General features: G+C 35.3%; 2 protein-coding genes across 3 annotated transcripts; both read left to right on the top strand.

Moving 5' to 3' along the window:
• The first annotated feature begins 43,449 nt into the window (after window positions 1-43,449).
• Window positions 43,450-45,953, top strand: LOC131601435 (F-box/FBD/LRR-repeat protein At5g22660-like). Of its 2 annotated transcripts, XM_058873243.1 has the most exons (4): window positions 43,450-43,708; window positions 43,800-44,733; window positions 44,826-44,986; window positions 45,600-45,953. In XM_058873243.1, the coding sequence occupies exons 2-4, from the start codon at window positions 43,804-43,806 to the stop codon at window positions 45,658-45,660; spliced, it is 1,152 nt and encodes a 383-aa protein (XP_058729226.1). In that variant the 5' UTR covers window positions 43,450-43,708; window positions 43,800-43,803; the 3' UTR covers window positions 45,661-45,953. The 2 variants fall into 2 exon arrangements, with proteins under 2 accessions (XP_058729226.1, XP_058729225.1); XM_058873242.1 differs by having other exon boundaries at window positions 43,451-44,733.
• An 18,232-nt stretch (window positions 45,954-64,185) lies between these two features.
• Window positions 64,186-66,748, top strand: LOC131604299 (protein FAR1-RELATED SEQUENCE 5-like). Its single transcript, XM_058876744.1, has 3 exons — window positions 64,186-64,208; window positions 64,433-64,505; window positions 64,580-66,748. The coding sequence occupies exons 1-3, from the start codon at window positions 64,186-64,188 to the stop codon at window positions 66,746-66,748; spliced, it is 2,265 nt and encodes a 754-aa protein (XP_058732727.1).
• Window positions 66,749-72,089: the final 5,341 nt, after the last annotated feature.

Here is a 72,089-nt window from a genome sequence, read left to right as displayed (position 1 = left end):
TACACAAAGATTCTACCCTAGCCCTTATTATGGTATTAGTGTGGAACATAAGTTACAAAGACTTAAACCCTAGCACAATGATACTAATCCTTGCGCACAAAATCCATGTCTCAAGTGTGAAACTTGAGCCTTGTTATATAACAATGTCTTCTAGGCCTTTCTCGTTTGGATATCTGATTTGACTTCCTCCAGAAAATAGCACAATTTATGTATATGATATTCTCCTCAAATATCTCCAACAATAAGATATTATTTGTTTCTAATTCAAATTAAAATTTAAATATCTTTTAAATCTTATTTGAACATCTCCAGCTGTCAAACAAATCAAACAAACCATTGCTAACAAAACGACAACAAATCTAATCAAATCCTAATTAGAGTTTACCACAAAGTGACATCCATATGACCTGCTATTGAGGCAAGATGTTACATTGCATACATGTTGAAGCATCATGTTCAACATGTTGCACCATGTAGCGGCAAAAAAAAATACTCGAGCGTAATCGCGCGCTCGAAATACATTAACATAGTCGCCACCGAACTTTATTTATACCAAAAAGGAAAGGGAAAATATCGATAAAACCCATGAGGAAAGAAAATATGGATAAGATGGTCATCGCAACCAAATTAGGGTTCGGGAGTCGGTTAAGCAAGGGGAAGGTATGAGCACCCCTAACCTCCATCGTATTCGATGGGACCCATTTAGTTAGTTTCATGTTTGAGTGTTAATGTGATGTTTGCGTTATTTTGCTTATTGATCGAGAAAAGATAAAAGAAAAGTTTTTTTTAGGGTTTTTGTTATTATGAAGGAAAAAGAAATATTTTTTATTATTGTGCTCGCCAAGACGTTTGTATCTTGTGCCTACGTATTCCCTCGTGAAATGGGAAAGTCAAAGCAATCATAGTTCGGGTGTCATACCCCAAAATTTTCCCGTCATATTCCAAGATGTTTTACTCACCTGACTTGCAATTGCTCAAGACAGTGCAAGCTCACTCTTCTCCTAAGCACCAGATCCAAATTAAGGTTTCTGATTTAATCAAGGAATTTGAACTTATGATACCTCAATTGGATTCCATGGTCTCTCATATGATTCAAAGTATAATCATGCCAAGTTTCAAGCCCTGATTCAAAAGATTGCTCACTCAATGGCCTAAACGATCAATAATCGACTGGTTGACCTAAAAGTCAAACTATGGTCAAACCACAGTCAAAACTTCTGATTTTTGGTCAACATCCTTATTTTGAAGTAACATTCATCATTTGATCAAGTTTTGATCATGATTCATCAAGAAAAGCTCAGAAATCAATAAAACCTAAAGTTTCTAAATTAGGGTTTTTTTGACTTAAAGTCAACTGAACTTTGACCAGCCATAACTTCCACATGGATCATCAGAAATTTCCCATCCAGAGCTCAATTTGAAGGAAATTGAATTATCAACAACTTTGTCTATCACAAGCCAAGGATAAAAGTGCTTCATTTGAGAGATATGAGCCAATACATTACATGTCCTTCTAGAAGATTGCAAAAAGCTGTTTTTTGTCAGGAGTAATATCATCAAGATAAAATCTCCAAATGAAAAATATATTCGAAAGTAGTTTGAATAAGACATCTTGGGATTTCGAAAAAGTTCTAGAACATCTCCATATGATAAAAATTTAGAGAGTTATGGCTTGCACAAGTTGGGCAATTTTGAGGAAATGCACAAAAGGCAAAGTGGAGAATTTCGAGTTTTAAACTAAATGTGCCTATAATTTCAAACTATCCACGTGATTTAAAGCCCATAAGGAGTCTATTGGCCAACTATTATTATTTTTGTATATTATTTTATTTATATGGGATTTTATTCATTAAAATCCAAATAAAATCAAATATAATCATGAAATAATTATATAAGAGATATACCAAACTTTTTCCTTGATTTAGTCAGATCATATCTCATCCAATGGCCATGATCAAAAGCAAAATGTGCATGAAATTTAATTGGGTTTAAAATAGAAAGAATTAGTGCAAGATTATATAATATTTTCTTTAAGTCAAAGCATTTGATTCCTTCCATTCTCATTTGAGCTAATGGGCTCTGGTAAATAAACATGACAAGAGCAGCCAAGAGAGGAGGATTTTCGGATCAAGGAGACTAGGGTTTCCAAAAGCTCAAAAATATAAAATCTTGAATTTTTCGTGTTCTTGTTCCAAAGGATTTCAAGGCCTCTAAGCCATTCAACCTTCCTCCTAAGGTATGGTTTAGTAAGTTTACTTGGTTCATGTCACACCATAATGCTTAGAACCCATGCTTCACATCACACATATTCATTCATGTTTTTAAAATTTCGTATTACGTTTATTCTTATGTTTTACTGAGATTCATTCATATTTACAAGCTCCTGGTGATATTTAGAAGAGGATTGGACCATTAAACCAAAGCTTTAGTGCCTAAATCAAAAGCCACCATTGTTAGGGCATAACAAAATACTTGTTTGTCTTCGGTGATGCAACGTGTTCATATCCAAAACGACAGTCTCAATGGACTCAGGGCATCTTCACTAACGCATCTGGGCGGTTGAATCGCAACTTTCACGTTGAAATCGCATGCCACCATTGTTGCACCGTGCTTCATGACTTTTCTCGTATCTCACTACACAGTTTGAATAAGCCCAAAGGGAGTCCACCATTGGACTCGCAACCCTCAAATTAGGGGGGTAGGGTCCTTTTGGTACATTTATGTTCGTTATTTTGCAGGTCGGGAAAACAAACCATCGGAGAAGATGGTGGTTTCCGGCGACCCTGTCGGCGATGACAAGTCTTCATCCTGCGTGGCGCTGGCAAGTAATGCTATTGGCTAGTCAAAACCATCCATAGCCTCTCTCCAACGTCGATTGGTTGGTCCACGCGCGTGGGGCCCAATCCGAGTGTCCTTTTGACTTTCTCTAACAATCCATTATGTTTTTATATATTAATTGTTTTGTGAGTAGATGATAGCGAATCATAAGCGACACAAATGGAAATGGAGAAAGGCTGGGAACCTCACTAACTTGGGTTCGATCCCAGGATTCTACAACAGAATTTTTACCGTTTACTTGTATTTCTTGTTTATAGATCCAGCGTGGGCAACGCGCGCGTCCTCGTGACGCATCTCCTAATCACTGCCATATGATCCCTATACATCCAGATCGAAGAGTCCAGAGCACGGTATTCCATGGTGCACCCTCAGAACGTTGCAACACTAGATCCAGCGCCCAGGTGTCTTTTTTATTCTTCTTTCAGCTTTTTTTATTATTTTGCTTTCTTTCTTTTTTTTTTCTCTTCCTTTTTTTTTAGTTTTATTTTATCTAATAATTAGATTTTTTTTAGGAATATTTAACTAATAATTTAGAATTAATTATTTAATTATTTAATTAGCATAAGTAGGATCAACATTTTTTAATTAATTTTTGATGTAGTATTAGTTTCTATTTAGTCATTTAATTTAATAATTGATAATTAATTAATTAATTAGGTTAATTAGGATTTAATTTTAGGGTTTTTTAGGTTTAATAATTTTAAAGATTAATTTTAGTTTTCTAACCAAATTTAGCCTTAATCTTAGAAACCATAGAAAACCTTTAGGTAGGTGTTGCCCATTAACTAGGTTTTTTAACCATTAGGTTTTTAATCACCTAGTTTTTACCCACTAGGTTCCTCAGGTGAATGTTGTCACTAAGGTTTTTCAGGTTAATAATTTAATTTTTAGGTTTATAATTATTTTTAGGCTAACTAGTTTTTTAACCATAATTTGTTTTTAAACATTGAATTTCTTTTATGCGTGAATTCTTTTCTCATCTCAAAAACTCCAATGATTGTCGAATGCTTTTATTTAATTTTGCCTTTATTTAATTTTTTTCTTTATTTAATTTTTGCTTTTATTTAATTCTGCTTTCATTTAATTTCGGCCTTTATTTAATTTCTGCTTTAAATTTCTGCCTTTATTTTATGCTATTTATTTAATTATTTATTTTTCTGCCATTTAAATTATAGAAAATGTGTATAGGTTTGCAAAAGGTTTTTTTGTAATAGTTAGGTTTTATTTTCGCGCTCCGTTCTTCCTCTATTATGTAACTGCCCCAAAGCCTTGCAATAGTTGTAGGTTTATTTTCTGCCTTTAAATTACCGTATGATATAACTATTATTTAAACTGCGTGGTTAGTAACCCTAGCGAGTGATAAACCATGAATTGAACATAGAATCACTAATTTACAAGATAAAATTATCCGAACTGAATCACTTGATTGTGCCACACACACACCTTTAAGGTAATCCCTCTTATGCTGCCTTTCGATCAAAATAGTCAAGTCCCTCGGATGTAGGGATACCTTAGCTTGCTGCCTTCGATTCAAAATCACCATGTCCCTCCGATAAAAGATCATAGTCCCTTCGAGTTGCCTACGATAAATATGATCTCGTCCCTCGATAAAATGGTGATAGTCCCTTCGATTACTAAGGTATCCTTACTGTTGCCTAAATGACTATTATATCCTTCCCTTAGACTACCTGCCCTCTTTATGGTAGGGACAGTCTTGTGGCGAACGACTATTCTCGATGACCCTTAAACATCCAATTGAAAGACTTCCTGCCCTCTCATGGTATGGATAAACCCTTTTTCCCGAAATACTTAAAGAACAAGAAAGACAATCTTAGGGTAGGTGTTCTTAAATGCTTGCTCACATTCAATTCAAAATTCAAAATGCTTTTTACACCCCTTTTCAAATCAATTCAAAAAGGCTACGCTTATTTACAAGATAAAGTCCTTATTCAAATCTTTTTATTATTCACACACTACACTTCAAACATTCTGAAAACAAAAGTGAGCTAAACAATTAAGAGCCCATGGATAACCATGGATACAAAGAGTGCCTTAAACCTTCCCTTTGTATAACCTACCCCCCGAACTCAAAATCTATCAAGGCCTTTCCTGTTCTTTTTGCCTTTCCAATTGGATAAAATAAAAGTCGGTGGCGACTCTTGCTTACCGCGACATTTTAAAAAGTCAGTTCTCCCACTGTATTACAGAACTGGCGACTCTGCTAGGGATTTTTCGAATAAAAGAGGGGTTACCTTAAAAGTTTAGGATCACTTAAATGTTTTCTATTGTTTGCTTTGCTTGCTTTATTTTTCAGGGTTGTTTTGGGAAAATAAATGAAGGACGAATCCTATACCCGGATTCAAGAACACTTAAGATAGGAGCGGCATAGTCATGGAGACCTCCCTTGTGCATGCTTGGGATTGGTCAAAATGAAGTTCGCGCTTGAGTTAGACCTCCACTGGTTATTGTGTACCTCTTTTGCATGAGAGAGGTTTATGCATGTATCTTTGGGTGCGTCGGAGCTCAAGGACCTTTAGTCACCTTTAACCCATCTTAACTTTTAGGAACGTAGTGGGAGGGCTATTCTTGGTGCATGCCAAGCTATGGTTGCGACCCGATACTACAGCTCAGATAGGTTTCTTCCTAAAGTATCATTGCGTGGTATGCATGTACCATGTTCGAGGGTGCTTTAGAGGGGGCTGACAATTATGAGTAACTTGGTAGAACCCGTTGCTGATATCATCCTTATCCTTAGAAGTACCTTTGGGGAAGGGTAGTCACATGGTCATACTTCATACAAGCCTTTAAACTTAAGGACTCTTGTGTGACTTGTTTGTTATCTAACCCTTTGATTTCCTTGCAGGTTTTGCTTGTAGGACTTATTTGTCCCTACTATCTTACGCTTTGCCTGACGCACTACATTCACATAACATCATGACATCATGACATCATAACAAAGCATTGATTAACTAACCCTTTCAAGGATCTTAGAAATTTATGGCCCACAATTTCAGGTGCTCTTATCAAGGACCGAATCCCTATCAAGGGGCAAGAGGATTTATTTTCCTCTGGCCATTTGTCTTCCAATTCAGAGACTCAATGCCTATCAAGGGGCAAGAGGATTTATTTTCCTCTAGCCATGTACCTTCAAATTCAGAGATATCTCGAATCAGAGGCGATGACCCATTTGGTATGGTGAGCTTGATTCTCAAAGAAGGACATTTAAAGACAAAGACCAAGATTCTTCAAACGAAGCGGTGACCAATCATTTCCTAATGTCGCAAACTAAATTTCCTAAAGATCTTTGAAAACATTGCATCTACATTCATAAACATTGCATAACAGGTTTCCGCAATAGGCTTCCCATTCTCTCTCGCTGTTTTTTTCAGCACAAATGGATCTCGAGCAATCATTCAAAAATCTTCAGGCTCAGAATATCCGATTCCAAGTTTTGATTCTGAACTTGGTCAAGGGGCAAGACGAGTTGAAAAACCTTGTTAACCCAGAAGAAAAAGGATCAACATATGCGGCAAAGTTTATTCCATTGCACATGCCATTGTCTCAAATTCTGCAACAACTGCTCAATCAGAATTTGATAACCCTATTGCCTCCATATTCAAGTCCTGCCAATCCTGCTCCTAGGCACAAGTATAATGCAAAATGTGCTTATCATTCGAACAGTCCTGGTCATGATACCGAAGATTAGGGACCATTGAAGCATGGGATTCAAGACTTAATCAATGACAAGATCATTAATTTCAATTCACCTGAGGGACCTCATATAACTGATGTTGTGCATAACCAGAAAGGCCTTAATGAACGCAACCAATTTGCGGGGGCAGTTCTGATCTCTACACCAACTCCACAACAACGACGCAAGCCAGATGCACCTAAGCGTCAATTCACCAAAATTAATATGACGTTGGCTCACGCATTACAACATCTGTTGAAGATCGAATTGATTACTCTGAGGGACCCTCCTAAGAATCCTAACACCTACACTCCTGCCTATAAACCCAAGGCGAGGTGCGCGTACCATTCCAACAGTCCTGGACATTACACAAACAATTGTTGGACATTGAAGAATAAGATTCAAGATCTGGTCAATGACGGAGAAATCAAATTCAACCCTCCTGAAACTCCTGTGGTGATCACCTCTCCTATGCTTAGTCATGACAAGACTGATTGACGTCTAGACGGACGAACTTTTGGATCATTAGATCTACTTTCATTTGCAAGTTTCTTTTCTGTTTGTTTAAACATTTGACTCATGATAGACATTATCTGTTTAAATAATCATCATCAGTGCATTGCATATGTTTGTCTTGAACAAATTATTTCGCTATCACTCATTTTAAATTGCGTCTTTACTTTGCATATGTTTTGTGATACTCGACTCCTGCTAAAGCTGACTGCCTTTTAAGGGAGGATGACGAAAACGATACCGCAACCTCATTTAGTGTGCTTTTGAACGGACTAGGCTGATGATGTACAATCATTGTTTCAATTCCTAAAAAGTGGAGATATAAGGATGTTAATCACTCGTTAACCCCTTTGAGCCTAAGGTGTAGGAGTTTTCTTTCACGTGCAAATTGAAACCCTTTAATCATAACCTGGGGCAGGGTAGTTACCCAGTTAACTCAATTATACTAGTTGTTGTTTACATAAATAGTGATGGGTTCCCATAATCGTTAAGTCAGGCAGTCAATATCCACCAAAAAGAAAAAGATGTTAAGTCAAAACCTATGAAGGAGACTTATAAAAAATCAAAACATCCCGCTGACTGTAATCTCAAAATAAACAGTTCAGGCAAAAGTTAGGGATAATAAAGTCAAAAAAACCAAAATTGGTTGTTATAAATCCTCGACAAAAAAACAATATTACAAAAAAGGATGACTGCCTGTCCAAATAAACTTACAACGCCTTAACCATCATCAAATGTCAGTGGTATGACTTCAAGACCTGCTAGAACTTAAAGGCAAAGTTAACTGAGCATAGGATCGAAGAACATCACGAAGATTGGGATGGGTACAAATAAACTTTGAGCCATTATCCTTTGTTTCTTAAACCGTGAACCAAGCCACATTACAACCCTTGAAAGTCCTAACTGAAGCATGGTTAGTTCGAAAGCATACTGTCACCAAAAAGGTATCCTGACTCCTTTAGGTTTACCAAAAATGCTGAGTTGATATTTCTTTTTTACAAATATCACGCTTCTACATCTCCTGTTTTAATGTTTTTCAAAAACTCAAGACAGAGATATGCATTGCATCTCATGAATTCATTTTTAAACATATTCTGCTACATAATTTCAAAAGTTAGCAATAGGAAGAATCTGCACAGGGTACGACTAATGACTGTCGCACGCTCGCGAAAAATGAACAGAGTCGCCACCAATATATTTATCCCATAAGGGAAAGGAATATCAGAAAACCTAACAAAGGAAGGAACAGGGTCTTGCGACCAGAGAATCTAGGTACGGGAGTCGGTTACGCAAGGGGAAGGTATTAGCACCCCTCGCGCCCATCGTACTCGATGGTATCCACCTATGTTTGTTTCTATCTAAAGGGTGTGTACTATGTCTACCTATATGCGAATGAATGCAAAATGTAGGGAAAAGAAAGAATTGTACTCGCACGGGCCCTACCCCGCTGCCTACGTATCCTTTTCAGGAATCAGAGTTACCGTAGCTCGGCTCAAGATTTTCTGTTTGTTTTTGTGTTTTTTAGTTGGGCGGAGTTAACGCTCGCGCTCTTGCATAAAGGGACAGCCTAGGATGCAGTAGAGCGGAGATAACAATGCCCTTAAGAAAGGAGAGGAGAGAGAGAGTTTGAGTGTTTCGAGGAAATCCCTAAGGCAAGGGAAACTCGAGTTACTCTTTGGTTTGAGTCTTTTAAAATTTGGGAACTTACGCCCAAATGGTTCCCTAAAGCAAGGGAGATCCAAGCACTCGAATGATTCCCTAAAGCAAGGGAGATTCAAGCTTCCATTCCCTTTTTAATGATTTTCACTTTTTTATTAATGTTTTATTGTGTTTTCTTTGTATGTTTTAAAGGGTATTTTATTTGAATATTTTTAGATGTTTTAGTGTTGTAAAAGAAAAAGAATGAAAAAGTGGGGGACTAGCCTAATCTCTAAGCCTAATTGTTATTGTTTATGTACAAATCTAGCCTAAAATTATGGTAACTAAATTCTAAAAGGAGCATACTAATGATATTAACAACGTAGGCCTAAAATATGGCCAAAAGCTAAGCAACAAAATCACATAACAATCATACAAAAATAACATGGAAATGGTACAAAAACAATTCAAGCATTAGTGCAAAATTAAACTAAAAAAATACTACTATTTTTATGAGTTTTTGAATGAGAAATGGATTCTAAATCAAGCAAAAAGAGAACAAGCCTAAAACTACTATTTTTATTGATTTTTATTTAAGGAGAAAAACAATTAACATGCAAAAAGAATAAAAAGAAAATCAATTTTATTCATTTGTTTTTATTAACAGCATGGGGGTGTGTTAGCAAAAGTGGAATGAACAGAGATTTAGTGTTAAGAGACAGACTGGGCCCAAACAGGGGGGTGGCAAGAGCAAGGGTGCTAGGGCCCAATCCATCGTGCGCAAGGTGTATTAGCAAAGCAGGGGTGCAGTTCCAGAAACAAGAAGGGCCCAAGCTATTCGTGGCCCAATCCCTATCCATTCATCAATCTTCCTTTGCTCCACTTCTATGTCATTTATTTCATTTATTATTAGCAACATGTATATTATTTTTATTATGTGTTTTATTTATTACTATGGAACGTGAAACGTAACATGCACAATACATGGAACTAAGCATCAATGGGTCACATTTTTACTTAAGCGTAATGAAACAAAAAATTCCAGAGCCAATCACAGACGCGCACGTCACCTCCTAATGATTATAATAAAACAAAACAAACCACGATTTGGGAAAGGCAACCAGTTAGGACACGCCACCTGTTCAACGGATTAAACACCACACAAAACACAGCCGCCGGACCACCGTTCCGGTCATCTTCTCCGGCGACTTCCTCACGTCGGAGACCCTCCAAACGCCCAGAAAATGACGACGATACCACTATTCGACTCGGATTTCATCATTGAGTTCGAATTCGCCATTAGTTTTCATGAACAACACTGTTATCGTTCAAAACGAACCAAAACCTAAAACCTATCACAAATTCAACTTAAGCAAGAATCTTCACTAATTGTACCACGGTGTTCATAGTTAAACATAGAGTTCCTCCACGAGATCCAAACAGTGAAACAACAACACGTTCCATATAACAAAAAAATGAAAATCAAGAGTCGGAGAGAACTTTCAAACTCGCAGTACCGAATGCATGGATTATGCTACGTAATCTAAGGTATTGTGGAATTTAGAGAGTCTGACCTGAAAGAGTTCTTGGTTCAAAGTTGTATACCGAGTTCCACCAGCTACGATTCAACGCCGCGAGTATTGATTAAGATGTCAACTTGGCAAAGCTTCGAACTCGATCTCGGAGAAGTAAACTCAGAGTGTTGCACTCGTCGGAGTAGAACTCATATCCGGTTCTTTGCCTCGTTCTTGTTGGTGATGATTAGAAGTGAAGGTTGAAAGATCGTGTTGCCATGGTGTTACTGCAAGTAGAGATGATCAATGGAGAGGGTGAGGATTCATGAAGGGCGTTGGAGGTTATGGAGCTTTCAGAGTTTGTCACAGTTGAAGGTGAAGTTGTGTTGGTGGTGGAAGATAGAGAGAGGTGGTGTCACGGTGAAGATGAGAGAAGTTGGTGTCACGGTGAAGATGAGAGAAGTTGGTGGTTATGGAGATTTTTAATGGTGGTGGTTGAAGTTTGTTATGGTGGCCGGAAGTTGTTATTTAAGTTTGTTAGGGTGGTTGGAGGTGGTTGGAAGGGTTAGTTAGATGGTGGTTAGGGAGGTTAGAGGTGGAGCAAGGGGGAAGAGAGAAGAGAGAGGAGTGGAGAGAGAGAGGATAGAAATTGAAAATGGAGAAATGGAAGTGTGTGTCTGTGGATTTGGGAGTGAGAAGATGTTTATATAGGGTGAAATGAGAGTGCATGGCTTAGGGTGTGGTGACTGTAGCTTAGTAGAACTTCCCAACTCTATGAACAAGTGTGTGTACGTATTTGCATGGTTTTAGTTGAGTAAAATGCTACAGCAACTTTAAGTGAACCTTGCCATAACCAAATGCCTGGACTGATGACTTTGTGCACCCTTAGCTTCATCTCTAAGCTACCATTCGTTCCAAACTTGTGCTCAAATTAAAGAGGGCATGGAGGACAAGGGGTTTTGTGTTGGAGGTTTGTTGGAATAGAGGCTGGAGGTCACTCATAACTTGCAATGAAAACACCATGCCTCAACTGCTGGGCCTGCACACTCGTGACCTGGATTATGGTTCATTCTTTTGGCAATGACGTGACTTGGTCGAGGCATGGCTTTGGGACCTTACAACTTGCCTATCACTTGACCAATTGGTGTGATCCATGGCTCATTGGAAAGAGGACGTGGCAAGGAGGAGTTTGATACCAAGATTGTTCAAAATGGGGATTTGTGGAGGGAGAAAAATAGACTTGAATTCAGCCCACCATGTGTTTGTAGAAATGCCTTGCGCATGACCTGGATCTTGGCCTGCCTGATGCTGCATTCTGGCCAGTGTGAGGGCATGACTTTGAGCATCCACCATTGATTCAATATCCACCCAATGTACTCAATTCTTGTTTCATTGTGTAGAGGGCATGGGGGAGAAGAGATGCATACCAAGTTTGCATTGATAGCATTTTTGTAGAGCTCAATAACTGGCCTGACATTTGGCATACCAAGTGTTTGATGACATGCTAGGTCATGACCTGGTCCATGACCTGAATTGTGACATGGCCCAAATGACTTTTCAGCAACTTCAAACCATTATAACTCTCTAACCAAGCTTCAAATGAAAAAGTGTCCAACTACAAAGTTATTCTCCTCCATGAGAGGAACAACTTTGATGTTCGAAATTTCTCCAAAAAATGCCATTTGCCACGTGTAAATCAGGGCTGAAGTGGACTGCTCATCAAGATTTAAAGCCTTCAGAAATTTTCTAAGTGTCAAAACTTTCCACTTTTGTCATTTTTCTATTTTTGGCAACTTTTTGTCAAACTCCTGATTTTATCCATTCTTTGACTTTTCTTGGTTGAATTTCCACCAAAAGTCAATATTTGAATAAATCTTCTGATTTTGACCCAAAAGTCAACTGTTCTGATCTTTCTCCGATTTCAATGAAATTCCCAATTAATCTGCTTCTGACCAATGGAAATCAACTGAACACTTCCACACAAGCATCATGCCACTTCTCCTCACAAAATCAGCTCTTGATCAATGTATTTGACCAAAAAAGTCAACTGCATTGACTTTGGTCAAGAAACCCTAATTCAGGATGACCAGATGAACAACAAGCTTGTATCCTCTAACCAATGCCTTGAGTTGAGAATGAGAAAACCCTGATTTCAAAAGATCTTGGACAAGATGATGACACCCCATATTAGGCTTCAAGTCTCTTCTTCTGATCAAGGGCCAATGATATGGATGCATGCAATGGTATGACCTAAATGGATGTATGTTTATGAGTGGCAAGCCAGATAAATAAGGGTAGGACAAATTTGGGGTATGACAATGACTAACAGTTATCCCGACAGACAAGATCACTCCAGAAGCAATGTATACAAGGCGCATGACATGCTTTGTCCAATCAATCTGGGGCAATTAAGTCAAGATTCCAAGAATCTCTCAAGAATGCCAAACAATCAGGGGCATGCACCCAAGTGGGTCTGAAGCTACCTCTCGATCAGTCAGGGGCATCATCCTCAGTTTATGATTACAAGGGGCAAGTCACCCATAGTATATATCTCAGAAGGTCCTCACAAGGCGAATCTCTCCAGAGTCCCTACTGGCAGGGGCAAAGCTAGGCATGGCCTGTTTGACACTTCGATCAATACTCATTGGTGTATCCCAATCAACACAAAACCAGGAATGACAGTCACTATAAACACTAGGGGCAAGGTTCAAGGCACCCATGTCTTCCCACGGAGTTGGTTTCACACGATCATATCCCCACAGGGTATTCCTCAAGTAGCTATCTTCAATCTCTCCTCCAACAGGGTTTATTCATCTCTCTTATCCCCAGTCAGGGTGCAGCGAAGATCAGTCATTCAAATCTCTTACATCCCCAAGCAAAAATCATAAATCCCCTGCTGTATATCTTCAAGACAAGATCAGGCATCAAAATCACAATGACACGGAGATTTATTTTTTCAATCAAGAAAAAATCACTAAATCATGTTCATACATCATATATCATAAACAAATTCATACACAACATGCAAGTTTCTCATTTATTTTGAGAGACTCATCGCATAATACATGCATCATGACATTGCATAAAGACGAAATTTACCTTTTTCAGGATACAGGTACAAGCAGATAAACAATATCTCCAATTTTCAAAGATCTAAATTCATCAATACAAATGGTGGAGACGATCATTCCAAGATCTAAATTGGTTACCCCACAAGGTGATGAGACGATCGACATTACAAGATCTAAATTGGTTCCCCACAAGGTGCGGAGACGATCAACAATCCAAGATCTAAATTCATCAATACAAACGGTGGAGACGATCAATCCAAGATCTAAATTGGTTACCCCACAATGTGTTGAGACGATCGACATTACAAGATCTAAATTGGTTACCCCACAAGGTGCTGAAACGATCGACATTCTGAGATCTAAATATATTACTATACACGGTACTGAGATGATCGACGATCCAAGATCTAAATCTATCCTCACAACGGTAGAGACGATCATTTTCTTAAGGTCTAATTCAGTTACTACGAACGGTGCTGACACGATCAACATTTGAAAATCTAATTCTATTATCACAAACGGTGTAGACACGACCATCCTTCCAAAATCTAATTCAGTTACTACGAACGGTACTGACACGGTCAATTCTCAAAGATCTAATTCTATCATCACGAACGGTGTAGACACGATCAACTCTCCAAGATCTAATTCAGTTACTACGAACGGTGCTGACACGATCAACATTCAAAGATCTAATTCTATCATCACGAACGGTGTAGATACGATCAACTTTCCAAAGTCTAATTCAGTTACTACGAATGGTGCTGACACGACAAAAGATCTAATTCAGTTACTACGAACGGTCCTGACACGATCAACCTTCAAGATCTAATTCCATCATCACGAACGGTGTGGACACGATCAATTTTCTAAGATCTAATTCAGTTACTATGAGCGGTGCTGACACGATCAACCTTCAAAGATCTAGTTCTATCATCACGAACGGTGTAGACACGATCAACTCTCCAAGATCTAATTCAGTTACTACGAACGGTGCTGACACGATCAACCTTACAAGATCTAATTCCATCATCACGAACGGTGTGGACACGATCAATTTTCCAAGATCTAATTCAGTTACTACGAACGGTGCTGACACGATCAACCATTAAAGATCTAATTCTATCATCACGAACAGTATAGATACGATCAACTTTTCCAAAGTCTAATTCAGTTACTACGAACGGTATTGACACGACTAACATTCAACAACTACTTCTCAACACTTCAAGTTCAGATATATCCTAACGTATTTCATTATGACTTTCAAAAATTATCAAGAAAGGTGGCATCTTAAAGCCCACTTCATGTCCTCAACATCCAGATGGTATCTGTAAGCCCATCTCCGGAAAAACTTTCTGTCAAAGTCCAGATGGCATCTTCAAGCCCATCCCTGATTGTAGCGGGGAAAATCTGAGATCAAAGCCTTAGGGTTGACTCGACTCAATATTTCAGTGAAAGTCGTCACCGCGCTTTATTATTTCCAAAGGAAAAAGGGAAAAGAACGAAAAAACCCAAACTTTGTTTTTAAAACAAAAAAAGAAGAGATCTTAGGTACGGGTGTTGATTATACAAGGGGAAGGTTTTTAGCACCCCTTATATCTGTGGTATTCCACAGGAACCTTTTTGAAAATCTGTGTTGTGTGTGTGCTAAAAAACAGTTTTGTTTTAAAACGAAAGCTCGCCAAGACATTAAGCCTCGTGCTTACATTCCTCCACAGTGCAATGGAGAAGTCAGAGCTAATGTAGTTCCGCTAAAAGGGAAAACTGTTAAAAACGAATAAACCCTTTATCGTCATTGGAGAGAAATACTCAGCCATTGATCTTGAATATGAGAACAAATGAGTTCTTTGCATCGCAAATGAAAGAAGGGCTCCAACTCGGATGGAAATCAACGAGTATGCCACTAGCTCTCTCATACGGAAAAGATCTCATTATATCAATCAATTTCAAAATCGTGGTAGGTGCCATGTGAGTTGGACTTTGATCTCAAGGTAAGATGTTAATAACAACAAGACCTCGGAAGAATGTAAATGAGTATGAATTTGTTTCTATGCATTATGTTAAATTTTTTATGCATGATGAATGCTTAATGCAATGCGATAATTTGTGACGATTGAGGTAGACTCTTTTGCGAGGCACGATAGGAACTCTGATTCCTCAACACGGGAGCTCTGCCAACTCTGCTTATAAAGAAGATGCTTGGACACACTTCTTGTCACATTGGTAACTGTATCAGACTGGTGATCCTCTGAGAAGGACTGATGAACTGCTTGGGGATTGCTGAAGAAGATTACCCCTGATTCACTAATTGTTGCAAGTTAACTGATCATGGCTTCAGCTGAACGGTATTGGGGATGAACTGATCATGGCCTTAGTTCTTAAATGAATGTTGGGAAAGCTTGCCCCAATATAAGTCTTGAAAGGATATTCTGATCAATAAATCTTTACTAAACATCTGAACAACAGGATCTTGAAGTAACGTGCCCCTGATAGGATCATTGATCAAGTTTCTCGACTGTTTGACCTTCCTGAAAGATGAGTGCTTACTTGCAAATAAAATGTTCATTCAAGAATGGTAATTTTAATGCAATGCTCAGAACATATTTTTTAAATCAAAAAATCATTATTGGAATGATGTTATTGATGTAAAGGAAATGGAATTGATTGTACCCACCCCATATTCGTGATGATCTCCAGTCCTAAAACTCAGTTAATTCGACTTATGTATTCAGGTTCCAAGAGACTTATGGAATTGCACCTTCGATAAAGATGATAGCTCACAAGCCAAGAGAATATTTGCGATGGCAGTCACTTCTTCCTTTTGGTAGTCACAACATTGTGTTGTTCAGGAATTTATTGACTTCTCTTTTTTCATCTTTTTCTTTTTATATCCCTAAATTTTGCCTGAACTGTTTATTTGAACTTACAGTCAGCGGGATGCCCCAATTTTTGCCTAAGTCATTTTTTTGGATTTTTGACTTAGCAGGCTTTTCTTTGTATATATATTTTTTTCTTATACATTTTTTTTGAAAGATAGTGACTGCCTTGCTTAATGATTGATGAACCATCATTGGCTTTTGATTGACATCTCCAACACTTCTTTGATGTGTGCGGAGGAACGCTTATGATTGAAACCATTATTGAAAGGTGTATTGAATGATTCTCTTAAAATAGAATGCACAGCCAAATTAACTGAGAACTACTCTGCCCCAGGTTTAAAATGCGGGTTTTTTCATACAGAAAGAAACTCCTACTTCGAAGGCTCAGAGGGGTTCACAAGGGATTAACTTCCTTATTTCTCCAGAGTTTGGGAATTGAAACAATGCATGTACATCATCAGCAAAGTTTTATTTGAAAGCATACAGTTCAACAACTTGGGTATTTCGTTGTCATCATCCTCCCTCCAATCTTTGCATAAAACACAGGTTTGATAGAGAAAGAAAATGGAAGAAAAAGTTTTGTAAAAGAAGGTATAAGCATAAACACAGTGGATGTGAATGAATTCAAAATAGGCAATGCTCATTTCATTAAAATTAACATTTAGGAATAAACAAGTTTGAAAGCAAACAATACAATAAAGGAAATGCAAACAGTAAAGAAATAAGGCCTAGTGACTAATCAGCATCGAGGATGAGCTGTCCTGTCTGATATACTGGCTTTAGGGAGATGACTGCCTTTGACTTGTCTTAAGCCACTTTGATCTGGCAAAGGATTAGTGACAATATTAGGACCCACATCCCTGAAATATAGCATCTTTGATCTAACCAACTCTTGGACTCTTGCCTTCAGAAGGAAACATCTTTCTAAATCATGGCCTGCAGCACCTTGATGGAAAGGACAATGAAGATCAGATTTGAAACCGTCTGGGAGAGTATTTCGAGGAGGATGCATAGCTCTTGTTGTAATTAACCCTTTTTGGACCAAAGTAGGATACAGTTCAGTATAAGTAATGGGGATAGGATCAAAGTCGACCTTATTACGAATCTGATTTTGTTTCTGCTTCTTGCTACCTTCAGAAGGAACAAACAATGGACGTTGATGCAGGGTCCTATGAAGCACTGATTGAGGAAAGCAAACTGGTGTTTCCTTCTCTACTCCTAAATATGAATTACATGATTTAACAGATGGTTGTCCCTGATTTGGAGTAGCAACGGAAAAGGCTAAAGGAGTATCCACTTGGTTTGTAATAATCGGAGGAAGGTTGCACTCTCTCTTCAACAAGACTTGCAGGATTTCCATAATCTGATTCATCTGGCTTTTCAAATGGATAACTTCTACTCTTAGCAACTCTTGGTCTTGTTGAAGGTCTTCCATACTCTTCAGATACATGCTTCTAGTTCAAAGTGTCGAGGAATCAGCATGACGATAGACAAACAACTTTGAAGATGGAGACAGACAAGAATAAGTTTTCTGGACAACCTGGATGTATGTATGCAAATGATGCAATTGCTGTTTTTGTTTTTTAGTTATTTGTTTTTCAAGGAATTCAAGTTATTAATTTGTAAACATCAAAACATGAAGGAGGTAAATCCTAAATTGGATCAAAGCATTGATCAAGTTATCATCAAGATCAGTCATCCATTTTGGTCGATTAGGGTTTTCACCCCATCAACACCCAAGATCCATTGAGTTTGATGAAACTTATGATGTTTACAAAGAAGGACCTATGAGTTCCTTGGAAATCAAATGAATGCATGGATGCATGGTTTATGCATCAATCACAATCAAGATCACACATGGTCGCACAAACAGGGTTCAAAGGTTCGACGTTGCGAGCATGGAGTCAAGGTTAAGAACCACCCACAAAGGTATGTACTAGGGAATTTTGTACCTTCCGAACGGGTTCTATAAAGGTTCCTAGAGTATTCAATCTTCTATCGGATACTACCGGCTCGCACAATTGCTCATGGGCACCAATAATATTCCTAAAAAGACCTCGTCTGAGCGTAGCATCGCATGAAAACAAGCTCAAATTGGTACTCAAACTTGTTTCTGCGCTACATCCTAAATAGGCTTAGATGGGTTAAAAAGGTTCTAGGCCATTCAGCTTCTACAGACACTCACTATTGAAAGTAATATTGTTCTTACGATGATTCGTAACAACAAATACTACCTTCCATGAGGCCTCCACTAATTGGGGTTCCACCATATGACGCTCATGTAAAGGATTGCTCCTGACGTGCGACTATTGGTCTTACCACCTCCTATCTCAAGTTACTCACCAAAGTCCGGGTTAGAACTTTATCTCATCACAGAGGAACCATCAGTACCAAAAACAAAAAAAAGAAAATAAACAAACAAAGCACATAATAATATATACAAATAAAACACACAGATAAACAAAAATAGGCTTCACACACTTAAAACTGGATCCCCACTAAAGTCGTCATTTTTTTCTGTAGCGGGGAAAATCTGAGATCAAAGCCATGGGGTTGACTCGACTCAATATTTCAGTGAAAGTCGCCACCGCGTGTTAATATTTCCAAAGGAAAAGGGAAAAGAACGAAAAAACCCAAACTTTGATTTTAAAACAAAAAAAGAAGAGATCTTAGGTACGGGTGTTGATTATACAAGGGGAAGGTTTTAAGCACCCCTCCTATCTGTGGTATTCCACACGAACCTTTTTGAAAATTTGTGTTGTGTGTGTGCTAAAAAACGGTTTTGTTTTAAAACGAAAGCTCTCCAAGACATTAAGCCTTGTGCCTACATACCTCCTCGGTGCAATGGAGAAGTCAGAGCTAATGTAGTTCCACAAAAAGGGAAAATAGTTAAAAACGAATAAACACTTTATCGTCATTGGAGAGAAATACTCAGCCATTGATCTTGAGTATGAGAACAAACGAGTTCTTTGCATCACAAATGAAAGAAGGGCTCCAACTCGGATGGAAATCAACGAGTATGCCACTATCTTTCTCATGCGGAAAAGATCTCATTATATCAATCAATTTCAAAATCGTGGTAGGTGCCAAGTGAGTTTGACTTTGATCTCAAGGTAAGATGTTGATAACAACAAGACCTCGGAAGAATGTAAATGAGTATGAATTTGTTTCTATGCATGATGTTAAATTTTTTATGCATGATGAATGCTTAATGCAATGCGATAATTTGTGACGATTGAGGTAGACTCTTTTGCGAGGCACGATAGGAACTCTGATTCCTCAACGCGGGAGCTCTGCCAACTCTGCTTATGACGAAGATGCTTGGACACACTTCTTGTCACATTGGCAACTGTATCAGACTGGTGATCCTCTGAGAAGGACTGATGAACTTCTTGGGGATTGTGGAAGAAGATTACCCCTGATTCACTAATTGTTGCAAGTTAACTGATCATGGCTTCAGCTGAACGGTATTGGGGATGAACTGATCATGGCCTTAGTTCTTAAATGAATGTTGGGAAAGCTTGCCCCAATATAAGTCTTGAAAGGATATTCTGATCAACAAATCTTGACTAAACATCTGAACAACATGATCTTGAAGTAACGTGCCCCTGATAGGATCACTGATCAAGTTTCTCGACTGTTTAAACTTCCTGAAAGATGAGTGCTTACTTGCAAATAAAATATTCATTCAAGAATGGTAATTTTAATGCAATGCTCAGAACATATTTTTGAAATCAAAATCATTATTGGAATGATGTTATTGATGTAAAGGAAATGGAATCACTGCTCAAAACACAAAGGTTAAGACATTCAAAGTGAAAGATAAAGCAAAGGCATGATATCAAAACAAATTATTGGCAAATCTCATGGGAGTCAGCTTACGCAACCTTGTTGTAGTATGCTTTCAAACAAACCTTGCTTCAATTAGGTCTTTTAAAGGTTGTAACGTGACCTGGTTCACTGTTTTAGAAACAAAGGATATAAGGCTCAAAATTTGATTGTACCCACCCCATCTTCGTGATGATCTCCAGTCCTAAAACTATGTTAATTCAACCTATGCATTCAGGTTCCAAGAGACTTATGGAATTGCACCTTTGATAAAGATGATAGCTCACAAGCCAAGAGAATATTTGTGATGACAGTCACTTCTTCCTTTTGGTAGTCACAACATTGTGTTGTTCAGGAATTTATTGACTTCTCTTTTTTCATCTTTTTCTTTTTTTATCCCTAACTTTTGCCTGAACTGTTTATTTGAACTTACAGTCAGCGGGATGCCCCAATTTTTGCCTAAGTCATTTTTTTGGATTTTTGACTTAGGAGGCTTTTCTTTGTATATATATTTTTTTTCTTATACATTTTTTTTTGAAAGATAGTGACTGCCTTGCTTAATGATTGATGAACCATCATTGGCTTTTGATTGACATCTCCAACACTTCTTTGATGTGTGCGGAGGAATGCTTGTGATTGAAACCATTGTTGAAAGGTGTACTGAATGATTCTCTTAAAATAGAATGAACAGCCAAATTAACTGAGAACTACCCTGCCCCAGGTTTAAAATGCGGGTTTTTTCATACAGAAAGAAACTCCTACTTCGAAGGCTCAGAGGGGTTCACAAAGGATTAACTTCCTTATTTCTCCGGTGTTTGGGATTTGAAACAATGCATGTACATCATCAGCAAAGTTTTATTTGAAAGCATACAGTGCAACAACTTGGGTATTTCATTGTCATCATCCTCCCTCCAATCTTTGCATTAAACACAAGTTTGATAGAGAAAGAAAATGGAAGAAAAAGTTTTGGAAAAGAAGGTATAAACATAAACACAGTGGATGTGAATGAATTCAAAATAGGCAATGCTCATTTCATTAAAATTAACATTTAGGAATAAACAAGTTTGAAAGCAAACAATACAATAAAGGAAATGCAAATATTAAAGAAACAAGGCCTAGTGACTAATCAGCATCGAGGATGAGCTGTCCTGTCTGATATACTGGCTTTAGGGAGATGACTGCCTATGACTTGTCTTCAGCCACTTTGATCTGGCAAAGGATTAGTGACAATATTAGGACCCACATCCCTGAAATATAGCATCTTTGATCTAACCAACTCTTGGACTCTTGCCTTTAAAGGGAAACATCTTTCTAAATCATGGCCTGCAGCACCTTGATGGAAAGGACAATGAAGATCAGATCTGAAACCGTCTGGGAGAGGATTTCGAGGAGGAGGTATAACTCTTGTTGTAATCAACCCTTTCTAGACCAAAGTAGGATACAGTTCAGTATAAGTCATGGGGATAGGATCAAAGTCGACCCTATTACGAATCTGATTTTGTTTCTGCTTCTTGCTACCTTCAGAAGGAACAAACAATGGACGTTGATGCAGAGTCCTATGAAGCACTGATTGAGGAAAGCAAACTGGTGTTTCCTTCTCTACTCTGAAATATGAATTACATGATATAACAGATGGTTGTCCCTGATTTGGAGTAGCAACGAAAAAGGCTAAAGGAGTATCCACTTGGTTTGTAATAATCGGAGGAAGGTTCCATTCTCTCTTCAACAAGACTTGCAGGATTTCCATAATCTGATTCATCTGGCTTTTCAAATGGATAACCTCTGCTCTTAGCAACTCTTGGTCTTGTTGAAGGTCTTCGATACTCTTCAGATACATGCTTCTAGTTCAAAGTGTCGAGGAATCAGCATGACGATAGACAAACAACTTTGAAGATGGAGACAGACAAGAATAAGTTTTCTGGACAACCTGGATGTATGTATGCAAATGATGGAATTGCTGTTTTTGTTTTTTTAGTTATTTGATTTTCAAGGAATTCAAGTTATTAATTTGTAAACATCAAAACATGAAGGAGGTAAATCCTAAATTGGATCAAAGCATTGTTCAAGTTATCATCAAGATCAATCATCCATTTTGGTCGATTAGGGTTTTCACCCCATCAACACCCAAGATCCATTGAATTTGATGAAACTTATGATGTTTATAAAGAAAGACCTATGAGTTCCTTGGAAATAAAATGAATGCATGGATGCATGGTTTATGCATCAATCACAATCAAGATCACACATGGTCGCATAAACAGGGTTCAAAGGTTCGACGTTGCAAGCATGGAGTCAAGGTTAAGAACCACCCACAAAGGTATGTACTAGGGAATTTTGTACCTTCCGAACGGGTTCTACAAAGGTTCCTAGAGTTTTCAATCTTCTATTGGATACTACCGGCTCACACAATTGCTCATGGGCACCAATAATATTCCTAAAAAGACCTCGTCTGAGCGTAGCATCGCATGACAACAAGCTCAAATTGGTACTCAAACTTGTTTCTGCGCTACATCCTAAAAAGGCTTAGATGGGTTAAAAAGGTTCTAGGCCATTCAGCTTCTACGGACATTCACTATTGAAAGTAATACTGTTCTTACGATGATTCGTAACAACAAATACTACCTTCCATAAGGCCTCCACTAATTGGGGTTCCACCATATGACGCTCATGTAAAGGATTGCTCCTAACGTGCGACTATTGGTCTTACCACCTCCTATCTCAAGTTACTCACCAAAGTCCGGGTTAGAACTTTATCTCATCATAGAGGAACCATCAGTACCAAAAACAAAAAAAGAAAATAAACAAACAAAGCACACAATAATATATACAAATAAAACACACAGATAAACAAAAATAGGCTTCACACACTTAAAATTGGATCCCTAATGAAGTCGCCATTTTTTCTGTAGCGGGGAAAATCTGAGATCAAAACCATATGGTTGACTCGACTCAATATTTCAGTGAAAGTCGCCACCGCGCTTTATTATTTCCAAAGGAAAGGGGAAAAGAACGAAAAAAACCCAAACTTTGATTTTAAAACAAAAAAAGAAGAGATCTTAGGTACGGGTGTTGATTATACAAGGGGAAGGTTTTAAGCACCCCTCATATCTGTGGTATTCCACAAGAACCTTTTTGAAAATTTGTGTTGTGTGTGTGCTAAAAAACGGTTTTGTTTTAAAACGAAAGCTCGCCAAGACATTAAGCCTTGTGCCTACATACCTCCTCGCTGCAATGGAGAAGTCAGAGCTAATGTAGTTCCACAAAAAGGGAAAATAGTTAAAAACGAAAAAACACTTTATTGTCATTGGAGAGAAATACTCAGCCATTGATCTTGAGTATGAGAACAAACGAGTTCTTTGCATCACAAATCAAAAAAGGACTCCAACTCGGATGGAAATCAACGAGTATGCCACTAGCTCTCTCATGCGGAACAGATCTCATTATATCAATCAATTTCAAAATCGTGGTAGGTGCCAAGTGAGTTGGACTTTGATCTAAAGGTAAGATGTTGATAACAACAAGACCTCGGAAGAATGTAAATAAGTATGAATTTGTTTCTATGCATGATGTTAAATTTTTTATGCATGATGAATGCTTAATGCAATGCTATAATTTATGAAGATTGAGGTAGACTCTTTTGTGAGGCACGATAGGAACTCTGATTCCTGAACGCGGGAGCTCTGCCAACTCTACTTATGACGAAGATGCTTGGACACACTTCTTGTCACATTGGCAACTGTATCAGACTGGTGATCCTCTGAGAAGGACTGATGAACTTCTTGGGGATTGTGGAAGAAGATTACCCCTGATTCACTAATTGTTGCAAGTTAACTGATCATGGCTTCAGCTGAACGGTATTGGGGATGAACTGATCATGGCCTTAGTTCTTAAATGAATGTTGGGAAAGCTTGCCCCAATATAAGTCTTGAAAGGATATTCTGATCAACAAATCTTGACTAAACATCTGAACAATAGGATCTTGAAGTAATGTGCCCCTGATAGGATCACTGATCAAGTTTCTCGACTGTTTAAACTTCCTGAAAGATGAGTGCTTACTTGCAAATAAAATATTCATTCAAGAATGGTAATTTTAATGCAATGCTCAGAACATATTTTTGAAATCAAAATCATTATTGGAATGATGTTGTTGATGTAAAGGAAATGGAATCACTGCTCAAAACACAAAGGTTAAGACATTCAAAGTGAAAGATAAAGCAAATGCATGATATCAAAACAAATTATTGGCAAATCTCATGGGAGTCAGCTTACGCAACCTTGTTGTAGTATGCTTTCAAACAAACCTTGCTTCAATTAGGTCTTTTAAAGGTTGTAACGTGGCCTGGTTCACGGTTTTAGAAACAAAGGATATAAGGCTCAAAATTTGATTGTGCCCACCCCATCTTTGTGATGATCTCCAGTCCTAAAACTCAGTTAATTCAACCTATGCATTCAGGTTCCAAGAGACTTATGGAATTGCACCTTTGATAAAGATGATAGCTCACAAGCCAAGAGAATATTTGCGATGACAGTCACTTCTTCCTTTTGGTAGTCAAACATTGTGTTGTTCAGGAATTTATTGACTTCTCTTTTTTCATCTTTTTCTTTTTTTATCCCTAACTTTTGCCTGAACTGTTTATTTGAACTTACAGTCAGCGGGATGCCCCAATTTTTGCCTAAGTCATTTTTTTGGATTTTTGACTTAGCAGGCTTTTCTTTGTATATATATATTTTTTTCTTATACATTTTTTTTGAAAGATAGTGATTGCCTTGCTTAATGATTGATGAACCATCATTGGCTTTTGATTGACATCTCCAACACTTCTTTGATGTGTGCGGAGGAACACTTATGATTGAAACCATTGTTGAAAGGTGTATTGAATGATTCTCTTAAAATAAAATGAACGGCCAAATTAACTGAGAACTACCCTGCCCCAGGTTTAAAATGCGGGTTTTTTCATACAGAAAGAAACTCCTACTTCGAAGGCTCAGAGGGGTTCACAAAGGATTAACTTCCTTATTTCTCCGGTGTTTGGGAATTGAAACAATGCATGTACATCATCAGCAAAGTTTTATTTGAAAGCATACAGTGCAAGAACTTGGGTATTTCATTGTCATCATCCTCCCTCCAATCTTTGCATTAAACACAAGTTTGATAGAGAAAGAAAATGGAAGAAAAAGTTTTGTAAAAGAAGGTATAAGCATAAACACAGTGGATGTGAATGAATTCAAAATAGGCAATGCTCATTTCATTAAAATTAACATTTAGGAATAAACAAGTTTGAAAGCAAACAATACAATAAAGGAAATGCAAACAGTAAAGAAACAAGGCCTAGTGACTAATCAGCATCGAGGATGAGCTGTCCTGTCTGATATACTGGCTTTAGGGAGATGACTGCCTTTGACATGTCTTCAGCCACTTTGATCTGGCAAAGGATTAGTGACAATATTAGGACCCACATCCCTGAAATATAGCATATTTGATCTAACCAACTCTTGGACTCCTGCCTTCAGAGGGAAACATCTTTCTAAATCATGGCCTGCAGCACCTTGATGGAAAGGACAATGAAGATCAGATCTGAAACCGTCTGGGAGAGGATTTCGAGGAGGAGGCATAACTCTTGTTGTAATCAACCCTTTTTGGACCAAAGTAGGATACAGTTCAGTATAAGTCATGGGGATAGGATCAAAGTCGACCTTATTACGAATCTGATTTTGTTTCTGCTTCTTTCTACCTTCAGAAGGAACAAACAATGGACGTTGATGCAGGGTCCTATGAAGCACTGATTGAGGAAAGCAAACTGGTGTTTCCTTCTCTACTCCGAAATATGAATTACATGATATAACAGATGGTTGTCCTTGATTTGGAGTAGCAACGGAAAAGGCTAAAGGAGTATCCACTTGGTTTGTAATAATCGGAGGAAGGTTGCATTCTCTCTTCAACAAGACTTGCAGGATTTCCATAATCTGATACATCTGGCTTTTCAAATGGATAACCTCTGCTCTTAGCAACTCTTGGTCTTGTTGAAGTTCTTCCATACTCTTCAGATACATGCTTCTAGTTCAAAGTGTCGAGGAATCAGCATGACGATAGACAAACAACTCTGAAGATGGAGACAGACAAGAATAAGTTTTCTTGACAACCTGGATGTATGTATGCAAATGATGCAATTGTTGTTTTTGTTTTTTTAGTTATTTGATTTTCAAGGAATTCAAGTTATTAATTTGTAAACATCAAAACATGAAGGAGGTAAATCCTAAATTGGATCAAAGCATTGATCAAGTTATCATCAAGATCAATCATCTATTTTGGTGGATTAGGGTTTTCACCCCATCAACACCCAAGATCCATTGAGTTTGATGAAACTTATGATGTTTACAAAGAAAGACCTATGAGTTCCTTGGAAATCAAATGAATGCATGGATGCATGGTTTATGCATCAATCACAATCAAGATCACACATGGTCGTACAAACAGGGTTCAAAGGTTCGACGTAGCGAGCATGGAGTCAATGTTAAGAACCACCCACAAAGGTATGTACTAGGGAATTTTGTACCTTCCGAACGGGTTCTACAAAGGTTCCTAGAGTTTTCAATCTTCTATCGGATACTACCGGCTCGCACAATTGCTCATGGGCACCAATAATATTCCTAAAAAGACCTCGTCTGAGCGTAGCATCGCATGACAACAAGCTCAAATTGGTACTCAAACATGTTTCTGCGCTACATCCTAAAAAGGCTTAGATGGTTTAAAAAGGTTCTAGGCCATTCAGCTTCTACAGACACTCACTATTGAAAGTAATATTGTTCTTACGATGATTCGTAACAACAAATACTACCTTCCATGAGGCCTCCACTAATTGGGGTTCCACCATATGACGCTCATGTAAAGGATTGCTCCTGATGTGCGACTATTGATCTTACCACCTCCTATCTCAAGTTACTCACCAAAGTCCGGGTTAGAACTTTATCTCATCACCGAGGAACCATCAGTACCAAAAACAAAAAAAGAAAATAAACAAACAAAGCACACAATAATATATACAAATAAAACACACAGATAAACAAAAATAGGCTTAACACACTTAAAACTGGATCCCCAGTGAAGTCGCCATTTTTTCTGTAGCGGGGAAAATCTGAGATCAAAGCCATAGGGTTGACTCGACTCAATATTTCAGTGAAAGTCGCCACCGCGCTTTATTATTTCCAAAGGAAAAGGGAAAAGAACGAAAAAACCCAAACTTTGTTTTTAAAACAAAAAAAGAAGAGATCTTAGGTACGGGTGTTGATTATACAAGGGGAAGGTTTTAAGCACCCCTCATATATGTGGTATTCCACAGGAACCTTTTTGAAAATCTGTGTTGTGTGTGTGCTAAAAAACGGTTTTGTTTTAAAACGAAAGCTCGCCAAGACATTAAGCCTTGTGCCTACATACCTCCTCGGTGCAATGGAGAAGTCAGAGCTAATGTAGTTCCGCTAAAAGGGAAAACGGTTAAAAACGAATAAACATTTTATCGTCATTGGAGACAAATACTCAACCATTGATCTTGAGCATGAGAACAAACGAGTTCTTTGCATCGCAAGTGAAAGAAGGGCTCCAACTCGGATGGAAATCAATGAGTATGCCACTAGCTCTCTCATGCGGAAAAGATCTCATTATATCAATCAATTTCAAAATCGTGGGGTATTGCAACTCACTACAACAATTAATCATGTCTAAACTTTTGAAGAAAAGCCACTAAGGGCAAAAGATATTTTTAAAGAAAGATTTTAAAAAGGTTGCAAACATAAGAAGGTTTTGGAAAAAGGGAGAAGATTTTGAAAATTTAAGAAGGGGAGGAGATGAAGAGGCTATCCTAAATTCTTCCAATGTAGGTACCAGTTGAAAATCTCTATAAGTAAAACAATGAAGAAGAGGATCATAAAACTGCATCATGGAATTGAGGAGAGCTTCATTCACTTTGGTTCGCATTAAACTTATCAGTTTGTTGAGAGGCTCGGTGAGGACCAGAGAGCCAGTAATATCATCACATAAGAGCTTTAATGTAGTAGGTACTTTCTTGAAGTTGAGAAAGAAAGGCTTACGGATTAGGATTCCCATATTCAGATAACCTACAAAACAAATTATGGTTAAAAAACCATTTTTCTCCTTGAAATGGGTTAGCCATGTCATGAATGCATGTATACATGATGCATCACAGAAAAACAAATCTACACAAATCACATAAATTTTGGCTTAAGGCTTGCATGGAGTATGATCAGGTGTCTTTCCCAAAGGTACTTCTATGGATAAGATGAAATCAGCAATGGATTCTATGAGTTATCCAGAATTGTCAGCCCTTCTAAAGCACCCTCGGACATGATACATTCGCATTATGCAATGATACTTTGAGAAAGAACCTATCTGAATTGTAGTATCGGGTAGCGACTAGGTTCTCAACATTTGTCAAGAGTAGTCCCCCCACTACGTTCCTAAAGGCCAAGATGGGTTAAAGTTAACTAAAGGTCCTTGAGCTCCGGCGCACCCACAGGCACATACATAGACCTCCCTCATTTGAGAAAGGTGTGCATATGGCTATGGAGTCCTAACTCAAGTGTGAACTTCATATTGACTCATCTCCCACATATGTGAAAGAGGTCGCCATGACTATGTCACTCCTATCTTAAGTGTACTTGAATCCGGGTGTAGGATTCGTCCTTCATTTAATTCCCAAAGCGTCCCTGAAAAATAAAGCAAGCAAAGCAAACAATAGAAAACAATTAAGTGATCTTGAACTATTAAGGTAACCCCTCTTTTATTCGAAAAATCCCCAGCAGAGTCGCCAGTTCTATAACTCGGTGAACTGACTTTATCGAAATGTCGCGGTAAGCAAGAGTCGCCACCGACTTTTATTTTATCCAATTTAATGAAAGGCTAAAAGAACGGAAAAAAAACCTTTTTAAAAGAAACTGAGTACGAGGGGTAATTTATACAAAGGGAAGGCGTAAGGCACCCTTTGTATCCATGGTTTTCCATGGGCTCTTAATTGCTTTGCTCTTTTTGAAACCAAAAGTTTAGAAATGTAGAAGAAGAAAATAAGGACTTTAACTCGTAAATGAGCGTAGCCTTATTGAAGTTTTTTAAGAAAAGGGTAGAAAAGGGAATTTAAACCAGAGCATGCAATTAAGGGCAAATTACCTTGATATTTGTAAAAGCGTTCTTTTAGCCTTTCAGGGCTATCCATACCATATGAGGGTAGGAAGTCCTTTTATTGGAGGTTAAAGGGTCGTCGAGATTATTGTTCGCCATAAGACTGTCCCTGCCATAGAGGGGCAGGTAGTCTAAGGGAAGGATCAGAATAGTCTTCATTATTAGGCAACCAGAGGACACCTCAGCATTTCGTAGGAAACTTCGAGGGACGAGATCATATTAGCGAATCAAAGGCAGCATCATTGGGACGTATTATCTTAAGAATGAACCGAGGGCAACATTGCTGAGGCGTCCTCGTATTCGAGGGACTTGACTATTCTGCACTGAAAACAAAAGGCAACAAGGCAACAAGCAACAGGCAACAAGAGGGGTTACCAAAAAAGAGTGTGTGGGTGCACAATCACGTGATTAATTCAAATAATTTATCTTGTAAAAATTAATGATTCTACATTCAGTTCATAAGTTATCACTCCCTAGAATTACTAACCACGCAGTAATAATAATATGCAGTGTTAAGTGCCTTCAAGGCCATACAATACAGTCCAGGAGCAGTTACATAATAAGCCATGGGGAAGGGGAAGGAAAGCAATAAAGATAAAAACCCCAACAAGGCAAATAGTTAGACATAAGTAATAATAAAAAGAGAAATTAAAAATAGACGAGTTTTAGGGTTACCGAACATTCGAGCTTTGACTAGTTGGTTAACCCTGAAAATTGGCAAAGGAAAAATAAACAGAAGGGTGAGTGCATTACCAATTCATTGGCGATCGAAGCTAACCCTATTTTAAAAAAGGGCAAAATAAAATGATATTTAAATAAATAATAAAATCAGAGACTTAGCTTTTGATCTGATATGGCGCGTAGTCGGAAGAACCCTGATGGTAACCCTAGAAAAAAACTGCACAAAGAAAAAGAAACTTTTCAGTGTAGGAATGATCTTCGTAAACCCTGATTAGGGCACAAGTTAACTATGGTTAATGGAATAAATAAAACCAAATTAATTAATTATTGGTTTTCAACCTAATTAATTAAATCGGCCGAAATAAAATTTTGATTAAATATCCTAACCCTAATATATATTTTAATCAATTAATAAAAATCTTTATAATTAATTAAATAATTTAAACAATTTAAACCAATTTAAATTAAATAAAACCATTAATTAAAATAAATATTTTTATTTATTAATCAATTAAGTCAAAATAGAAATTAATATCAAAATAATGATTTTGTGAAACAAAAGGAAATATTAAAAGATTTTTTAAAATAAATGTTAATAAAAACTATATAATAAATAATATATAAAAATAAAAACAAGTTATGTAATTAAAAAGAAAAAAAATTAAAAAATCTTAGCTTATGATCCAGTGTGATGAGGCTGTGAAGGACCATGGTGTTCCTGCGCTCCCTTAAACGTTAGATCTGGAGAAAGAGAGATCTGATGGTTGATTGTTGAAGGCACACACCACACGAGTGAACCAGCGAGCACCGAATCCCTTCGTTCCAATTTAAAAAACGCGTGCCCAGGGACATCAATAGGAAGGTGACGCATCAGCGTCTTCTTCATGCTTCACACCTTTTACAGCCCTCCTTTACAGGGTGCTATAAAAGCCTTGAATCTATTACACATGCATTCAACGAATACGAGCAAAACACCAAAGAAATTTGGTGCGACACCATGGATCGATTCGTCTCGTTCATGCGAATACAATGGTACTTGTCTCGTGGCTCAATTTGTCTTAATTCAAAAAGCCCTAATTGAAACTCAAAAACCCTAACGATGGTGGTTTACTCATAACGGCACAGAAATACAATTATTCATCCAGAATCCATTAAAACATCATATAGAACATAAATATGCAAACGAAAATACTTTATGATGCGTGAATGTAAGTAATCGAATGGTTTCAGAATAGCGCAAACCGTGAGATGTTGATGACGATTCCGAGTGTGTTTCTTGCGTGTGAGGATTGGAATTGCTTCAGTGATATCCAGGGAGTGTATTGGAAAGCTTCAAATTGCTTGAATTTGCCTCAAACTCTAAAACACTTTTGCAATTTTGCTTGATTTTTTGAACTCGGGTTAGGGTTCTTTTCTCCAAAAAAATTTTGTAACCTAGGGATCTCTGCTTGTTGTGTTTATATAGGTGAGTGATTTAGGTCAACAATTTTGGATTGAATCTCTTTGAATCAAAGATTGGAGATTGGTGGAAATTTGATTTTCAAATCTTTCTAAATATGTCCAATTTCAATCTTTTCTTCATCAATTTGCTTTGCACGAATTTTTATTGATTGGGAAGTATAATTTGATTGATATTTGGCTTAGAATCAAAGCAAAATCATATCTTCCATTTAATTTACTATTTTATATAATTAAATTATGATTTAAATGAATAAAAACCATAAAATAATCAATAAAAATAATATAAAATAGAAAGATATGGGTCGTGCATGGGCTTAAGATAAAGATTGGATGAAAAGAATATAGGCCTATTTGGAAATATTTGGAGTTTTGGACCTTTTCTCTTCATGCATACCCTTGGCAATAAGTGAACTTGTGCACCTTGCCATTTCCTCATATTTCAACACCTTTTCAAGTTCTTGGACTTTTTAGAAACCTAGAAGAGTCCTCTAACCAATGTCTTTGGTCCCAAGTCAAAATAATTTTCCATGCTCCTTGTATGCTCTTTTGAAAAAGTGGTTGACTTTCAAAAGGACCTATAATGTTTTGAATCATATCTCTTAAATGAAGCATTTTTAGCCTTGGCTTGTGAGAGATAAATTTGTAGAGAATTCAATTTCCTTCAAAATGAGCCTTGGATGGAAAATTTCTGATGTTCCATGTGGGAGTTATGGCTGGTCAAATTTCAGTTGACTTTCTCCTTTGAAAACCCTAATTTAGAAACTTTTGTATTTGTTGATTTCTGATCTTTTCTTGATGAACCATGATCAATCCTTGATCAAATGGTGAATGATACCAAAAAATAAGGTTGTTGACAAAAAATCAGGAGTTTTGACTGTACTTTGACCACTGTTGACTTTTAGGTCAAACAAGTCGACTGTTGACTTTCTGAGCAATTGAGTGATCAATCCTTTGAATTAGAGCCTGAATTTTGTCATGGAGATGGTTTGAAATATCATAAGCCATATGAGATGCATTGGATCCTTTGATTCATTGGTTTTCTTCAGAGAAACCAAAACCCTAATTCCTTGAACCATTGTTTAGGAGGGGTGTCTTTGAGCCTTGAACTTTGATATGAGTTTGAATTAAGATAAATAGGATGGGCAAATTTTGGGGTATGACAGTCATGGTTACTCCTTTTTTGACTATACACCTCATTTGAATATGACTTCCCATTGAAATGCTTCTTTGTAACACCTGAGGGTGTAGCAGCTTGAATCTTACCACTTCGGATCCCATTCTCGACATGTTCCCCAGTCAGTATAAGTTCAGTGAATCCAGATGATGAACTTCCCAGCAAATGACTATAGAAAGGACCAGTCAGTGTACTCATAAACATATCTACCAACTCTCTGTCCGCTAAGGGAGGTTGAACTCTGCCAGCCATGTCTCTCCATTTTTTAGCATACTCCTTGAAGCTTTCGTTAGAACCCATAGACATGCTTTGTAGTTGCACGCGGGTTGGCGCGAGGTCAACATTGTATTGGTATTGCATATAGAAAGCAGTTGCCAAATCTTCCCATGTATGGATGTTGGTACCCTTCAGTTGATAGTACCATTCGAGTTGAGTCCCAAATAAGCTCTCTTGGAAGAAATGGATCCATAACTTCTTATTAGCAGTATGAGGTTGAATCTTCCTCACATAGGATTTCAAGTGTATTTTAGGATAAGAGACTCCATCATACTTAGAAAAGGTCGGAGTCTTGAGTTTCGGGGGAATAATAACCCTTGAGATAAGTCCTAGTTCTTCAAAGTCTAGCCCGGGTACCTTTTGAATTTCCATGGCTTTCATATGTTCTTCCAACAACTTGTATTTATCATCAGGATGTTCATCCTCATGGTAGTAGTCCTTTTATTCCTCAGAGGGCTTGGCAGAATCGTGGTTACTTTTCGCATCAGTTTTGACACTAGCATCATCATCTTGTTCATCGTCGTCACTGTCTTCAGAGACTTCGCCTTCCCTGAGTTGCAAGATCGGTCTAAGCTTTTTCCCCAGAGTCTTCTTGCCCCTCTTCTTCTTCTTCTTGGTAAGGATGGTCTTCAGTTCTTCTTGCCCCTTGGACAAATTCAGAATCAAGGCTTGGAACTCAGCATTTTGAGCTTGGAGATCCTTAACTTATTGTTCGAGATTCATGATGCTGAAATAAACAGCAAGGAGGTGAGAAGCCTGTGGTAGAAACCTGTGATGCGATGTTATGAGTGCAGATGCAATGTTTTCAAGGATCTTTAAGGAATATAGTTAGCACGTTTAGAGAATGATTTGGTCGCATCTTTGTTTGAAGAACTCTAATTATTGGATGTTCTTTTATGGGAATCAAGCTCACCATATCGAGTGGGTCATAGCCTCTGATTTGGGATACTTTTGAATTTGAAGGTACATGGCTAGAGGAAAATAAATCCTCTTGCCCCTTGATAGGTGCTGAGCCTTTGAATTGGAAGGTATGTGGCTAGAGGAAAATAAATCCTCTTGCCCCTTGAATAGGAATTCAGTCCTTGATGAGAGTACCTGAAATTATGCACCCTAAATCCCTAAGATCCTTAAAAGGGTTAGTAAACATGCAATGTTATGATGTCATAATGTCATGATGTTATGCGGATGCAATGCATCAGGCAAAGCGTAAGATAGTAAGGACGAGTGAGTCCCACAAGAAAACCTGCAAGGAAACCAAATGGTTAGAAGAACACACAAGCAAGTCACACAAGTGTCCTTAAGTTTAAAGGCTTGCGTGAAGCCCATAGGTAAGTACCTTCCCCACTGATGTTTAGTTGGTTCAACCTGTCCTAGAATAGTAACCGGGTTCTATGGTGCTCATATCATTAACCTTTCTCGAAGGCACTTATCTCAGTTCAGTAATCGAATCACCGACCGAAAATGTCCTGAAAGTCCAGTCCATATGAGTGTAGCTTCGAGTATCAACCAACTTCAGTCGGAACCAAAGCCAGCCATCTCGCTACTTTCTAATAGGCCAAAGTCAAGTTCAACTAGGGTTATAGGGGCAAATTAGTGCTTAATGACACCACGCGGCAGCCAAACATTTCGTCAGGTCGGATCCCAAGGAACACCAGGACAAACCAATGTGTCACACTAACGATGGCCATCATATCAATCACATCAGTATACACTGTGCTGTCTCCTTGATCTCATGCCATTTACCTAAGGTACTCAGATCCGGGTTAGGATCTTTCACACAGCAGAATACCCAAAACAACCTTTAAATATAAAACAAACAAATCAAATAATTAAAAACATTTAAGTGAATCCTAAGCTTTTAAGGTAGCCCCTCTTTTATTCGAAAAATCCCCAGCAGAGTCGCCAGTTCTGTAATACGGTGAACTGACTTTAAAGAAATGTTGCGGTACGCAAGAGTCGCCACCGACTTTTATTTTATCCAATTTAAAGAAAGGCTAAAAGAACGGAAAAAACCTTTAAAAGAAATTTTGAGTTCGGGGGGTAATTTATACAAAGGGAAGGTGTAAGGCACCCTTTGTATCCATGGTTTTCCATGGGCTCTTAATTGCTTAGCTCTTTAGTTTTCAAAAGTTTAGAAATGAAATAAGGACTTTAGCTTGTAAATAAGTGTAGCCTTTTTGAAGGTTTTTGCTAAAAAAGGGTAAAAAAGAATTTAATCTAGAGCAAGCAATTAGGAGGTAATTACCTTAAAATTATAAAAATTCTTTTAGCCTTTCAGGGCTATCTATACCATAGGAGGGTAGGAAGTCCTTTTATTGGAGGTTGAAGGCTCATCGAAATTATCGTTCGCCACAAGACTGTCCCTTCCATAGAGAGGGCATGTAGTCTAAGGGAATGATAAGAAAGTCATTATTAGGCAACCAAAGAGGACACCTCAGCAATCGAAAGGGACTATCACATCATCTTGTAGGCAACCTCGAGGGACGAGATCATATAATCGAAGGCAGAATCGTAGGGACTTATGATCTTTAGTGATGAGAATAAACTGAGGGCAACATTTGCTGAGGCGTCCTCGTATCCGAGGGACTTGACTATTCTGTAATGAAAAGGCAACAAGGCAACAAGCAACGGGCAACAAGAGGGGTTACCATAAAAGGTGTGTGGGTGCACAATCACGTGATTCAACTCATATAATTATCTTGTAATTAATTATTCTAAATTCAGTTCGAGGTTTGCATGCCCTAAATTACTAACCACACAGTTATAATGCAAAGCATAACAGTTTATGTGCCTTCAAGGCCAAACAATACAAACCAGGAGCAGTTACAAAATATATCAGCCATGGGGAAGGGGGAAAAAGCAATAAGATAACCCAATAAAATAATAGGTTAAACACAAGTAATAATATCGGAGAAATTAAAGGAGAATGAGTTTAGGGTTACCGAAGGTTTAAACTTTAATCGGTTGGTTAACCCTGAAAATTAATGAAGGAAAAATAAAAAGGGTGAGTGTAGGAGTAATTCATTGACTATTTGAGGCAAACCCTATTTTTAAAATAAAATGATGTTAAACTAAATAAAAAGTTAGAAACTTAGCTTTTCGATCTGGTTTGGCGCGTGGTCGAAGGATATTGGCTAACCTTGAAAATTAATGATAAAAAGAAATAGGGTTAGTGTATGGAGGATCTATTGACAAACCTCACAACCCTGATTAAGGTACAAGTTAACCATGATTAATGGAATAAAACCTTACATTAATTAATTATTGGTTTTCACTAATTAATTAAATCGGTAAAAACTAGATTTTTGATTAAGTTAACCCTAACCATAAAAAAAGTTAAGTTAATGAATTGATTTAAATCATTAATTCCAATAAACATATTTTAAATTATTATTCTAAATTAAAATATTTTCAATTATTATTCTAAATTAAAATATTTTCAATTATTATTCTAAATTAACAAGTTAATTTAAATTAATACTTTAATTATTTAAATTAAATTAAAACAATCATCAAAATATTCTATCATGTTTTTAAAACAAAAGTTACATAAAGAAATTAATTTCTAGAAGAATTTTAATTGGAAGAAAGAAAGAAAAAAAAACAAGAAAATAACAAAATAATAAAAGAGGAATGAATAAAATAAAAATAAAAAAAATTTAGAAAAGCTTAGCTGCGATTCTGTGTGGTAAGGTCTATAGATCCATGGTAGACCCTCAGCTCTTAGTGCGTTGGATCTGAAAGGATGGTAATATGATGGTTGATGATGAAAGCGTATGGTAAAGACCGGCTAGCATGAAGCACATGATCTGAGAACAATTGAGATTAGTAAAGCGTTAAAAAAAACATGGTCCTACCAGGATTCGAAACAGGGCGCTTAGGGTTATTGGCAAAACGCGCTACCATCCAAGTTGCATGTCATAAGTGTTAATGTAATGAATAGAATAATATATGATTAAAAGTAAAACTGGAAATTTATTTGAATCCAAACAGGGCGCGCAGGGCCTCCTTCTTCTTCCTTCAGACCATGGATTTTGGTACGAATCACACACGACCTAGCCACGAAACTCATCCATAGCCAATCCCTGCAAAAACCAAACTCGCAATACACGTTGAATAAATCCCACACAAAACCATGATTAAGTCAGAAATCGTGTTCTAAACATGATAGGGGCCTTGATTTCCATCAATTTTGCTCGTATTCAAAACCCCTAATCGGAAGCTCCAAAACCTAGCCATGGTGGATTCTTAGTTCTGCCACGAAATTCAAATCAAACAGCACAGATAGCTTGCAAACATGATTCTAAACACAGCCATGGTTTCAAATATGGTTTATGATGCGTAAATAATCCGAACTGAAAATAAAAAATGGCGCAAACTGTAAGGTATACGGAAGTGATTCTGACGACTTTGATCGCGAATGACGATGGGGATGGCTTCAGTAAAACATCAGGAACGTGTTAAGATCCACGAAACTCCTTGAATCGGCCTCTATCTTTGAATTCGATCTCTCACTTTTTCTTGAAATTTCAAGACTTGCACTGTGGTTCTTGGCTGCCAAAATCCGTCCCCTAGCATTTGTCCATGTTCCATACTTATAGTATGATAAATTAGGTTAACAAACTCTAACCAAATCTTCTTGAATCAATGATTGGTAATTTGATTGAATCATGGTTTTCAATCTTTCTAAATTGGTCAAAAATTATCCCATCTCTCTCCAATCTTGTATCCCACGAATTTTGAAACAAATATGGAGTGATTTGATGATTAGATTTGATTCATATAACATCTCTAATCAAAATATTTGATTTTCCTTTGATTTTCATGAATTATATCATTTTTAAATGAATGAAAAATTCATATAAAATCAAATTAATCTCAATAATTCGTGGCCACTTAATTGGATGTCTTGGATAACTTGAGGATCAAGATTGGGTCTTAAAAACTTGGTCCCATTTGCAAGAAAATCCATTTTGAAGCCTTTTGTTTCACATTTTTTTTCTCAAAATTGTCCAACTTTGACAAGGCATATCTCCCTCAATTTTTAGGATATGGAGCAGTTCTAGGACTTTTTGGAAACCTCAAGATGTCCTCTACAAGACACTTTGGAAGCGTTTTTTCATTTGAGGATTTTATCTTGATGATATGGCTTTGACAAAAAAACTGCTTTTGGTTGACTTTCAAAAAAGGACCTATAATGTTTTGATCCATATCTCTCAAATGAAGCATTTTTGGACCTGGCTTGTGAGAGACAAAATTGTAGAGAATTCAATTTTATTCAAAATAATCTTTGGATGGGAAATTTCTGATGTTCCATGTGGGAGTTATGGCTGGTCAAAGTTTAGTTGACTTTCTTCTAGAAAACCCTAATCTAGAAACTTTAGGTTTTGTTATTTCTGATCTTTTCTTGACGAATCATGATCAATACTTGATCAAATGATGAATGATACTTAAAAATATGGATGTTGACAAAAAATCAGGAGTTTTGACTGTACTTTGACCATAATTGACTTTTAGGTCAAACTAGTTAACTGCTGACTTTTTGAGCAATTGACTGGTCAATCCTTGGAATTGAAGCCTGAATTTTGTCACGGAGGTAGTTTGAAACATCATAATCCATATAAAATCCATTGGAGACTTTAATTCGTTGATTTTCTTCATAGAAATCAAAACCCTAGTTCCTTGAGCCATTGTTTAGGAGGGTGTATCTTTGAGCCTTGAACTTTGGTATGAGCTTGAATAGGAGAAATGGGATGGGCAAATTTTGGGGTATGACACGAAGATTATGTTGTAGTTGAAAATGATAAGAAAGATGAAGTGATTGAAGTAGAAAAAAATGTTGAGGGAGAATTAGTTGAAAATGAGAAAGAGAAAGAATTAGTTGAGAAATAAAATCTAGAGATAGAGGAGAAAAAGAAAAAGAGAAAAAAGGAGAAAGGAAAGAAAAAGGAGAATTCAATACCATTGCAAAATTTACCTTATCCCCATGCTCCATCAAAGAAAAATGATGTTAGGCATTATGCTAGGTTCTTGGATATTTTTAGCCGATTGCAAATAAATATTCCATTTTTTGAGGCCTTAGAGAAAATGCCTACTTATGCTAAATTCATCAAGGATATTATCATAAAGAAGAGAATATTTGAGGATCAAGAGGTTGTGACTGTTAACTCGTGTTGTAGTGCGATAATTCAAAGAACTCTACCGAAGAAAGAAAGTGATCCGGGAAAAGTTACTTTATCGTTGACAATTGGTAATGTTTATGTCGGTAAGGGGTTGATTGATTTGGGTTCTAGCATTAATTTGATTCCATGATCTCTTGTGAAAATATTTGGAAACATTAAGTTGAAATCTACAAGGATGACTTTACAATTAGCTGACAAGTCTACCACTCATTCTATTGGGATTACGGAAGACTTGTTAGTTAAGGTTGATAAGTTCTTTTTCCCGGTCAATTTTATGGTAATTGATATGGAGGAGGATTATGACACACCTTTAATACTTGGAAGACCTTTCATGAAAACCGCTCGGATGATGATTGATATCGATGATGGTTTAATGAAAGTGAGAGTTTTGGATGAAGAAGTGTGTTTTAACCTCTTTGAAGTGATGAAGCATTCCAATGATAAAAGTGTTATACCGATGCTCAATGTTGGCAATACCTTTTGGAAATGGCACTCTGATGGAGCCAAGATGCAAATTTAACACGCTGTTCACAGCATCCCAACCTCGACATAAATCACCACGACTTGGAGTCAACATGTTTTTTAGTCTCCAATGAGAAGACTCCACCCTAAAATCCATAAACATAATAACATGTTTCAAACTGCTTTCGTAACATAAGCACGAATAATAATAACATCAAACTGGCATGATTCATATACTTGTTTGTTGTTGTGTCCCTAAATGAGTGACTTGGTTAGTCCATGCAGCAACAATTTTTTTTATAAGGTGTTAACCATGTATCGTTCACATGCTTAATAAATAATTGAATATCACCACAAACACTTTCAAAGTGCTTTAAGTGTACATCACACTCATTTTTAGTATTTGAATACATGATGTTGTTCCGTTGATCCATGACATGTTTTTGTCTTTCTGATTTCACGTACTCTTTATATTTCATGCTCACGTTTTTTTGAAATATGAAACGTACACAACAAATGAGTTGCATTTGGAAACACGAATTCCATGGCATTAATTAATGCAAGTTTTTGGTCTGTCACCACAAACTTCAGTAGCAATTTCTCTGAATAGAACAACTCTTTGAGCTTATTCAATTCCCATATGAAGTTCCCCTTCCTTTCATGTTCCAAGTAGGCAAAGGAAACTGAAAGCGTCAACTTCGTTGATGTGATATCAACAATGTCAAGCAATGGTAATCGGTACCTGCACGGTTAAAGTACACATAACCAACCAGCTGACTCAACATCTACAACATATTATAGGATTTCAAAAGTAAAGTTCTTACCTATTTGCCTTGTACGTGCAATCAAAAATCAACACCAGATGAAACATATTCAACAACTTCACAGAATCAGGACGTGTCCAAAAGATATAAGCTACAATATGTCATGGCCTTCCAATTCCTTAGATAATCTATGGTTGTGCATCCCACATTTAACCATCATCTTCCGACCTACTGCTAGGAATGAATCTCAGCCTAAACAAATATTTAATCTTTATAGTATAATTTTCATAAGAGGAATTAGTGTTTCCAGATGTATTTTGTCTTTCTGATTTCACGTACTCTTTATATTTCATGCTCACGTTTTTTTGAAATATGAAACGTACACAACAAATGAGTTGCATTTGGAAACACGAATTCCATGGCATTAATTAATGCAAGTTTTTGGTCTGTCACCACAAACTTCAGTAGCAATTTCTCTGAATAGAACAACTCTTTGAGCTTATTCAATTCCCATATGAAGTTCTCCTTCCTTTCATGTTCCAAGTAGGAAAAGGAAACTGAAAGCGTCAACTTCGTTGATGTGATATCAATAATGTCAAGCAATGATAATCGGTACCTGCACGGTTAAAGTACACATAACCAACCAGCTGACTCAACATCTACAACATATTATAGGATTTCAAAAGTAAAGTTCTTACCTATTTGCCTTGTACGTGCAATCAAAAATCAACACCAGATGAAACATATTCAACAACTTCACATAATCAGGACGTGTCCAAAAGATATCAGCTACAATATCTGAGTTCTCTCTATTTCTAGTCCAACACGTGTATTTCTCTTTGTGAATAAGGCTCAATAACATTTGCATTTCTGTCATTGCACCTCTCTAGCCCAATCTATATGTTACTCTATCTTTATATACTTGGGTAATACTCGTGAGGAAGGTTGTCAAACTCGCGAGTCTACTCAGACTCGTAAAGGGTCCGTAGACTCGACTCACAGACTCGACTCGTAAACTCATACGAGTCTATGAAAAATTAAAACTACTTTCAAAAATTTGTAAGTGACACATATATTACACACTCCTATATTTTTAAACTTTTAAATTCCTCATATATGACACAAATATATATAATAGAACACCTACTACCGTTAAAACTTAAATGTCATACTTCATAGCAAATTTGTTAGCAAAAAAATCGGCAATAAAACAAAAAATAGCAAAGTATATGTATTTAACTAAAGACTTAAAGTACTAAAATCTTGTCAATTGACTACTACATAAAGAAAACAACACAAAGCATATATGCTAATGGCTTCAAACATCGAAAGCTCTAGTAAAACCATCACCAACAATATCATCACCATCTTCTTCATCGGTATCTTGAGTATCATCAACAAACTCTGTCCCAGATGAAATATCTTCTTAATCATTAGCAAATATTAGATTTCTTAAAGTTCCACTTCCACCTAATTCAACATTTCCACCACCACGACCACTTCACAACATTAGTAACAACAACATCATCTTCCATAATATTAATAATAATAATATCATCTTGCTCAATATTAAATTCAATTTTAATATTTTCTTCATTAGGATCTTCAGTTATCCATTCATAATCTAAATGAATATCTTTAAATGAAAGAATAAAACTCTTCGCTTTTCCTTTTCTACTTTTCAATTTCAAATTGCACATGAAATAAACTAAATTTTTTCATGCAACATACTTCTTCTCTTGGAATGAACTTGCAAAGTAAATAACAATTCAACTCAATGTTTCTAAAAAAATAAAAATCAAATATATAAACAAAAAATAATAATTCATTACCATTTCAAAGGAACTCCAATTTTTTTTACAACCATATGAGCTGCAAGTTAAGCTTCGAACACGAATTGCAAACCTCTTTAAATTTGGAGTCATATCTCCATGGAAATACCGTATAAGAGAATAGGAGAGATACTTTCTAGTTCTCGTACAAGCAAAACAAAATAAGGGTTTTTTAAAAATAAAATAAAATCTTTTGGGAAATTTGAGCCTTTTTTGGTTAAAAATAAAAAAATAAAAAAATACTGATAGACTCGTAAACTCGTGATAGACTCGAGAGTCCATACGAGTTTGTGCGAGTCTACCCATGTCTACCCGAGTCTATCAAAAAATGATTCTATGCGCGAGTCTACTCGTTTATGCTTCCTAGACTCGTAAACTCGTACGAGTTTACGAGTCTACCCGCGAGTTTGACAACCATGCTCGTGAGGTTTTCCGGATCTTTGTCTTTCAAAGCAGAAACTATGTATCATGGAGCCATATTGTACTTTGTCATGTCATTCACAAACTTTCTTTCATGATCTTTTAGACGTCCCAATATGTCATGGCCTTCCAAATCCTTAGATAATCTATGGTTGTGCATCCCACATTTAACCATCATCTTCCGACCTACTGCTTGGAATGAATCTCAGCTTAAACAAATATTTAATCTTTATAGTATAATTTTCATAAGAGGAATTAGTGTTTCCAGATGTATTTTGTCTTTTGGAATTTCCTCCTCTCTCACAACCCAAAATTAATTTATCCTTCCTACATCGCATTCCTTTAGCAAAATCGAAACAGACTGTAACAACAATAATATTATGTTTTTTTACCAACAAACAGTGCCCATTCTTTAACTTCAAATCGGGAATTAAAAATTTGTAAAGTACTGCATATAATTATTAAACTTTATGAATTTCATAAATGTCGGAAAAACAAATAAAAGCGTATTAATTCAATAGAAAAATACAGTATATGTGGTGAAGAACTACGTATAATGTACATGAATTTGTAAAAGAAGTTGCTCGTTTTGAACGACATAGATATAAAATTTCATGTGTCATACCAAAAATTTGAGGTTTATGTGAAATTTTCGGTATACCAGAAATTTAAAATTTAAAATTTTATGTTTCGTACAAAAAAATTTCAAAAGATTTTATAACTTTCTAGTAAATCGCCCCTAATATTTTGAAATTCTCAACGAATGAGAACCAGAAATATTGAAAATGCAAATAATTTTCGGCAAAAGCGCGCAATTTATGTATCGGAAATTTTGTGAAGCTCCCGAAAATTTGATATAAAAATTTAAAAGGTCAATAATATTGAAAAAAAAATACAATAAAGGGTGTGGGATATAAAATATGGAGTGTAAAAATAAATTCGTATTTACTAGTTTAGGTTAAACAATTATCGATCCAAAAATGCTACTAGTATGTTTTTTTGTCACATGTACTAGTGTGGTCTCTATTTATTAAAAAAAATAAGACACTTATCAATCCCAAAACGCAGAAGCCATTGTCTTGGTCCTTAGCTCCGCCGCTCTGTTGAGGTTAGGTTTCTGCCGTCAAACTGCAAAGCATAGGTTGGTTGTCGATCGATCTGCGCAGAGCTTTTCTCCATCAAAGGTTGGTTGTCGAACGATTTGCGCTATTCTCCATCAAAGGTTGGTTGTCGATCGATTTGATCTATTCTCCATCAAAGGTTGGTTGTCGATCTGCGCTTTTCTCCATCAAAGGTTGGTTGTCGATCGATCTGCGCTTTTCTCCGTCAAATTGCTAACTGATTTATTTACTTGTAAGTTTGAGTTTTGTAAGTTTGAGTTGTAGGACAATGAAAACAAGGAGGTCTTATTATGGTAAAGACAGAATCAGTGCTTTACCTGATTCTCTTTTACTTGAAATTTTATCGAATTTGGAAGTGAAGCAAGCTGTTCAAATATCCATCCTCTCCAGTAGATGGAAGGATCTCTGGAAACATATTCCAGTTCTTTCTCTCCATTATAGAAACTTTAAATCTACCCAAAGTTTCGCTGGGTTCGTTTCTCAGTTTTTCTCTGCTCGCACTACCAAAACCTCTCTGCAAGCTCTCACTTTTGAGTGCCTCTACTATTTTGACCCTAACCTGCTCAAAAGGATCATAATATACTTATTTTCACACAACATCCAAAGGTTAGATATGACCGTGCCATGTAGTCTTGAACACTTTCCACTTTGCACAAACGTTTCATATCATTCTTTAACCTCTCTTAGACTTAGTGCACCCCAAGAAATGGCCCAATGGGGTAACGGTGTACCACTATCAGTATTTCCAAATTCTCTTCAATTTCCTGCCTTAACTTACTTGTTTTTATCTTCCTTGGCCTTTCGCATCACTACCGATGATGCCTATGCTAACCCCTTTTCTGAATTTCAAAGTTTGAATACTCTGATCATTAAACGTTGTACGCTTTATAATGAAAAACAAAACAGTGTTGAAGAATGCCTCCTCATATCAAGTGTTTCGCTTGTTAATTTAACAATATCATTGCCCGACGACTCTTACAAATTGAAGTTATGTACCCCAAATCTTTGTAGCTTTCATTTTAGTGGTGAGCCTTTACAGAATCTATGTGGCCACAATAACATTAACAATACCAATTTCTCTTATATTAAACATGTAAAGATTGATTTACCTCTCACAATTTTTCCCTCAATTCTATTAAATTGGTTTATGGAGCTTGCCCTTATGGAATCATTCACAATCACTTCAAACACTCTTAAGGTATTTTAATTTGGTTTTTGCGCTATCATTTTTTTAATATACTTGCATTATTTTTTATCGACTTGTCTTGATTGATCTTAATTCACCTTCAGGTTCTCGACTTAACTCTGGATTCATTGAAGATTGATTTCCCTTATTTACATAACTTGAAGTTACTGAAAATTGAAACAAATAAATTTTCATCTCCACCCGATGGAACAGCAGACCTTTTGCTTCAAAACGCACCGTCAGCAAAGAAAGTCATTTCTCCAAGGTAAATGTGCATTCATCTCTTAAATACAATTGTTTAATTTAGCAATTTAGCTTTTTCTTTTTCATTTTTGTTTCCCTTACTCTCTACTCTCTACCATAAGTGGTAGAGATGAATTATAAGTCATTTAGGTTTTAGACATGCCTGGTTCCAACCAAGACAATAAACACAGTCGATCTTTGTTAACACAGTTCGACTAATAGTGCGAGTGCTTATAATTAAAACCCTTTATTTATATCTTATGAATTAAGATTATAAAATTGCAAACACAATCGATCTTTGTTAATACAGTTAGACATATATATATATATATATATATATATATATATATATATATATATATATATATATATATATATATATAATAGTACCTCTTAAGCCCTTGCACTACCGAATTATCTATCCATAATAACCTCTACAATATTGGTCATACTTAATAGTTGGGTGATTTTTAACTATTATATTTGTTGTCTGGTTTGTGTTTTATTCTATTTATTTTTATTTATTTGTCTTGCGGTACACCTTATTAGTTTTGATTGATATAGTCTCACTAATTTTTTTGCATCCTATTTTCTTTTTATTGATATCTAACATATACTGCCTCTATATTTTACAGACGTACTTTGAGGGATTTAATCAAGGAAAATTTGAGACTTCAAAAAAAATTCCGATACTGACATGCTGACACTGGTGATAATTAAATAATAATAAACACAATGTCAAGTATCGTTGCAGGTGTCCGACTCGGACATGGTCGTTGCTACATAGGATTTAATGTCCAAGAGATCAGAATAAGGATACATGCATTAGTTTATTTTCCAAGGGATGAGAAGAAGCGTGTATGTAGTGTGGCGATCTCTATAGCTAGATAGCATTATTAAGACTTATTTATTTTCCCTGCAATTTATTGAATTATTGTTTTTATTTTGTTTGTTGAGAAAGATTTATATATTTTAACATTTTTGTGTCATGTGTTTGTTACTTCCATGTTGAATTTGGACCTTACATTTTCGTTGTCACTCTCGGAATGAGGCATGACATAGCCAATGCCAAAAATGGAACGGAGCTGAAGCGGGTGCTATTATACCCATAGAAGATAATGTATTAGTAGGAGTATATGGGAAAATTAGTAGAAGTATAGGGAAAAAATAGAAGAAAAAAAAAAAGTAGAGCCATTTAGACATAAAAATATGGTATTAGTAAAAGTATAGGAAAAAAAATAGAGATCAAGAAATAAAGATGACGAACTTATTTGATCTGGAAAAAAAATTAGAGGTCAAATATCAATCTATTAGTGATATGGTATTGTTAGAGTATGTGTAAAAACGACGAAAACACGCCGATCGAGTATCGTATTTCCTCCGTCCATTATTATAAGTAAGAGAAATGCTATGAACACTTTTTTAGGGGCTGACAACGGTTCGGGTGCGGGCCTAAAACAAAAAACCGAACCAACCCACGGGTGGAATAGGTGGACTCAAATTCCGACCGATCTAGCTTTCGGTTTACTCGGGTTCGGTTCAATTTGGTTCGATTTACAATGTCAGTTTTTTTTTGTTAGTGATTAAGTTAAAATTCAAGCTAATTTTTATTTTATTTTAATATTTATTAGATTGAGACAATTGGTGGGCAAGTTTAAATTGTGGCCCAATTGAAATAATTCATTTTTTGGAACCATTTTAAAATGTAAATTGAATGATTTTAACTGCTTTTAATTTAAAAATCAGATTACTTTTCATTCTGATCAAACTATTAAATTTTGTTTTCCATTAAAAACCAAAGTTATTTAAATATTTTTTGTTATTTAAAATTGAACAGTTAAAAAAACTGTTTATTAAGTCTAAATCTTTCTTAATTATTAAAATTACAATATTGAAAAAAATATAGTAGTAAATAAATATAGTAGTAAATATCAACATTGTTCAGTCCTTCAATTGTGAATTAATTTTATAAAGTAATAAAGACATGAAGATGTCTTTTCTCCAAAGATTTTTTATCTTCTACTTTGACACTAAGACCATTTACAATGGGGGTGTTGAAAAAATTATTCAATAGTTGAATGTCTACAATGGTTTGTTGAATGAGGTGTTTAATGTGATGTGGATTAATTGGTGTTGAAAAGATTCAACATGTTGAATGAGAAAAAAGTGGGGCCACATGCAACACTTTACACAATTTTATTGGTTGTTGTGATCATTTAGATTTTATTTTCTTTTAATCATTTAAAATTAATTATTTTATAGTAAATAAATTTTTTATTTATTTTTATTTTTATCAAAATTCATTATTTTTTTTTCCTCTATAAATAGAGACTTGGTTCATTTGATTTGGACTCATAAAAAAAATTCACTTTATGAATAAATAAATTATTCAACATAAAAAAATATTAATTATTATGTTGGGGTAGGGTGTTGAATTTTATTAAACAAAATCATTGTAGTGAAAAAAAATTGAATAGGTGTTGAATTATTAGGTGGAAGAGAGAGAAGATGATGTGGAAGATAAAAAGTGAAAAAGTAGGGTGTTGAATAATGTAACCATTGTACATAGTCTAATTTAAACCAAGATCCTGCATAAAAAAAACTGAAATTAGAAAATTTAAAAATATAGAAACATATTGCTCGCTTCTGATTTCTAAATTCACATACATAAACTAACAAATAACTAGCTTAACTCAAAGTAGTAATAATAAGAAGAAATCATTTACACAACTTTTGTATAACAATATTTTACTCTTTTTGTTTATTCATTAAAATCCAAAGCAAAGTAACTGGCACAAATAAAAACCAAATTTACAAACACATCTCTTTGCTAGTTCATATAAAGATACAACGTAAGATAAAATCTCAATACTTAACAACTAATTCAAACCATTCTCCCCTTTTCTCCACCATGATCATTTTTCCCATTATAACAATCACCCACGGCAACATTTTGCACAGTCTTATAACTATAATTTCTAGCAAAGAACACAAACACAAACATGTTCAATGTAGTTATCCCCAATGTAGTTATTCCTTCAAGTAGCCAATAAAATGTATCCAACCTACTAGTATTCAATCCAAAAGATTCATGAAATACTACATGATTATTCCAAAAGAATATTAAGCAAACATTAGCCACGACACAAGAGCAACCCTAAATCATACAAGAAATATTCACAGTAGATATAATTCCTACAAACAAAACTATTTTTTCAACAGTTCAAATCAACACCACAAAACTAATTAGTTTTTTTGACTCCTGCTCTTAGCTTTCCAAGTCTAAATAACAATACAAAAATTATACTCTAACAAAAAAGTTAGAAAACTCACTAACTCTAATGCTTGTTTTGCAATAAATCCATCTCTAATAAAATTTCTTTTTATCTACCTGCAAGATCCAACAAAAAAAAACTCTCAACATTAATGGATAGATAAAAGTAAATTAAATATTCAGATGAAATAAAAATGATATTGATACATTTTATTCTCCAGCAAAAGATATCATTTTGTTGTCAAATTTATCCAAACGTGTCATTTAGCTATCAACATATTAATGTTCTGTTATAGCCATAGGTTATGTGATCGGTCACCATTTTTACTTAGTTTCGTCATAAATTCGGCATAAGATCGTCATACTTGGTAACACTTTGTGGTTGTTTTCAAGAGTTTTTCATTGATTCCTTTAATATTAGTTAATTGCTTGCATTATGTTTTTGTGCCCTTTATCATGTCTTTTTTAGATGCTTTTGATCTCTCTACTTGGTGGTTGTAGGTTAATTCTAGATCAGATGAAAATTTCACAAGTGTTGGTGTAAAAGAAGCTGAAAATCGTGACAAGCGTGTAGTATTTTGATCATAACTAGAGCTTCGTAACTCGGAATGACGCGGTTCCGGTGGCAAAATTTTGCTAACGAAAAGGGCTACAAATTTGATGCTGAAGTCAAAGCCAAATTATGAAGGCAGAGGCTGACACGGGCAGCCCGTGTCAAGTGACACGGCTGTGTCCAACCTCCTGAAGGATTCTCCCCAAAAGTGGCAGAAGCTGACACGGTCAGCCCGTGTCAAGTGACACGGCCGTGTCAGCTGGTGCGGACAGAAATTTTGAATTTTTCTATTTTGTTATTTTTAAAGCACCAGGGGCATTTTGGGTGTTCTGTCTTGGACCTGAAAACCTAGAACAGATTAAAAGTGATTTTGAGACAAGAGGGGAGGCACTTTTTGCATCATACGATAGAATTCCAAAAGAGGAGAAGATAGCTTCATCAAGGGTTTCAGAGACGGAGAGATTCAACGGTGGACACCATTGAAGATCAAAGTTCCCAACTATCTTTGTAATGTCTAAATTCTTTGCTTTATGTTTCTTGAATATTATGAGAGGCTAAACCCCCCAATACTAGGGGGTGTCCCTGATTTGATCTGTGATAACTCTAGATTTGGTATTTCGTTAATCAAATGTTCTTATTATTTAATTTGATTGTATAATGTTTTTAACGCTTTCTTTATCGGGTCAATAAGGATTGTTTGTGGTTAACAATTTGTAGGACTACGATTGTTAAGGTTTGTATACAATTGAACCTTATAGTTATCACCTAGGACTAGGGATACCGTAAGGTTATTTAGAAATTCTTGATTAATCACAGATTTGGTTTTCTCCTATATCACTAAGGACTTAGGTAATAGGATTATAAACCAAAAGGTTTTCACTAAGGACTTAGGAAAACATCCTTAAGAATAAATAATTGAATTCCATGAACTTGTTAAAGAGATCTTAATCCAGAGGAGTTATAGAAAAAATCACACACCTTACCTTGGCATTATTCTCATATTATAAAAAGCTCAACTTTAATTTCAGCTTATTTGTATTGTTCAACTTATTTCATTGATAAGCAAAAACACACCTATGCTCTTTTGTTTAATTGACTCATTATAGTAACTTATATTTCCTACACAATCCTCGAGATCGATACTTGGGGTAAAACCCATTATAACTACATCGGTGAAAATAGTAAACTTGCTATTTTTCCGATCAAGTTTTTGGCGCCGTTGTCGGGGATTGCCAAAATATAAGTGATTAATAAGTCAATTGAAATTTTGTTGCTATGCAACTAAAATTTTATTTTTCTGCAATTTTTATTTTGTTTTTATTTTATTTTTGCTCTCAACTAAATCATTGTCTAATCTTGTATGCGAGGTAAGGCCTCAGCAGATTTTTTTATGACGCAGAACCAGAAAGATCATTGCGAGCACGACTTCGAGAAGCTAAGCAAAAAAGACTGACATCAAAAGAAGAATCAACCATAGTTTCAAAATCGGAAAACGAAGAAACACTATCCAGCCTATCCGAACAGTCAAATTCAGAATCTGAAACTATGGCAGCTGATCCGCCTCCCGCGGAAAGACTTTTAGGTGATTATGGAAGAGCTAATGCACCACTTGGCCGAATGACAATAGTAAATCAACCGGTCAACGTGGCACACTTCCAATTACATCGTTCTACTATCCGCCAGTTAGAGAGCAAGCCCTTTTCAGGAAGAATCAATGAAGATGCGAATAAGCATCTACAGAGATTCCTCACCACAACAACATCATTGAAGATAGAAGGCCATTCTGAAGAAGCCAAGCGACTTGTGATGTTTCCATTCACTTTATCCGAGGATGCGGAAGAGTGGTTTTACTCACTTCCAGCTGGAAGTATCACGACGTGGCAAGAGATGGAAACTGCTTTCTTTAATGAGTATTTCCCTGCTTTAGTTTTCATTCGAAAAAGATATGACATTGTTAATTTCAAACAGAAAGAAGGGGAATCACTTGGAGATGCATATAAAAGGTTTAAGAGGTGTTTGGTTGCATGTCCTACTCATAACATGGATCCAACCGAGCAAATGCAGACTTTTGTGAATGGTCTACGAGTCAAGACAAAACAGCTTATAGACACTGCTACCGGTGGCTCAACTAATTTCTCAACAGCCACTGGTATCAAGAGGATCATAGAAGCAATCGCCGCTAATGAGCATATTGAGTTGTATGATCGCACAATGAACCAACAAGAAGGAAAAATTGATTTAGAGCTTGCAGATTAGGTTGTTAAAATGGAAGAACAGATTGCGGCTGAGGTAGAAAGAAGACTAAAGAAGATGAATATTGGAGAACAGAAAGTAGCACAAGTTGAGCCAGTCGCATCAGTCATGTGTGAAATATGTGGTGGGCCGCATTTTGCTATGCATTGTGTGGAAACGCAGGAACAGGTGGAACAAATTCATATGTTGAGGCAGAATAATCCATACGCCAACACATATAATCCAGGATGGAAGAATCATCCTAACTTCGCATGGAAAGACCAACAGGGAAATATTCAAAAGAAGGGACCAAACCAATATCAATCTCAAGCTCAGCCACAACAATACAGACCTCCGCAACAACTACCATACCAGCAACAATTTCAACACCATCCACAACAGTTTCAAACTCAAGGTCAACAACAATTCCAACAACAAGTGCCTCAGAAGGCAGAATGGGAAGTAGCTATTGAGAGACTGGCCGGACAATGTTCTCAGTTTCAAGAAGAGACGAGAAACAACCATAGGAACACCACTGCTTCAATCAAAAATCTGGAAGTTCAAGTGGGTCAGATAGCACATCATCTCACTCTACAGGCACAAGATACCCTTCCAAGCTCAACTGTGAAGAATCCTAAAAACCAAGAGAATATCAATGCTGTCACAACAAGAAGTCATAAAATACCAGAGTCTGAAGAAAAAAGGAAATAGATGACAACTTGGTAATAGAGGTAGATCTGGAAATAAGAGAGAATGTGAAAGAACCTGAAGTAATGGCACTACCGGGTAAGCCACTTGAAGAGAAAAATAAAAATGAGGCTAAACCGGTGATTAAATTACCATTCCCCTCTAGAGTAGCCAAGAAGGATTCGAAAGCGAAGGATTTTGAGAAGTTTGCTGCAATGTTCAAAAAGTTAGAGATTAACTTACCCTTCTTTGAAGCACTGGAGAATATACCTTTGTACAAGAAATTCATGAAAGAAGTGATTTCTAAAAAGAAACCAGTAGGAGTGGAGCCTGAAGTGGTAACCGAAAAGTGTGGTAGAGTCTCACCAGAAAGGAGGATCCCAATCAAGAAGAAAGACCCTAGAGCAGTGGCAATTCCTTGCACTATCAATGACATATCGTTCAAGAAGGTGTTAATTGATTCTGGTTCTAGTGTAAGTTTAATGCCATTGTCTATCTTCAAAAAGCTTGACATTGGAAAGATAAGCGAGAGTGAGACCAAATTGAAATTTGCTGATCACACCATTAAGCAGTCATATGGGATAGTTGAAGATGTATTGGTGGAGGTCGGTGAGTTTATCTTTCCAATTGATTTCCACATTATGGATATTCCCGAAGATGAAGAGACTCCTATCCTTCTTGGGCGGCCATTTTTGATTACTAGTCGATGCAGTCTGGATCTCGAGAAAGGGACACTAACAGTAAAATCATTTGATGAAGAGGTAACAATGAAGGTCTTGGACGTCAAAAAGAAAGGTGCATGTGGAAATAATAAATCTTCGGTTGGTATGATTAGAAGTGAGGGAGAAAGCAAAAGTCCAAAACCCCTCCCAGAAAAAGTATCGAGCATAGTATCTCATGTGGGCTCAGCTCAGGCATCTATCATAAGTTCTGCGTTCATTCAAGAAGTCAAAAAGAAGAAAAAAGAGGACAATCAAAGTGAGAAGATGAAAGTGGATAGTAACTTGAAGAGAAAAACAACCAGGTTTGGAGAAGTGACAAGCAACCAGGTTTGGAGGAGGAAGTACCCTCCTTAATAAAGGGTAAGGGACCGTCGAGCCATGTGACGTTAAACGAAGCGCTTCGTGGGAGGCAACCCACAGTTTTATTAATGCGGTTTACTTTTTGTTTTGTTTTTCAGAAAATAAATAAAAGTGGGTCTCTCTAGTGAAAGCTAGGAAGCGGCAGCTGGAGTCGCAGTACCCTCTGTGAGTTCACCCTCGCTATCTCGAATTTAAACATTGAGGTTAATGTTTGGTTCAAGTGTGGGGGGGTTTTTATCGCGTTCTGTTTTTATTTTGAGTATTTGTTTGTCCTAGTATTTCTATGCTATTATGTTTACCAGGTGTTACAGATTGATGAGATTTACCGGATGGTTGATGGAGTGGTAGTAAAAGGATGAAAGATCCAACCCAAACTTGCACCCCAGGCATCCCTGGAAGTTGATTCAACCAAAAATAATTGTTGGACGCAACTTGATGACACCAGACCGAGATTGAAAGTTGGTACACACGAACCGGAAAAGGAGCAACATCACACGATATGTACTATGGATCCTGTAAGCTATGCCCAACATGGTGAGAACACAAAAAATCCAGAAATATATCATCATAAGAGAGTAGTCAGGTGTGACTTTATCAATTTTAATTTGCGTACATTCTGCTCATATGACACTACATGATGACACACACTGAGGCACGTTGTTTCTGTTTCCCTCTGAGCCTTTCTAGCCTTCCCATGTTTATTTTTATCCATTGTAAACCCCTTTGAGCTTGTATCCCTTGTTTGTGTTAACCACATATATTAACTCCTAGCCAAAAAGAAAAAAAATATTTCTAATTTCTTACCCTGCTTGGCATTAGTGTTGTAATAATGTGTTATATCAGTGCAAAAATTGTAAGTTTGGGGTAGTACACCTAAAGAATGGCGAGTGCTAAAAAAATGAATGAAAAAAAAAGAGAAAAGAAAAATGTTGAGACATCAAAGTTCCTTAAGAAAGGGAAGAATTCGAAGAAGCACTCGCCTAAACAAAGAGACTCATTGATTTATCACACACTCAAAGCAAAAAAAAAAAGGAATAGAAAGAAGGGTGTGGTTAAATCCTATGATGCTATAAGAAGCACGAAAACAAGAAAAACAACACGAATGCTGAGCCTATAACCCTTGTGTATCCTTTTCCTTGTTTATCTCACCGCACCTAAGCCCCACTACATCCCAAAGACCTCAAAAAGTGTGTGCAGAGTGTTTGTGTATGAAAGTAGAGTTTACTCAAATTTAAAAGTTGGTATTGCATATCATGACTTGTGAGTGAAGTTCATTTTAACCCCGAGAGAACTGGTGAGAAATGTGAAAAAGCTTGCAGGTGAAGGAGTACTTTGATGTGGAAGTGAAGCGGGAAACCCGGTTCGTGAAACTGGAAAAATTGATCGGAAAGGTATAAGTTGAATTGTGAAAAACATTGGTTGTATTGTGGTAAGCGTGAATTCAAGGGTGACCTTTGTTTTGTTCTCTCATGCATCACTTGAGGACAAGCAATGAGATAAGTTTGGGGTTGTGATCGGTCACCATTTTTACTTAGTTTTGTCATAAATTCGGCATAAGATCGTCATACTTGGTAACACTTTGTGGTTGTTTTCAAGAGTTTTTTATTGATTCCTTTAATATTAGTTAATTGCTTGCATTATGTTTTTGTGCCCTTTATCATGTCTTTTTAGAAGCTTTTGATCTCTCTACTTGGTGGTTGTAGGTTAATTCTGGATCAGATGGAAATTTCACAAGTGTTGGTGTAAAAGAAGCTGAAAATCGTGACAAGTGTGTACTATTTTGATCATAACTAGAGCTTCGTAACTCGGAATGACGCGGTTCCGGTGGAAAAATTTCGCTAACGAAAAGAGCTACAACTTTGATGTTGAAGTCAAAGCCAAATTTAGTAGGCAGAGGCTGACACGGGCAGCCCGTGTCAAGTGACACGGTCGTGTCCAACCTGCTGAAGGATTCTCCCCAAAAGTGGCAGAAGCTGACACGGTCAGCCCGTGTCAGCTGGTGCGGACAGAAATTTTGAATTTTTCTATTTTGTTATTTTTAAAGCACCAGGGGCATTTTGGGTGTTCTGTCTTGGACCTGAAAACCTAGAACAGATTAAAAGTGATTTTGAGACAAGAGGGGAGGCACTTTTTGCATCATACGATAGAATTCCAAAAGAGGAGAAGATAGCTTCATCAAGGGTTTCGGAGACGGAGAGATTCAACGGTGGACATCATTGAAGATCAAAGTTCCCAATTATCTTTGTAATGTCTAGATTCTTTGCTTTATGTTTCTTGAATATTATGAGAGGCTAAACCCCCCAATGCTAGGGGGTGTCCCTGATTTGATCTGTGATAACTCTGGATTTGGTATTTCGTTAATCAAATGTTCTTATAATTCAATTTGATTGTATAATGTTTTTAACGCTTTCTTTATCGGATCAATAAGGATTGTTTGTGGTTAACAATTTGTAGGACTACGATTGTTAAGGTTTGTATACAATTGAACCTTATAGTTATCACCTAGGACTAGGGATACCGTAAGGTTATTTAGAAATTCTTGATTAATCACGGATTTGGTTTTCTCCTATATCACTAAGGACTTAGGTAATAGGATTATAAACCAAAAGGTTTTCACTAAGGACTTAGGAAAACATCCTTAAGAATAAATAATTGAATTCCATGAACTTGTTAAAGAGATCTTAATCCAAAGGAGTTATAGAGTAAATCACACACCTTACCTTGGCATTATTCTCATATTATAAAAGCTCAACTTTAATTTCAGCTTATTTGTATTGTTCAACTTATTTCATTGATAAGCAAAAACACACCTATGCTCTTTTGTTTAATTGACTCATTATAATAACTTATATTTCTTACGCAATCCCCGAGATCGATACTTGGGGTAAAACCCGTTATAACTACATCGGTGAAAATAGTACACTTGCTATTTTTCCGATCATTATCCACACACATACTAAATCTCATCCTTTGCAGACAAAGAACACTAATGTTAATACACATACATGTATTTTTAAGCAATGGAAGTAACAACTAATAACATTTGTAAGATTAACATTAGTATTTACAGGAGCAAAGTGAAAACAATATACCAAGTATAAATTATTTCTCATAGAAAGACCTAATCATGCATAAATTTAATCAAACATTAACTTTTACACATCCACACACCAATAAGACGTTGAGTGACGGTCGAGAGCTCGCGATTGAAATCATAGATCTTAAATAGTTAGAGAAGACAAGTCAAATAAAAAGGAAAAGATTTTGAAAGCCATTGAAATCATAGATATGAAATACAGGGAAAATGTTTTCATCCTCTACACTAAAAGATATGAGTACCATGTTATAAAATCATAGACCTGAGAGAGAGTGTGAGAGATTTTACCTGTACAAGATAAATGCAAAGAAACTTATTCATGGATCAGAGAGAAATGGAGAGATACGCAGATGATGCAGCTTTGTGAGCGACGACGCCGAAAATGAAGTTGCATGTAAGCGATTGAGTTTAAGAACGACAACCCTAAGGAGTTACTAAAAGATTATACCGATAATGAAAGTAGGCAACCCTAATTCAACCTTATGAACATATACTTTGGGCCATGGATTGAGGGATAGCTTTTGGGCCAAGATTAATTGAAAATCCAACTCTCATATGTGAATGTTCGGTCGGATTCGGATTCCAACGGACTCAATATTACCAACCAAACCGTCAGAAGGCATCCAATGTTAACCAATCAATAAACCGTTAGAATCCGCAACCCAAAATTATCCGACCCGTTTCCCAAAATCTGGTTCGGATCAGACGGATTGGTTCGGACGGTGGTCTTTTGTCCACCCCTACACTCTCTTTTCAACACTCTCTCCAACACTCACTTTCTTATTGGTTGAAACATGTATGAGTCCTACCACTTTATGTGAGATTCATTTCCAAAGTGAGAGATCCACACATGTATCTGGTCTCTTTTTAAGTTCATTGAATAATGAATGTATCTGGTCTATACATTCATTATTCTAAAAATAAAATATTTGCTTATAATAATAATAATTTGACTTATGGATATAATTTGACTATTGTCAAACGTATCCTAACACTTCACCTACTTAATCATATGTGACCTAACCAACAAATGTTCCAACCGATTACCTGCATCAAATTTATATTTGAACAAATAGAAATACAAACAAGGAGCATATAATAAATAAAAGATATCAGAGCTATCGACGTGTATTTAGAAGTAATAGGGTAACCCATGTAAGGAACTATCAATCATTTTTCCCTGTCCTGCACACCTATGTATTATACTCGTAAGATATTCCTAATTGTAGAGACAATGTCATAAAACAACTTGGAAAATAAGTCAGAGTGTTGATGAACTTGAGAATCTAATTGCGTTCGAACAAAAGAACATAACTCTTCGTCCCATCCAAATAAAGATGAAATACTCGAAAACCAAAACTTTCATCTTTATCAACATCAATAATGTCATCGATGTATGGATGAATGAAAGCGGGAAACTGGGGCAAGTATTTGTCTCTTGAATATTTGGAAGAAGGTTGCCTATCGATCGACATGCTTGACGATTGTCTTCCAGTTGGTTTTGTGCATGATTTATTTGTAGTCTAACTTGTAACACCCCATATTTTCCCTTAATTAATTTAAATTGAAATTTAATTATTTATTGGGATTATTTGGCATTTTATTGGGTTTAGTGGAGAATTATGGAAAATGATGTTATTGGACCGTTGTCGTAGTCAGTAATGAGGGGGTACTAATGTGAGGCCCTAACTAAAGTGGATTTTGATTTTTCATAGATCTGAAATCGTCGAGAGCTGGCCATTGAAATCATAGATATGAAATACAGGGAAAAGGTTTTCATCCTCTACACTAAAAGATATGAGTACTATGTTATAAAATCATAGATCTGAGAGAGAGTGTGAGAGATTTTACCTGCACAAGATAAATGCAAAGAAACTTATTCATGGATCAGAGAGAAAGGGAGAGATACGCAGATGATGCAGCTTTGTGAGCGACGGCGACGAAAATGAAGTTGCATGTAAACGATTGAGTTTGAGAACCACAACCCTAAGGAATCACAAAAAGATTATACCGATAATGAAAGTAGGCAATCCTAATTCAACCTTATGAACATTTACTTTGGGCCATGGATTGAGGGATAGCTTTTGGGCAAAGATTAATTGAAAATCCAACTCTCATATGTGTATGTTCGGTCGGATTCGGATTCCGATGGACTCAATATTACCAACTGAATCGTCAGAAGGCATCCAATGTTATCCGATCAATAAACTGTTAGAATTTGCAACCCAAAATTATTTGACCTGTTTCCCAAAATCTGGTTCGGATCGGACGGATTGGTTCGGACATCGGTCTTTTGTCCACCCCTACACTCTTTTTTCAACATTCTCTCCAACACTCACTTTCTTATTGGTTGAAACATGTATGAGTCCCTACCACTTTATCTGAGATTCATTTCCAAAGTGAGAGATCCACACATGTATCTGGTATCTTTTTAAGTTCATTGAATAATGAATGTATTTGGTCTATACATTCATTATTCTAAAAAGAAAATATTTGCTTATAATAATAATAATAATTTGACTTATGGATATAATTTGACTATTGTCAAACGTATCCTAACACTTCACCTACTTAATCATATGTGACCTAACCAACAAATGTTCCAACCGATTACCTGCATCAAATTTATATTTGAACAAATAGAAATACAAACAAGGAGCATATAATAAATAAAAGATATCAGAGCTATCGACGTGTATTTAGAAGCAATAGGGTAACCCATGTAAGGAATTATCATTCATTTTTCCCTGTCCTGCACACCTATGTATTATACTCGTAACATATTTCTAATTGTAGAGACAATGTCATAAAACAACTTGGAAAATAACTCAGAGTGTTGATGAACTTGAGAATCTAATTGCGTTCGAACAAAAGACCATAACTCTTCGTCCCATCCAAATAAAGAAGAAATACTCGAAAACCATAACTTTCATCTTTATCAACATCAATAATGTCATCGATGTACGGATGAATGAAAACGGGAAACAGGGGCAAGTATTTGTCTCTTGAATATTTGGAAGAAGGTTTCCTATCGATCGACATTCTTGACGATTGACTTCCAGTTGGTTATGTGCATGATTTATTTGTAGTCTAACTCCCCCGCGAAGACTCAACATATTCCCACTAGCTAGGATCATGATGCACATCACTCTCCTGACCCATTCTACTCCTACTAACTCCTCTATTTGGCTTGTACTTCACCGGCGGTGGACACACTGAAGATGTGGACACCCTTTGACCCACAATGTTCAAAGTACTGAAATATCTTTTCAACTCTTCACACTCTTCTTCTAGATTCTACTTTTTACTACTCTCATCATGATTGAATTCATGTTCTGCAGTGTGCAATTTCATTAAGAATATATGAATTAAGTCTAAAGGGACATGGTCGCCTATAATTTGAAAATCGACAAGCTGACACGCACACGGTAACCCATGTTTTGTTCTAATGAAAAAACCACACTTCTTTTGGCTTGAACCAACAAATTTTACCTTTCCTAATTTCTTTATAATGAGTTGTATACATTGTCTTTAGACAAAACCGTGTAACTTAGCATAAAATAGGGTGTTATACCGATGCTCATTGTTGGCAATACTTTTTGGAAATGACACTCTGATGGAGCCAAGATGCAAATTTAACATGGTGTTCACAGCATCCCAACCTCGGCATAAATCACCACGACTTGAAGTCAACATGTTTTTTAGTCTTCAATGAGCAGACTCCACCCTAAAATCCATAAACATAATAACATGTTTCGAACTTCTTTCGTAACATAAGCACGAATAATAATAACATCAAACTGGCATGATTCATATACTTGTTTGTTGTTGTGTCCCTAAATGAGTGACTTGGTTAGTCCATGCAGCAACAATTTTTTTATAAGGTGTTAACCACGTATCGTTCACATACTTAATAAATAATTGAATATCACCACAAACACTTTCAAAGTTCTTTAAGTGTACATCAAACTCATTTTCAGTATTTGAATACATGATGTTGTTCCATTGATCCATGACATGTTTTTGTGTTTCTGATTTCACGTACTCTTTATATTTCGTGCTCACGTTTTTTTGAAATATGAAACGTACACAACAAATGAGTTGCATTTGGAAACACGAATTCCATGGCATTAATTAATGCAAGTTTTTGGTCTGTCACCACAAAATTCAGTAGCAATTTCTCTGAATAGAACAACTCTTTGAGCTTATTCAATTCCCATATGAAGTTCTCCTTCCTTTCATGTTCCAAGTAGGCAAAGGAAACTGAAAGCGTCAACTTCGTTGATGTGATATCAACAATGTCAAGCAATGGTAATCGGTACATGCACGGTTAAAGTACACATAACCAACCAGCTGACTCAACATCTACAACATATTATAGGATTTCAAAAGTAAATTTCTTACCTATTTACCTATTTGCCTACCAGATTTTTTAAAATTTTCGAAAAATTTTGTGCATACCGAATTTTTTGAAAAATTCGGTAGGTCTTATATGTTGTCGGATATTTTTCAAATATTCAGTAAGTTCTTTCCGATTTTTTCAAAAATCCAATATTTCTTGATAACTTTTTCAGAAAACCTTAAATTTTTTCAAACAGTTTTAAAAAAATCCTGTATTTCTGCATCCTTTCGCAAAATATCCTGTAAATTTGTACAAAATTCAATATTTCTACATCCAAACGAACAAAATTTATGAAATATTTGATATTTATCAAAACTTTTAAAAAACCGATAATCTTTAGTAAAACTAAAAACGTAATCACAGCCTCCTTACTAGGTACTAGGGGTGTTCAAAACCGAACCGACCCATTTGATTCGGATATGTTTGGTCTATTTTCTAACAGAATCGCGCGGTTTGATTCGGTTTGTAGTTTGTATTTTACAAACCAAACCAAGTCAAACCGCAATATGTTACAAATTCTTACACTAATATATATTTCTTTAATTTTTTTTAGCTAAAACAACTAGTATTATGTTCATATTTTATTGTATTTTTAGCCTGATATTTATTTTAAGTTATATATCATCAAAAAATAAAATATTATTCATTTATAAATACTATTTTGATAAAATATATTTTATCGTATTCTTTGTATAATATATATTTACGAATGCAATTTCATGTATATCATTCTTTAGACCTAAGATAAAATTGTACGACACTTTTTTATGTATCAAATTATAAATTTATTTTGACAATTATAAACTTTTTTATGATAATGTATGAACGACTAAACACAAAATTATATTTTCTTCTACAGTGTATATATGGCTCAATAAAATTTTTGTAAAAAATTGAACCAACTCAAACCGCATTAGTTTGGTTTGATTTTATTTTTGAAAGCCAACCGAACCAAATCGAACCGCACGTTTTTTCTCTTCCAGTTCGGATGATTTTTAGCGTCAAAACCGCTCAAACCGCACTGTGAATCCCTACTAGATACAACATGGAAGGTGGAAGATTTCTCTAAAACTTTCCTTCCACAAACTTTTCTTTTTCTACTTTCTTTTCACCAAATTGGACTACTCATGGCTTGTGAAATTTCCATTCAAATCTGTTCGGTATGGACTGGTCTGAAATTTGAAACTAATTTGGCATGATTATCCATGAAGTTCAATTAGGCCAATAATTTAACCATTAGGTCAACATGTAATTATAGTTTCCATATTGGATGGTGGGTAAGGAGATATTTATTCACCAAATAATAGACAAATAGCCTATAAATGAAGGGAGAAAATGATAATAGAATCAGTGGTTTCTGTTTTATCCAATTATTGTAAAAAGAAAAATGAATTGTAATGATAAACTATACCAATTTGATAAGTAACTTCGTCAAGGATTAATGATTTTTTTAATTAATAGAACCAGTCCAAGGGTATCACAGTCCAAGTCAAAGTTTTTAGTCTTAAAATTTGAACTGAAAAAATCTCTAAAAAAATTCAATTTAATTATACTATATTAACTTCATTATAAATATTTTTTACTTGAATAGATAAAAGACATCTTCATATTTTTATGGTTCTTAATTAAACTCTTAACTAGAGGTGGAAATATGTTAGGGTTGGTTGGACTTTATAAGGTCTGAGTCTGTCTACGATAAATTTAAAAGGCCTGAGTCTGGTCTGTGGTCTATAATAGGCTCTCTTTTTTTGTCTGGTCTGACCTTTTTAAAAAGTCTGTTTAGGCCAAAAGCGTATTTTTCATTATGATTTCCAATTGATCCATATTATTTAAGAAACTTTATAAGTCGGCTGCATATATAGGATGGTCTATTCAGCCTTTGTTCTAAAATATATATATATATATATATATATATATATATATATATATATATATATATATATATATATATATATATATATATATATATATATATATATATATATATATATATATATATATATATATATATATATATATATATGAGGAGGGATCAAATTACACCCCAAGAGTTACACCACGAGTTACACCCGTTCAATAACTACATCTCAAATTAATATTTTTTAAATTCAACCGTTGGATTGAAACATAATATCATATAGATCATACCTATAAAGTTTGAGCTTAATCTATAATGATTTACTATGTCATTGAATCACATCAAAATTAACGTTATATGAAAGCTCATTTTAACGTTAATCTTTGGATATCTTGATGATATAGTAAATCATTATAGATTAAGCTCAAACTTTATAGGTATGATCTATATGATATTATGTTTCAATCCAACGGTTAAATTTAAAAAATATTAATTCGAGATGTAGTTTTTGAACGAGTGTAACTCGTGGTGTAACTCTTCGGGTGTAATTTGATCCCTCCTCATATATATATATATATATATATATATATATATATATATATATATATATATATATATATATATATATATATATATATATATATATATATATATATATGCATATACAGGCTTACCTATTTAACATTTTTTTTAGTATATGTAAATATATACCGATTTATTTAGCCTATTTTTAATATACATAAAAATATAGGCCGACCTATAAGATTTCATAGGCTTTTTTATTAGCCTAAGTCTGACTTATTTTATTAAATACGTTTTTAAAAAAGCCTAAGTCTGACCTTTTTATTAAATAAGTCTGACCTGACCTGGCCTTATATAGGCTATGCCATAAGCGCCTCTAGACCGGTCTGACCTATTTCCACCCCTACTTTTAACCACAGCAAGATTTTAAAAGAACTCATTTTATAATTTTGTTGTCTATTATAATTGAAGACGATAAATTTTATTAGACTTGGAAAAGGATAAATTGGCAAAATCTAATACAAAATTATAAAGTATTTTTCGTGTTCTTTTTAATAAAACAATAGCGAAATCCATGATTAATTAATTGTTAATGACATTTAAGTATATATATATATATATATATATATATATATATATATATATATATATATATATATATATATATATATATATATATATATATATATATATATATATATATATATATATTATGGGAATGAGTAAGTTAAATGAAAATGTGAGAATGAATCTGAATCATTAGATTTTAAAATAAATGGTAGAGATTATGTGTCAATATTTTTTTTCTCTCTCCTCCATTATTAAAATAAATGATGGAGGAGAGAAAAAAAAATATTGACACATAATCTCTACCATTTATTTTAAAATCTAATGGTTCAGATTCATTTTCATGTTCTCATATAAAAATGTCATTCTCATATATATATATATATATATATATATATATATATATATATATATATATATATATATATATATATATATATATATATATATATATATAGGGAGCGTATCCGGTGAGAACTGATATCTTTATGAGAAACGAGAACTATAAATATTAACCGTTTGATTTAATTAATGGATGAGATTTAAAATTTTCAATTAAGGAGCACATTAATATTTGCCCACCGGAAAATATTTTCTATTTTCTAATATTACACTGATAGTTAATACTCTGTCTAACCTATTATATACTGCCGCCATATATCTCCAACCTATTGTAAATTGCCGCCATATGTCTCAAGGATATAAAATCATTCATTGTCTCAAAGGTAATCATGTTATCTTTTCCATTGTTCTATATAATCATGTTATCCTTCTCATTATTCTCTTTATACTCACCTACTATTATGTTTTAAATTATTCATGTAATTTTTTCCATTGTTCTAGGTCTTCATATTACCTTTTTCATTGTTCTCTTTATATTTACCTACATTCTTATTTTGCCGTAGCTAATTTGCGATATACGCTACTGAATTTGTGTCCTCTCCACAATGACTACAATTTCAATCGGCAGGTAAGAGAGGATTACGAGATTTAAAGTTTTATAGCAATTTTTTGTTTGAATTTTATGCTTTATTTTATCTTTAAGTCATTATTTGTTTTATATTTTATTAAATTATAAATTATAAAACATGTATTTTTTTTATCTTTTAATTATATCTTTAAGTTATTATTTGTTTCATATTTTATTTAAATTAAAAATTATAATACATATATTTTATATATTTTTAACTAAAGTTTGGAGTCGAACAAAGATGATGAACCGACACTTGATACTTCACAAGATGCTCATATACCTGAATCAGTTGAGGTAATTATAATTATTCAATCTTTACATAAACGAGTTATATTTCAATTTTAATTTTTTTATTTGTTTTTTTTTAGACAAATCATGAGGTTCTATATTGTGATGAAGAAATAAAGCCTAAGGTTGGACAAATTTTTGATTCACTCGAAGATGGTGAATTTTTTTACAAAAGATATGCACATAGTGTTGGTTTTAGTGTGCGTTGTTCATCGGAAAATAAAAATAAAGATGGTGTCATACGTTGGAAGTACTTTGTTTGCTCTAAAGAGGGTTACAAACCAAATGTATCAAAAGAGAACGAAGTGAGTGAATTGGGAGTTAAAGTCAAGAGGAGGAGTCTTACTAGAGAAGGATGTGATGCAAAAGTTGCTTTCAAGTTGTTAGAGGGAGGAAAATATGAGCTAACTCGATTTCAAGAGAGTCATACACATGCACTTGCCTCACCTAAAAAGAGACAATTTCTTAGATCTGCAAGAAAAGTGAATAATATTCATAAGAGTATAATGTTTGCAAATAGTAGAGCAAATATTGGTCCTTCAAAAACATACCATTTGTTGAAGGAACAACTAGGTGGTTATGAAAATATTGGGTGCACACAGAGAGATCTACAAAATTCGTTTAGAGATTTAAAGACCTTAATCAAAGATTCAGATGCATATGTCTTCATTGATAACTTTAAAAGGAAGCAAGAAGTGAATCCCTCGTTTTATTTTGCATACGAGGTTGATGTTGAAGATCGACTGAAACACGTTTTCTGGGCAGATGGAATTTGTAGAAAAAATTACTTCTTATTTGGAGATGTAATGTCGTTCAACACTACATATGAAACAAATAAATATTCCATGATATTTGCACCATTTACTGGAGTGAACCATCATAGACAGTCTGTTACTTTTGGAGCTGCCTTCTTAGCAAATGAGAAAGCTGATTCATTCATTTGGTTATTTGAAAAGTTTTTGGAAGCTATGGGGGGGAATAAACCAAATCTTATAATAACAGATCAAGACCCTGCCATGAAAATTGCAATTGAGAAGGTCTTTGATTCTTCTGCACATAGGTTTTGTATGTGGCACATCATGAAAAAAGTTTCTGAAAAGGTGGGTGTTTCCTTGAATTCTAATGAGGAGTTCAATAATAAATTTAAGTCATGTGTTTGGGGATCAGACACTTCTGAAAATTTTGAAGCATCATGGAAATCCATCATGATTGAGTTTGGATTGCAAAAGAATGAATGGTTGTCACACATGTATAATATTCGAAATATGTGGATCCCGGCTTACTTCAGAGATATATTTTTGGCTGGCGTATTGAGAACAACCTCAAGATCAGAGAGTGAAAATTCCTTCTATGGTAACTTTTTAAATCCTACTATTGGCTTGGTAGAGTTTTGGATGAGATTTGAGTCTGCTATAGAAGCTCAAAGGCATAAAGAGTTACTTGCTGATAATACTTCACTTCATTCTTTACCAATACTAAAATTAGACCGTGGATTAGAGAGGCATGGTAGGGATATTTACACTCGTGAAAACTTTTATATATTTCAAAATGAATTATGGATTGGATGTATAGACTGCGGAGTAGAAAATATAAATCAAAATGATGGTGTGGATGTTTTACACATAATTGATAATAGTGTGACAAATGGTAAAGTAGACGAGGTGGTTTATAATGTTTCTGATTATAGCTCGACTTGTTCGTGCAATATGTTTCAATCACAAGGCATACCATGTAGACACATACTCTGTGTTTTAAGAGGAAAAGGTTTAAATGAAATACCGAACAAGTATATTCTAAATAGATGGACCAAAATGGCGACCAACAAGTCTGTTTTTAATGTTGATGGAAAGGACTTAGAAGGTTTGTCCGAAACAAAAAATGAGAGACAACTCATTTCAGAGGTATGGGATCATTTATATATGTGCATGCATATGGCTGGGCAGTGTAAGGAGAAGTTGCTTCTTATAACAAATGGATTTGCTAACATTAAAAAACAATTATCTGAATTTGAAGATGATTCTTTACCCACCAAAACAAATGAGCTAGAGTCTTTTATTGGTTTTGATCTTTCTAAAGAAGTGAAAATTCATCCCCCACAAATTTCAAAGACAAAAGGAAGTGGTAAACGAATTAAAGGAGGAAAAGAGAAGGCTATTGAACAACAACAGAAAAGATCCAGACTTTGTAAAGCATGTGGCCAATATGCATCTCATGACACTCGTAATTGTCCATCGAAATCATCTCCTTAATCTTGGTAAAAACAATCCACTGTTTTGTTTGATTTCTAGTTTGGAAATGTTTCTTTTCTTGTTCTTTGTTGCAGTAAAGACAATTTAAATGTTTTGTTTGATTACTTGTTTGGAAATATTTTTTGTTTTATTTTATGTTGCAGTAAAGAAAATTTGGACTAGTCCCTAAAGCAATCATAGCATATCGGTTTCATGATGCAGTAAAAAAATTTAGACTAGTCCCTAAGCTATCATAACATATTAGCTTCATGTTGCAGTAAAGAAAATTTGAACTAATCCTTAAAATAAAGTTAGTCATTTTATTTAAATCAATGGTTTTTATACAAGGTGGAATGTAATCAATAGTTTAGAGATTAGAATAAATTCAAGACTAATGTTTTAAAAATTTAGCATCAGAAATTCAAATATTTAAAGAAACACCTTTCAGCAATGTTTCCTACAGCTGGTTGTGCATTTTTTGTTTGAATATTATGAAAAAATATATAACTAATACCGATCAATATTTCTGGACGCATAACTCTTATCTGTTTCACAACCTCTTATTATTTGTTTCGAGATAGAATTTCTTTTAATTTAGTGATGCACATATTCTTGAATTCTAAATATTTTGGATTATAATCATAATAAAAATCTTGATATTTTGGTACTCTAAGAAAAATGTTTGTTTGGAAGCGAAAATATCATCTGTTCCATACTTATCGTATTTTAGCCAAAATTCCAATTCTCCAAAATATTTAAAATTCAAGAATATGTGAGTGGGAGTTTGTACAGTATTGGGTTTGGAGAGTTTAGAAGATATGTGAGTGGGTTTGTAGAATTTTTTATAGTACAAAATTGAAACTAGAGTTGAATTAATGGAGAATTGGGATTTTGGTGGTGGTAGTAGTGGTTTTGATTTGCAGTATAGCTATCAGGATGAAAATGAAGATATGAAGAACAAATAGTTTTTAATAATTATTTATTTAACATGTTTAATTTTGAAACTATAGATGACGCATTAAGTAGTAGAGATAGGGGTAATCAATTTGCTTATTAAAAAATATTTTCCGGTGGGCAAATATTAATGTGCTCCTTAATTGAAAATTTTAAATCTCATCCATTAATTAAATCAAACGGTTAATATTTATAGTTCTCGTTTCTCATAAAGATATCAGTTCTCACCGGATACGCTCCCATATATATATATATATATATATATATATATATATATATATATATATATATATATATATATATATATATATATATATATATATATGTATCAAAGTTCAAAATATGTCTGAATTTCGAACTTAGATTCATCTTACGATTATTAAAATTTGGACGCTTTAATTAAAGTGCTCGTGCCATTTCTTTCCCTTCCATTTGAAACAAAAGCAACAATATAGAAGAGAGCTCTTACCAGTGTTCTCTCTTGTTCCAACATTATTTCAATATTTCTTTCAAATTTTACTCCTGTTCATTCAAATCTAGGATCTTTATCAACTTCTACTCCTCTCCGTTCAAGCTAAGCACATTCATCCCTTACATTTTTTAAGTTTCTCATATCCTTGTTTTTCATTTGTGATGAATGCAATTCCTTAATAGGTTATGTTTATGCTACATTATGATATATCCAATAGAAATATACGATTTGTTTGGTCATAATAAGATTTTATATGAATTGGGGCATTTAAGGGTTAGGGTACATGCATGAACGAGTTTTGTTCTGGTGTGTTTAGTCCGAATTTTAAAATCCCGACCCTTTATACAAATCACAAAATTAGAATTTCTTTAATTATGATATGCCTTTTCTTGTTTGATTATAGAAAAAATGGCCATAGAACAATATAGATATACACATGGTCGCATGGCCCAATACGCCACAGTGTGTAGGGAAAAAGCTAGACTCTCGCGATCCACAGTTGGACAATTGTCGCGTGCAGCTAAGGGATCATCTATGTGAGGTCATGTATCTCCGGCTCATGACGAAACACCTTTTTTTCTCGTTCTTGCTAAGGTACAAGCGCATGATCCAGGTCTTAGAGTCATACCTGATGTTGCTGCACTTAGACACTTCACTATTTCCTCTATATGGACACCATGTTGTTGCTCACGTGTGGGAGAGAGAGGAAGTATAAATGTTTAATTACTCTCTTAGACATTTATTTTATACTAGTTCAATTTTATGAATTTGATGTATTTAATTTTGCAGTACTGTGACACATTGAAACGTATAAACCATGGTAGGAAGTTATCAAAGATGTCACAAACTGATGAACCATAGTTTCAAGAAGTCTTGGAGCTATCTGGGCTGAAGGACTTAAATAGGACTAGATATGGATACATTTACCATGGTTTATTGTCTTCATTTATTGAAAGATGGCATGCAGAGATGTTGTTATTTCATCTTCTGATCAGTGAGATGGCTATCACCCTTGAAGATGTATCATGCCTCCTACATCTTATGATAATAGGACGATTGCTAAATCACTTTAGAATTAGTAAATTTGACGCCCTTAACCTAATGTTGACACAATTAGGGGCTGATCCAAATGGCTGATAGAAAATACAAGGGGATGTTATGCTTACTTATATTGATTTCACAATAATTGGGCTACCCACTTAATGATATTTCATCTTAACCATTTTTAAGCATGTATCCTCCAACATTTTCCTAGTATCGCCGACTGGGAGTGAGTTGGAGACTAATCCGAGGATTTTCCATGTGTGTGATTGATTATTCCACTCAGGGATAATCCTCTAATTGAGTTGTACAAGCTTGCTCTTTAGTGCATCCTAGCGGTAGATATATGTTTCATATTGTACGATGAGCATCGTTAAATACGGCTGTTAGAGGTGATATCATATTACTGTGGATGCTTGACATGTGGGTCTCAACTTATGTACCCAAATCTACCTGAGCGAGTAATGAGGTAGTTCGGGTATTTGCAGGGTATACCCAGGGACCCCACAGTTGGTGCTTCTGCCACTGTCCTCTACAGAGATGTTGATGCAATATTTGCGGACTACCATGAGCTTCTGGTGACAGAGGATGTACATAGTGTGTCAACTTCTCGTCCTTGAAATACGATATACAATTACATCCAATAGTTTTATAGAGTGTTTCATCCTTATATGACACTAGAGCCAAAAGGAGGCCCCTTAGGCTAGCTCATCAGGAGTTATTAGAAAACGAATAGGCGAGGATGGACCATGTGGTGGATGTATTGCTGATATATCACCTTATTGTTGCTATTAAAATAGAGGCCATAACTAGATGAGAGTTTCAGAAAGGGACTCCTGAGAGGGTCACTCTATAGGAAATCTTAGTAGAGACACAACATGCAGTATAGGAGACAGAGGAGGAGCAAGGACGCTATAAATACACTATAGCTAAATATTTATTTATATTTTATAAATAATTGGAAAATTTGTGTGGTTAGTTGTATTTTATGAATTATTGATGCATGGTTTAGGAATGTGTTATGGAAATTTGATCTTAGTTATGAGTGACTTATATATATATATATATATATATATATATATATATATATATAAAATATATATATATATATATATATATATATATATATATATATATATATATATATATATATATATATATATATATATATGATTTATTGAATGAATAATGTATCCGTTATATGAAAATTTATTTCTAGTTAATGTCAAGGGGTTCATAATATAACTAGGGTTTGTACTAATTTTAAAATTTGAATTCACCAAATTACTCTAAAATAAAGACCTGGGCAATGCGTAAAATACTGTCTGATGATGTGTCCTAATTTTAAAATTCAGTTTCATCCCTATATTTAACACACACAAGCAAAACATACCAACAATATTGTCCTAGGGGTTAATTTGGAGATTGAAGTTCGAATAATTTTTTACTTAAATGAAGATGCATTTCTAATGTAAAGACTTGATTATATTAGTGCATATGAATTTCAGTGTATAATATAAGAGATTTTCTTTATAGACTCCCTACCTTTTTGGTCACCAGCGGCGAAAAACCAAAAAATACCCCTACTTCGGAAATGCATTTCCGAAGTAATTTTTTTTCAAAATTTTTCAAGAATTCGGAAATGCACTTCCACCAAAACATCAAATGGGGGTGTTTTTAAAGATGCATTTTCGAAAACACCCATTTTTGGGGGTTTGGAAGTATACTTCCGAAAAACAGAAATTAAGAGGAGGAGATCACTGATCAGAGACACTGTTCATTATGCAAAATACACAGCCGCAGAAACAAATAAAAACCTAAACTTTGTTCATCATCTTCTCAATCAAAGAACACAAAAAAACCTCAAACACTGAAAACCCAAAAAATCAATCATCAACCATAAAACAAATGAACCCTTTGTCTTTTCTCACAAAAAAACAAAAACAATGGCACTGTCCCAATCATGAACGAAACTTCTCTTTTTTTCACTATTCAACTCCAAACACAACATCATTAATAACAACAACATGCTATGAATCAATTAAATAACATGTGAAAAACAAAGTTTAGGGTTTTTGATTTGTTTCTGCGGCCGTGTATTTTGTAGAATGAACAGTGTCTCTGATCAGTGATCTCCTCCTCTTGATTTTTGTTTTTCAGAAGTATACTTCCAAAATTCTCTAAAATGGGTGTTTTCGGAAATACATCTCCGAAAACACCCCCATTTGATGTTTTCGGAAGTGCATTTCTGAATTCTGGATAAATTTTGAAAAGAAAAAAAGTAGATATTTTTTGTTTTTCGCTTGAGGTTCTCCTCTTAGGAGGGTCTACAAAGAAATTCTCTAATATAAAGGGTGTTGTGAACACCATCCTATTATTAAATGTTGATATCTAAATCTAATGACGGCCCAAAGGGTACCTTAATCCAAACAACTGGATTGGGCTATCTCAAAAACTTAACATTATAGCCCATTATATCAACATGTTGTTGATGGTTGTGATAAAATATATACAAAGAGATTTAAAACTAGTGTTTTTTCTAACACAATAAAAAGAGATTTACCATTATGATAAAGATTTTAAATATATAAGAAAATCAAACCAGCCTTGGTTGTAAAAGGATATCATGACTCATTCACTATATCAGAATACTACTTTTTTTAGTGAAAGATTATCGCCCTTTTGTCTCTTATTTTCATGGAATATTGATGAATTGATCCGAATTCAATCGCCTATAATATTTTTATTTTTTTTGGTAATGCAATCACCATAATATTCTATTGCATACAAATTATTATCTACAACAATCGGAATATTAATTAATTGACCTAAATTCTACCTTTCACACTTTTTATTCCCAAAGAATATATATTCACCCAAATCAAAACGATGCAT

This window comes from Vicia villosa, linkage group LG5 (genome assembly GCF_029867415.1).
Source record: "Vicia villosa cultivar HV-30 ecotype Madison, WI linkage group LG5, Vvil1.0, whole genome shotgun sequence".
In the NCBI taxonomy this organism is placed as follows: domain Eukaryota; kingdom Viridiplantae; phylum Streptophyta; class Magnoliopsida; order Fabales; family Fabaceae; genus Vicia; species Vicia villosa.
The sequence above is the reverse complement of the archived record's forward strand: the minus strand, read 5'-3'. Positions and strand labels throughout refer to the sequence as shown.

What these genes read in the sequence shown, in the direction of transcription:
- LOC131604299 (XM_058876744.1), top strand. Translation starts at nt 64,186, where the DNA reads ATGACTACAATTTCAATCGGCAG. An exon ending in ACTACAATTTCAATCGGCAG is followed by an intron (nt 64,209 to 64,432) that starts GTAAGAGAGGAT and finishes TTTTAACTAAAG; the next exon opens with TTTGGAGTCGAACAAAGATG. An exon ending in ATATACCTGAATCAGTTGAG is followed by an intron (nt 64,506 to 64,579) that starts GTAATTATAATT and finishes GTTTTTTTTTAG; the next exon opens with ACAAATCATGAGGTTCTATA.
- LOC131601435 (XM_058873243.1), top strand. Translation starts at nt 43,804, where the DNA reads ATGAAAACAAGGAGGTCTTATTATGGTAAAGACAGAATCAGTGCTTTA. An exon ending in TCACTTCAAACACTCTTAAG is followed by an intron (nt 44,734 to 44,825) that starts GTATTTTAATTT and finishes ATTCACCTTCAG; the next exon opens with GTTCTCGACTTAACTCTGGA. An exon ending in AAGAAAGTCATTTCTCCAAG is followed by an intron (nt 44,987 to 45,599) that starts GTAAATGTGCAT and finishes TATATTTTACAG; the next exon opens with ACGTACTTTGAGGGATTTAA.